Raw genomic sequence first — 72,089 nt, forward strand, 5'->3', positions numbered from 1 at the left:
CCCACTTATTGTCTGCACGGACATGTCTGTGTATATATTTACACATTTAGTAATATCAACTGTATATTCAAGTGAGACTACTGTTAATATAGGACACCATCCTCCATGTATGCAGAACGCCCCGATATACTGGATCCCACCCTCCATGTATGCAGAACGCCCCGATATACTGGATCCCACCCTCCATATATACAGGACACCCTGATATACTGGATCCCACCCTCCATATATACAGAACGCCCCGATATACTGAATCCCACCCTCCATATATACAGGACACCCCGATATACTGGATCCCACCCTCCATATATACAGGACACCCCGATATACTGGATCCCACCCTCCATATATACAGAACGCCCCGATATACTGAATCCCACCCTCCATATATACAGGACACCCCGATATACTGGATCCCATCCTCCATATATACAGAACGCCCCGATATACTGAATCCCACCCTCCATATATACAGGACACCCCGATATACTGGATCCCACCCTCCATATATACAGGACACCCCGATATACTGGATCCCACCCTCCATGTATACAGAACACCCCGATATACTGGATTCCTCTTGCTCCCCACAATCACCTGCTCTTCCAGTCTCTGAATTTCTGCTTCATTTTCTCTCTCGTCTTCCTCCTCTGAGGAGGACTGTCCGGTTCCCTCAGGTGAGCCACCTTCCTGCTCTTCTTCGTCTGATTCCATTTCCTCTTCTCCTTCCTCCTCTCCCCCGAGCTCCGGGGTTTCTAGTTTCTCCTTTCCGCGTCCAGCAGCCGCCATCGTGCTCTTTACTGCGAATTCACAACGTTGCTGGGCGGGCAGGTGTCCGCGGTAACTCCTGTCTAGAGGATCGCTATTAATAACCAGCAATGGACGTGCATTCACTGACAAGACACCCCTTATATACAAGAGACCCTTGCACCAGAGTCTATACGTGTATTGTAATTATATATTGTCTACAGAAAATGTTATTTTTAGTGCAGGCATTAAGGACAGTCTTGTCTCCAGGGAGACGCAGGACCAGGCGTTCTTTGGGTCCTAATTAGAACTGCCCTCTGCAGCGCACGTTACGTCGTTCTCAGAGGCGGACATGTTGGTTGTGGCAGTGTGCGCAGAGCTGTGGTTTGGGAGGTCTCCTGCCCCCATGTGGTGATAGTGCAGAATCTTTATATCAGAGGACTCTCAAGTTGGAATATTTTTATTTTACAAATGTCTCTCCTACTTCCTCCACCGTCCTCTTCTAGGGGAAACTCATGTACATCAGATGATAACAGAGGGTGATGGGGGAGGACACCATAGGGCAGCACGGCCGCAGGAGCAGGAGACTTATCAGTCTCCCCTCCCCCACAGGAGCTTCTGCAGCCCCTTGTAACCTGCTATTATATCTATTTGGCCCGATCTCCTCCAGGGCTCTCCTGGGAAGAGGGAGTTACTTACATATAGGAAGTGTGGAGTTAGGCTGTGTGCCCACGTAGCATTTTTCAAGCGTTTTTGATGCGGAATTTCCGCAGCGGAAACGCTTGTAAAACGCTTGGTAACACGCACCCCATGGTCCCCAATGGGATTCCGCAAGTTCTATGCACATGCTGCGGATTTTTCCGCAGCGTTTATGCTGCGTTCAAAAATCCGCAGCATGTCATTTAATTTTGCGTTTCCGCAAGCAGAATTGCCTTTGTTCAATGCATAAAAAACGCAAGGCAATTCCGCATGTGGAAAACGCGTGATAAACGCGTGCGGAATTCCGCATGCGTTTTTCCGGGAGAGGACTTGCATTTATGCAGCAGAAATTTTCTGCTTCATAAATGCAACGTGGGCACATAGCCTATCAAGCACTTTTCCAAGCGATTTTAGCATCACTTGGAAATTGCTTGACAACTTGTTCACACTATATAAATCCATGCAACCGGCATGGATTTATAGTAGTGTGACCAACTTAGTTAAAAAAAAAATAAATAAATAATGAATAAGAATGGTGAAAAATAAAAAGTTTATACTCACCTTCCAGTGTCCTCCCGGTGTCTTGCACTGCTTGCGGGGGTGTAAAGGACCTGAGGTGACGTCATTGAGCCATGTGATGGGTCATCAACCCGAACATTGCAAGACACCGTCCCAGAGCAGACAAAACACCGGGAAGACATCGGAAGGAGAGTATAAACTTTATTTTTTATTTTGAATTTTTTTTTTTTTTTTTTTTACAGTTTTCTATGGTACCCAGGTCTGGATGAGAGTCTTCTCTCCTCCAGACTTGGGTACCATCCGCACATTGAACCGTGTGATATCCGCATGTGCAGATGCAGTGATGCGGATGTCACGCGGTCCAATGCAAGTCAATGGCGGCGATTATGCTGCGTGTCCGCAAAATTAATGGACATGCTGCGGATTTTTGATTGCAGCATAAACGCTGGAGAAAAATCCGCAACATGGGCATTGAAAGTGCGGCTTGTCATTGGGGACCATGGGGGGTGGATTACCAAGCATTTCCCAAGCGTTTATGCTGCGGAAATTCCGCAGCATAAACGCTTGTAAAACGCTACGTGGGCACACAGACTTAGGCTATGTGCGAACATTTAAGATTTGATTGCAGAAATTTCTGCATCTCTTGGCAGGAAAAAAATGTGTGTTTTGCCACGATTTTGTTGTGTTTTTTTTATGCGTTTGTTTTTCTACAGCAATGAATGCTTTTTGGAGCTAAGTAAAGATATTTGTAAAAAGAAATGTGGGACATCTCTTTAACCCTTGGATTACCATCGTCCCTGGGGTGAGTATATTGGTTAATTTAAATGATTAAAGAATGTGTGTTTTATTTCAAATAAAGTGTTTTACTATATGTGTGTGGGTTTATTTAACGCTTTAATTACAGGTTTAGTAATGAGGGTCTCGTTGACACCTCTTCACTAAACAAATGGCTTGATGTCAGTAACGCCTTATCCCATTAGTCCATGTGAATTCTGGGGCAACTGAGAGCTGCTATTTTTAGCTTAAGAAAGGGCCATTAGCCCAACATGTTCCCTGGCTATTAACAGCTCTTTGGTTAGCCGCTACATCCCCACGATCAGCAACCATCAGCGCATTTTTGCTGCTTCCAAAACTTTGTTCTAATGACATACTTGTTTTGTCAGTACATGTGGATCCACTGCATGTAATGACATTTCAATCGGTCAAAAAGACTAGCGTCTCCGCTACAGAAGTTGACATGCTGCAGGTGAGTTTGGGTATGTGCCCATGATCAGGAGCTACTGCGTCAAACCTGTAGTGGCCAGATGTTACAGCATAGTGGATGGGATTTCTAGAAATCCCATGTCCACTATGCGTGCATCTGAGGCTGCGGTTACCCGTGGATACTGACATGCGGTGCGTCTTTCAGGACCACAAGATGTCAAATTCACTTGTGGAGTCGCTAGTCTCCGTAACAGAAATTTGACCACTAGAATGTATTGAGTGTGGTAAATCCACATGGTTCAGTGAATAAATGCGGATTTACCTCCGTTCAACAGAACGCGGCTTTTTGGACACATCAAAAATATGCTGCGTCCAAAGTGCTGCCATGTCCTGATTGTGGGTTCCTGCGTTATTTTCATAACCAGCAGCGGGAAAGCCAACCACTGAGGGCTGATATTACTATCTGGGGAAGGGGCCATTAATAACAGCCCACAGCTGTTTGCTTAGCCTTTACTGGCTAGATTACAGGGGGACCCCAGAAAAAAAAAAAAATAAATAAATCTAAGCAGCAAAGGCTGAACAGACAGCTGTGGGCTTATATTAATAGCCAGGGAAAGGGCCATGGATCCTGGCCCCCTCCAAGGCTAATAATATCTGCTCACAGTGGCCCCAGAACTTGCGCATCCATAAGATGCGCCAAGTCTGGCGCTTAGCCTACGCTCTTCCCACTTGCCCTTGTGCGGTGGCAAGTGGGGTAATAGGGTTGGGGTTCATGTCAGCCTTGTATTGACAGCTGACATGAAGCCCAGGTTAGTAATGGAGGGCATCTATAAGACGCCCCCATTACTAATCCCGTAGTAAAGTTTTTGAAATAAAGACACTGCTGGAATAAAGTATTTTATTTTAAATTAATTATTAAAACTGTGTGGAATTTTATTTATAAATAAAAAACGTTATATACTCACCTAAAACCTTATCCTCCATGCCCTTGTCTCTTGTAAGAAAGCAAAAATACAAAAACAACCATATTCTTCACCTGTCCGCTATGATGACATAGTCCAGTGTCCCACGACGATCTGGTCACTTCTACAGTAGACACACCAGTAATCATTGGTATGACTGTTGTATAGGAGAGCACTGTATACACTGATAAGAGTGTAATCACTCCTGTCAGTATATAATGCAGAGCTGCTGGGACTGAGGTCACTGGAGTTCATCAGCTGAGAGCTCTGGTGACCTCATTTACTGCATCAGTGTTGTGTGAGAAAGTTCTCACGCAGCACCAATGCCATAATGGAGCTTTCAGCTGATGAACTCCAGTGACCTCTGTCCCAGAAGCTCAACGCTATACACTGCCAGAGTCCTCCTGTCAGTGTATAGAGTGCTGCCGGGTGATCGGATCGCTGTGGGACATCAGGATGACGGACAGGTGAATATAAAGTGTTTTTATTGTAATTGATTTTTTTTTTTTTTTCACACTGTGCACTGGTGCAGGCTGAAGAAACTACTTCTCCCCTCAGCTGCACCTGCTCTCACTATTGTCAGCAGGAGCGGCCGTAGGATGATGGGAGGAGTAGTCTCCCGCGGGCACTTCTTCGTGTGCTTTTGCCGTGTTTTTGATTCATTGACTTGAATTGAGTCAGTCAAATATGCAGCAAACATCCGCAGCAAATCTGCAAATATTTTTATATCTGCGTCTTTGCTGTGGATTTGACTGACTCAATTGAAGTCAATGGGTGAAAAACGCACAAAGAATTGACATGCTGCAGATTTAACCGCAATGACAATCCTGACAGGAAAATTCCTGATCATTTGCACTGCACGTCAGGATTGTCATTGCATTAGCTGGCACACTGATTACCTAGCGTTTTTCATCCATTTCCGCGTGGAAAAAGCGGCGCAAAAACGAATTGTGTACACATAGCCTTAGATGGAAATTCTGATATAAGTGCTCAGTGTAGAGCACAGGATAAATGTGATCCCAAATGTTATGTAAAATGTTCCCAATAAAAGCTTCAAATCAATCCACAAAAAGAGTCCACACTCAGGTCCGTCATCTGATAACAGAAATATATGGGGCTTTCACGTTACTGTTAGCACAAAGGGTCTGGAAAAGCGCTATGGCGAATTCTGCGCTCCCAAATCCAAATTCCCCACTCCCTTCTGAGCCCCACAGTGTGCTTAAACCACATTTAGTGTCTACATATTTGGCAGGGGTATAATTTCCAAAATAGGGTCACTTGAGATGGGGGGGAATTCTGCTCTTCTAGCACTTAGGGGCTCTATATGTTGAGTCCGCAAACTATTCTAGGAAAATCTGCGCTCCAGGAGGCAAATAGCGCTCCATCCCTCCCGAGTCTCACTGTATGGCTAAGCAGTACTGTGCAGCTACATATGGGGGATTGCAATAGAATACAATAGTAAAACAGAACTTAATATTTGCTACAGAAACCCTTATTTGCAATTACAGAGGTCAGACTTTTCCTGTAGGTTCTTGACCAAGTTTGCACACACTGCAGCAGGGTTTTTGGCCCACTCCTCTATACAGATATTCTCCAGATCATTCAGGTTTTGAGGCTGTCGATGAGCAACATTGAGTTTCAGCTCCCTCCAAAGATTTTCTATTGGGTTCAGGTCTGGAGGCTGGCTAGGTCACTTCAAGACCTTGAAATGCTTCTTCCGGAGCCACTCCTTAGTTGCCCTGGCTGTGTCTTTCGGGTCATTGTCATGCTGGAAGACCCAGCCACCACCCATCTTCAATGCTCTTACTGAGGGAAGGAGGTTGTTGGCCAAAATCTCGCTATTCATGACCCCATCCAGTCTCTCTTCAATACGGTGCAATTGTCCTGTCCTGTTTGCAGAAAAGCACCCCCAAAGTATGATGTTTCCCCCACCATGCTTCATGGTTCAGATGGTGTTCTTAGGGTTGTACTCATCCTTCTTCCTCCAAACACAGTGAGTGGAGTTGATACCAAAAAGTTATATTTTGGTTTCATCTGACCACATGACCTTGTCCCATTCCTCCTCTGGATCATCCAGATGGTCATTGGCAAACTTCAAACAGGTCTGGACATGTGCTGGGGTGAGCAATGGGACCTTGAGTGCCCTGCAGGATTTTAATCCATGACAGCATAGTATGTTACTAACGGTAATGTTTGAGACTCTGGCCCCAGATCTCTTCAGATCATTGACCAGGTCCTCCCATGTAGTTCTGGGCTGATTTCTGACCTTTTTCAGAATCATCCTTATCCCATGAGGCGTCATCTTGCATGGAGTTCCAGACCGAGGAAGATAGCCCTGTATGTCCCTAGCAAAACCAATATAGTAATAAATCCGACAAGAGGTCAAAAGTTAAAAACAAAGACCTTTATTACAAAAAATTTTTTGGGCACATAGTGGCAAGAAAAAAAGAGCGCACACACGTATATCTTAATTATATCAAATGATAATGGGAGGGTATATGGATAATAGTAATACCAGGGCTGGATTAGACACCAAATCACCTCATGCATATACATTTTTGTAATAAAGGTCTTTGTTTAACTTTTGACCTCTTGTCGGATTTATTACTATATTGGTTTTGTTATCGTCTTCCGATTGGTCTACCAATTTAAGTAGCAGATATACATTTATGCTATTATGTTGATCTATTGGATCAGTAAGAATATACATAAAATATAAATGTATATTATCTGCTTGTCCTTTGCAACGGTTTTCTGTAGGTCCCTAGAGCTAGGCCCTAGGAAGGGAGGGGGAGGGGTGAGCACTAGTCAGCCCCACTGCAACTAAAGACAAACAGAGAGATCACGACTACAATCCACAAAGGAACTCCAAGAAGAATCTAGCCAACTCCAGACCTAAACAGAGGAATTTAATATATCACCAGCGATCCTCTGGAGAAACTGAGGGTATTTAAAGATCCAGAAAGGGTGTGTTAATTAGGATCAGAAGGTGGAGATCACCGCTGGGTCCTAGAGAGAGGGATGATGAAAGGATCAAGAAGGAGTCTGCAAGGCCAAACGCAGCGACCTTCTACAGCCGGATCCAGAATGACTGTCATATCTGATACACCCGTGACAAAGATTGACAGGCATCTTGTGTTTCTTCCATTTTCTAATAATTGTGCCAACAGTTGTTGCCTTCTCAACAAGCTGCTTGCCTATTGTCCTGTAGTGTAGCCCATCCCAGCCTTGTACAGGTCTACAATTTTGTCCCTGGTGTCCTTGGACAACACTTTTGGTCTTGGCCATGGTGGAGAGGTTGGAGTGTGATTGATTGCGTGTGTGGACAAGTGTCTTTTATACAGGTAACGAGTTCAGACAGGTGCAATTAATACAGGTAGAGTGTAGAGTAGGGGGGCATCTTAAAGAAAAACTAACAGGTCTGTGAGAGCCACAATTCTTGCTGGTTGGTAGGTGATCAAATACTTATTTCATGCAATAAAATGCTATTTAATTATTTAAAAATCATACAATATGATTTTCTGTTTTTTAATTTTAGATTCTGTCTCTCACAGTTGAAGTGTACCTATGATAAAAATTCCAGACCTCTCCATTCTTTGTAGACAGGAAAACTTACAAAATCAGCAGTGTATCAAATACTTGTTTTCGCCACTGTAAAGGCCCCGTCACACTTAGCGACCCTACAGCGATCCCGACAACGATACGACCTGTCAGGGATCGTTGCTGCGTCGCTATGTGGTCGCTGGTGAGCTGTCAAACAGGCAGGCTCACCAGCGATCAGGGGAGCAGCGACATCGTGGAAAGAATCTTTCCACGTTGTCCTGCTCCTGGTTACCAGCCTGCTGAAGCAGGAGCAGGCTGGTAACCATGATAAACAGCGGGTTACTAGGGGCACACGCGCACCTAGTAACCTGCTGTTTATCATGGTTACCACTCTGCTATGGTGAGCGGGAGGTTACCGCTCACCGTAGCAGAGTGGTAACCATGATAAACAGCGGGTTACTAAGTGCGCGTGCGCCTCTAGTAACCCGATGTTTATCGTGGTTACCAGCCTGATCGCTGGTCACACACAGCGATGTGTGCTGACCAGCGGGAGGGCAAAGACCAAAAAAAGGTCCAGGACATTCTGCAGCGATCAGCGACCTCACAGCAGGGGCCTGATCGCTGCAAAGTGTCACAAATAGCGACATCGCTGGTGAGGTCGCTGTTGCGTCACCAAAACCGTGACTCAGCAGCGATCTCGCTATGTGAGACGGGGGCTTTCGTGAGTAAAATAAATAAATTCTGGATTGCATCAACCTTATTCATTTGGGGTTTTAGGGTATGTGCACACGATCCGTACTGTCAGCGCTTTGAACGCAGCATACTTTATGCTGCTTCCAAAGTGCTGCACACAGGTGAATCCGCATGTGTTCATTGAACCATGTGAATGCACCGCAATCAATACCTTGTATTGAACTAATTTCTCTTGCGGAGACTAGCGAATCCACAAGAGAAATTGACCTGGTGCGGTCTGGAAATTAAATCTTTCCATCCGTCTGCAGGTGATAAACCGAGGTCCTGAGTTGTCTGGTCTCCAGGGCTTTGCACAACTTTCAACATGAACGGATCCTCTTTCTGCAGCCCTGTTCGGGAAAAGATATGGACAAGCTCTTGGGCTATACACTTACTGGAGGAGTTTCTTAACGGTACTGCCTCCGGGTACAATGTAGCATAATCGAGGACTACCAGGATATACTGATGTGCTCTGGCGGATTTGATCAAGGGTCCCACTAAACCCATCGCCATGTGATCAAACCGCACCTCAATGACTGGTAACGGCACTACTAAGGAACTATGGAAATGAGCGACTGGGGAAGTTAACTGGCAGGTGGGATAGGAGCTACAATCGTTAATCGCATAATCTCGGTGACAGCCGGGCCAGTAGAACCTCTAAAAGATTTGTTCCTGGGTTTTGTCTACTCCCAGATGACCCTGGGTGATGATGTTGAGGCGTTCTTGACGGTGTTCGAAAGGGTCATATTTTGCAAGGCTCTCCTTGCCGTCTTCCTCATGTGTGAATCACGTGCTGGATCTTGCTTCCGGGCTTACATCACTGAGGATAACCAACTCTGTGATACTCCTCTCCCTTCAATGATGCGGCCATCTTATAATATATACCGCACAGTACCACTTCTCCTGTCCTGTATACTGGAGTTGTTCTCAGTATCTGTATTATTCTCTATATATACACACTGCACAGTATCGCTTATGCTTTCCTGTATATATACTGCACAGTACCACTTCTCAAGCCCTGTATGCTGGGTGTAAGGCTCGCTCACCCTGATGTATAACACAGCCCGGTGCTATGCAGTTTTATTGGATAGCATTAGGCCCAATGTTAGACTATGGGGGAAGTGCAGATCTGCGATTATATTCTAGTGCCAAATCAGGATGAGAAAACAACTGCAGCATGATGCAAGTGGCTCAGATATTTGGATCACACACACACACACCCATACAAATCTATGGGTGCGTGTGAAACATAGAACTGCACACTGATGTCATCCGAGTGCAGTCCGATGTATGATCACAGACACAATAGAGAAATTAAGTTCTCCTTCTCCACACCTGTGCTGCGATTCTCCCATGCAAGAGAATTGGATCACACTAAGATAACACTTGGATCAAACTCTGACAGAGTTTGAGTGGAGTGTCATTAGCATAATTGGCCCAATGGTCTCGCATGAGAGAACGTACGCCAGTGAGAGCGTACCCTAATTCTCAGTATCTGTATTATTCTGTCTATATACACACTACACAATACCACTTCTCCTGTCCTGTTGTAGGAGAAGTGGCGTTGGACTTTGGGAGCGTCATTATTGGTTTATTATTTTCTACATTCCTATGGGCCAATAAAAATACATTTTGATAAACCTGTTTAAATGGGTTATCGCAAGTTTGGAAGTTATCCCCTTTCCTCTGGATAGGGGATAACGTTCCATTCACTGCGAATCTGACCTCTGGGACCCTCACGATCCTGAGAAACAGAGCTTTGAAGAACACCATGTAAATGGAGCTGTGGTCGATTGTACGCACTGCCGCGCAATTAACGTGTCTTTTCAAATAACTCCTTTAAAGCCCATGATGTACTAATACGCATCTGTGCCCTGGGACTTAAGAGCGCACACAGGCTGTGCAGGCACGATCGCCGCCGGGTGTCAGCTGTGGCAATGTGCAGGGAGCCTTCCCGCACCGCTCCCGGCACATTAACCCCCGCAATGCTGCAATCAAAGTCGATCGCAGCATTGCGGTGGCTAAGGGGAGGTGATCGCAATACTCACCTCCTCTTCCGGCCTCCAGCACTGTCTGCCGCGGCTTCCCGGGTGTTGCCATGATGACCCTATGTCGTCATGACAACATCCGGGTCACCAGACATCAGGAAGATTTTTTGGTCATCGCACTGCATGACCAAACTATCTTCTCCCTGTGCAGCGCTGACAGCCTGCATAGCACAGGGATAGTGCTCCATCCCTATGCTATGCAGGTGATCAGAATAAAAAAGAGTGAAAGTCCCAGAATGGGACAACTTAAAAAGGTTAAAAAAAAACTCTTGGAAAGTGAAAAATTTAAAAAAAAAAAATTGTAAATATATATAAAAAAAATAATCCACCAAAAATAAAAATATAATGTACCCATCAATAAATATTATGAAAAAAATACAAACAATAAAAGTACACATATTTGGTAGCGCCGCGTCCGTAACGACCTGACCTATAAAACTGTCCCACTAGTTAACCCCTTCAGTGAACACAGTAAAAAAAACGAAGCAAAAAACAATGCTTTATCATTATACCGCCAAACAAAAAATGGAATAACACGCGATCAAAAAGACTAATATAAATAAAAATGGTACCGCTGAAAACGTCATCTTGTCCTGCAAAAAACAAGCCACCATACAGCCCCATCATCCGAAAAATCAAAAAGTTATAGCTCTCAGAATAAAGCGATGCAAAATTTTTTTTCTATAAAATAGCTTTTATTGTGTAAAAGCGCCAAAACATAGAACAACAATATAAATGTGGTACCGCTGGAAACGTACTGACCCGAAGAATAAAGCTGCCTTATCAATTTTACCACACGCGGAGTAGAATAAAAAAAAAAAAAAAAAAAGCAATTCCTGAATTGTTGGTTTTTGTTTATTCTGCCTCCCAAAAGCCGGAATAGAAAGCGATCAACAAATGTCACGTGCCTGAAAGTGGCACCAATAAAAAAGTCAACTCATCCCGCAAAAAACAAGCCATAACATGACTCTGTTGGCCAAAATATGGAAAAATTATAGCTCTCAAAATATGGCGATGCAAAAACTAGATTTTACAAAATAGGTGTCTTTTAGTGTGTGACAGCTGTCAATCATAAAAACCCCGATATGATTCTGGTATCTCTGTAGTCACACCGACCCGAAGAATAAAGTAGTCCAATTACTTATACTGCACTAGGAACGGCGTAAAAAATAAACGCTGGGGTTGGGGTTGTTTTTTTTTTTTTTCAAAAGTAAAAAAAAAAAAAAAAACACGACGATATGGCAACTAGTGTTGAACGCAAGTGCTCGCTACTTGAGTTTGCATCGGGTGCTCGGGTATGCATTGAGTATCACGGGTGCTCGAATCTCCGCCCCATATGCGTCGCGGCCAAAAAAAAAAAAAAAAACTCGCGGGGATTGCCTGCCATGCACGAGCAATCCCCGCATGTTTTTTTTTTGGGTGTCTAATAACCGTGAAACATGCGGGAGGGGACTTGAGCATTTCACTTGAGCACCCGTGATACATGGTGCATACCTGAGTACCCGATGCAAACCCAAGTAGCGAGCACTTGCGCTCAAGACTAATGACAACTTATTCAATATGATGACCTAATGTTATCAAATTCTGTGTCGTACCTCTGGGTTCAAAATGTTCACTATACCCCTTAATAAAATCCTTGAGGGGTATAGTTTCCAAAATGGGGTAATTTGTGGGGGGGTTTCAACTATTTAGGCACATCAGAGGCTCTCCAAACGCGACATGGCGTCCTCGATTCCAGCCGATTTTACGTTCAAAAAGTCACACAGTGCTCCTTCCCTTCTGAACTCTGCCGTGCGCCCAAACACTGTATTTTCCCCACATATGGGGTATTGGTGTACTCAGGAGAAATTGCAAAAAGTTTTTGGGGTCCATTTTCTCCTCTTACCCTTGTGAAAATAAAAAAATTGGGGCTAGAACATCATTTTTGTGGAAAAAGTTTGATTTTTTTATTTTCACAGCTCTATGTTATAAACTTCTGTAAAGGACCTGGGGGTTCAAGGTGCTCACCACACATCTAGATAAGTTTCCTGAGGGGTCTAGTTTCCAAAATGGTGTCACTTGTGGGGGGTTTCCACTGTTTAGGCACATCAGGGGCACATCCGCTAATTATTCAAGCAAATTTTACAATCAAAAAGTCAAATGGCGCTCCTTCCCTTCCGAACCCTGCCACGTGCCCAAACAGTGGTTTTTCCCCACATATGGGGTATCTGCTTACTCAGGAGAAATTGCACAACAAATTTTGGGTTCCATTTTTTCCTCTTACCCCTGCGAAAATAAAAAAAATTGAGTCTAAAGTAACATTATGAAAAAAGTTAAATGTTCATTTTTTTCTTCCACATTCCAAAAATTCCTGTGAAGCACCTGAAGGGTTAATAAACTTCTTGAATGTGGTTTTGAGCACCTTGAGGGGTGCAGTTTTTAGAATGGTGTCACTTTTGGGCATTTTCTGGCATAAATTGCAAAATTGTCACCAAATTTCAGTTTTTTTCACAAATAAACGTAAGTGATATCGAAGAAATTTTACCACAATCACTAAGTACAATATGTCACGAAAAAACAATCTCAGAATCAGGGTGATCCGTTGAAGCGTTCCAGAGTAATTACCTCAAAGTGACAGTGGTCAGAATTGTAAAAATTGGCCTGGTCATTAACGTGCAAACCACTTTGGGTTGTAAAGGGGGTTAAGAAAGTGGTGAGGGGCATGACCAAGTAAAGGAAAAATTCACTGATTGGGAGTGATATGTGTTATAGGATGGGGGCTGGTTGGGTTGTGTGCCAGGGCTGCTTTTTTGTCTCACTCCAGCAATGCTTTCATCTCATCAGTCCATAAAACCATTGAAAATCAGTCTTCAGATGTATCTTGGCCCAGTCTTGATATTTCTATTTACCGCTATGTCTTGTTCAGTGATGGTCGGGTTTCTTCCTGCCTTACCTTGGTCATGTCTCCGAGCACTGAACACCTTGTACTCTGGGCACTCCAGGAACGTTGCAGTTTTGCAATATGACAGCACTAAAGGATAATATGCTCCTGGTCGCTTCATTTATGATTCTTCTCAAATCTTTTGAATATAAACGGAATCAGAGAGCAGCAATATGTAGGGGCTGAGAGCCTGATTCCAGGGATGTGTCACATACTAAGCTGTGTTTTGTTGTTTTAAAACAATCAGTGTTTTATCAGCAGGAGAGTATCACTACAGGACAAGCTTTTCTTGTGCCTACAAGTCCAACTATGCTAAAACCTCTAATTAGCAGCTTTCTGTCAATATCCAGTGTACACAGAAATCTGCCAATCACTGATGTGGGTGGGATTCCACAGGGTTCAACATTCCGAGCTCTGCTAGATCTGTAGCAGAGAATACTGTGATTCTATCACAACTGTTGTATCACAGTAAACTAGGTGATACATCGCTAGAATCCGGCTCTTTGTCCCTACCTCATGCTGCTGTCAGATTTCATATAAAAACCTGCTGACATATTCCCTTTAATGTGCGCCTTTTTTTCTCAACACATTTGAGACCCTGTTGACTATTTGCAACAAAACTTGATGGTTCTGTGATTACCCCCCAATATCTTAGCAATTTCAAGAGTGTGGCATCCCTCTGTAAGATTTGTAACAATTTTTGACTTTTCAGTCAGTTAAATCTCTTTTTTGGCCAATTTTTCTTGAGGAAAACAAGCTGCCTAGTAATTCTGCACACCTTGATAAATGGTGTTGTATCCTCAGTCCTCACCCTCTCTCATCACACAAATACACATCACCTATGTAACATAGTTTTAGTTTTTAAGGATGAAGGAAGACCAAGTCCTTTTAGTTCAACCCATAGCCTAACATGTTGATCCAGAGTAAGGCAAAAAAAAATCATGTGGCAAACACTAAGCTCCACATTGGGGAAAAAAAATCCTTCCTGACCCCATACGACAATCAGACTAGTTCCCTGGATCAACGCCCTATCAAGGAATCTAGTATATATAACCTGTAATATTATACTTTTCAAGAAAGGCATCATGCCCTTCTTAAATTTTAATAGTGAATCACTCATAACATCATGCGGCAAAGAGTTCCATAGTCTCACTGCTCTTACAGTAAAGAATCTGCGTCTGTGATTATGATTAAACCTTCTTTCCTCCAGACGTAGAAGATGCCCCCTTGTCCCCGTCTCAGGCCTCAGAGTAAAAAGATCAGTAGACAGATCTTTGTACTGTCCCCCATATACTTGTACATAGTAATAAGATCACCCCTAAGCCTTCTTTTTTCCACAGTAAATAACCCCAAGTGTAATAACCTGTCTTGGTATTGCAGACCCCCCAGTCCTCTAATAACCTTGGTCGCTCTTCTCTGCACCCGCTCTAGTTCAGCTATGTCTTTCTTATACACCGGAGACCAGAACTGTACACAGTATTCTATGTGTGGTCGCACTAATGACTTGTATAGAGGTAAAATTATGTTCTCCTCATGAGCATCTATGCCTCTTTTAATGCATCCCATTATTTTATTTGCCTTTGCAGCAGCTGCCTGACATTGGCCACTAAACGTGAGCTTGTCGTCCACCAATACACCCAGTTACATTTTGCCCAGTGTTTTACAATTAAGCATATAATTATACATTTTATTTCCTCTGCCCAAGTGCTTTACCTTACATTTATCCCCAATAAAGCTCATTTGCCATTTATCAGCCCAAGCTTCTAGTTTACATAGATCCTCCTGTAATATAAAATTGTCCTCCTCTGTATTGATTACCCTGCAGAGTTTAGTGTCATCTGCAAATATTGAAATATTACTCTGTATGCCCCCTACAAGGTCATTAATAAATATGTTAAAAAGAACATTCACTTCATCCAATAAGCATTCAGGTTTATACAGCTTGGAGTTGAAAAATCTGTATACAAATATTGATATGGTCAAAATACTCACTTGCCTAATAATTCTGCACACTGGGCTTACTGACCTATCAGTCTCTCTTAGTTTCCAACACTGCTCTAGTCTTCTCACTCATGTAACAACTATTCTGACTTGCCGGCACACATAGGACTCTACAGGTGCTTCTCACAAAATTAGAATATCATCAAAAAGTTAATTTATTTCAGTTATTCAATACAAAAAGTGAAACTCCTATATAATATAGAGCCGTTACAAACAGAGTGATCTATTTCAAGTGTTTATTTCTGTTAATGTTGACGATTATGGCTTACAGCCAATGAAAACATAAAAGTCATTATCTCAGCAAATTAGAATAATTACGAAAAAACACCTGCAAAGGATTCCTAAGCGTTTAAAAAGGTCCCTTAGTCTGTTTCAGTAGGCTCCACAATCATTGGGAAGACTGCTGACTTGACAGATGTCCAGAAGGCAGTCATTGACACACTAAGTAAATGGAAAGTAAATTTTGCATTTCATTTGGAAATCAAGGTCCCAGAGTCTGGAGGAAGAGTGGAGAGGCACACAATCCAAGCTGCTTGAGGTCTAGTGTGAAGTTTCCACAATCAGTGATGGTTTGGGGAGCCATGTCATCTGCTGGTGTAGGTCCACTGTGTTTTATCAAGACCAAAGTCAGGGCAGCAGTCTACTTGGAAATTTTAGAGCACTTCATGCTTCCCTCTGCCGACATGCTCTTTGGAGATGAAAATTTCAATCTCCTGCAGGACTTGGCACCTGTCCACACTGCCAAAAGTACCAATACCTGGTTTAAAAACAGTATCACTGTGCTTGATTGGCAGCAAACTCACCTGAACTTAACCCCATAGAGAATCAATGGGGTATTGTCAAGAGGAAGATGAGACACCAGACCCAACAATGCAGACGAGCTGAAGGCTGCTATCAAAGCAACCTGGGCTTCCATAACACCTCAGCAGTGCCACAGGCTGATCGCCTCCATGCCACGCCACATTGATGCAGTAATTGATGCAAAAGAATCCCCCACCAAGTATTCCACCGCAGAAACGCTTAAAAAACGCTTGGTAGAAGGTCTGCAATGTTCCCCAATGATAATCCGCATGTGCTGTGCACATGCTTCGGAAATTTCCGCTGCGGATTATCATTGCGGAAAAATCTGCAGCACTACCAATTATTTTGCGTAATCGCTGCCTTTTAGCCGCCATTGACTTGCATTGAATCGCTTAATATCCGCATGACTACATGTGCACATGCGGATATTAAGCGATTCAATGTGCGCATAGCGATGTGTCCTGGCTCTTCGGCAGCTCGCAATGGTTTAAAAGGACCTTCCATGACGTCATTTAGTCATGTGACAGGTCACTCGACCACCGACATCAGCGGTCGCGTGACCTGTCACATGAATAAATGACGTCATGGAAGGTCCTTTTAGACCACCTCGAGCAGCCCAACACACCGGACGCACTAGAGAAAAGACCGGGGGCCATCGGAAGGAGAGTATAATGTTTATTTTTTACCATTCTTTTACTATAACTTTGTCGCACTATATAAATCTATGCCATTTGCATGGATTTATATAGTGTTGCCCAGTTGTCAAGCACTTTTCCAAGTGATGCTAAAATCGCTTTGAAAGCGCTTGACAACCCGCATGCGGAAATGCATGTGAAGAACGCTTCACATCCGCATGTCCCTGGCAGGAAAAACGCATGTACAATCCGCATGTACAATCCGCATGCGTTTTTTCTGCCAGGGGAGATGCAGAAACACTCAGGAAAAATCCGGAGCATTTCTGCATCGTGGGCACATAGCCTTACTGAGATAATGCCTTGTGTTTTCATTGGCTGTAAGCCTTAATCATCAACATTAAAGAAGTTGTCCGATACTTTTTTTTTTTTTTAACTTGCCCAATGTGTTCAGCATGTGGGCATAAGTATATTTGTAAATACCTTGTGTTTCTGTTAGCGCCGCTCACAGGCATCACGTGACCCACCCCCCCGGTGACGTCACAACAAGTGAGGCGTGACTCAGCACTGGGGTCCCCGCGGTGGCTGCTGGGTTGTGGGCGGGGTTATTCCCCTGTGTCACACCCAGCATCCACTGCGCGCTTTCCCAATGAATGGGGAGAGTGAGAGCGCGTGGTGGATGCTGGGTGTGACGCAGGAGAATAACCCCGCCCACAACCCAGCAGCCACCTGTGGAACGTGAAAGAGGGACCGCCAGCTGCAGCTTGGACTTGGTGTGACGTCAGCGCCGGCTGCAGCCGGGGGTCACGTGATGCCTGTGAGCGGCCAGTGATAGCACTGCTCACAGGCATTATCTGCAACACAAGGTATTTACAGAGATACTTATGCCCACATGCTGAATACTTTGGGCTACTTAAAAAAAAAAAAAACGGACAACCCCTTTAACAGAAATAAACACTTGAAATAGATCACTGTTTGTAATGACTATATAATATACAAGTTTCACTTTTTGTATTGAAGAACTGAAATAAATTAACTTTTTGATGATATTCTAATTTTGGGAGAAGCACCTGTATGTGAGAGTCAGAAGTTTTTTTTATGACTATGAAGCCTACTTCTTCTAATGCCCCATAAACTTACATAGGAAAAGCGAAGTGAGAATAGCCATCATGTAACCCAGAAGAAGCCTGGATCGGTGCTAGTAATCAGAAGAGACAGCAATCGTTGGTTGGAGTGCTTCTTTAAAGTATAGTATTCTTAAAGGGGTATTCCCATCTCCAAGATCCTATCCCAATATGTATTAGGTGTAATAATAATAATATTAGCAAATACCTCCAATAGAAATGTGGTATAGTTCTTCTGATAAGTTATTTTGCTTACCCCATGTGCAGGACATTGCAGTAGCTTAGCTATCCATGTTTAAGGCCACTAACAGCTAACGGTCACTATTTGTGAGGTCATAACCTTGGATACCTAAGCTACTGCAATGCCTGCACATGGGGTAACCAGCACAACTTATCAGAAAAACTATTACATTTCTAATTGGAAATCTTTGCTAATATTATTAATACACCTACTACATATCGGGATAGGACCTTGGAGGTGGGAATACCCCTTTAATGAAGGAAAGTGTCAGGCCTCATATATGTTCAATCCATGTTTTTCCCAGAACATGTACCCATTATAATCTATAGGGCTGTTCACATGTTCATTTTTGATCTGAGTCATAGATCAAACTTCACTACTTTCATCAATGAGTCCATGAGAAATAACAGACACACAAAGGTTACCTATCTCATCAGACTGCGCTTTATTTTTACTCAGTGGGTAGGAGAAGATTGGATTTTTTTTCATACGCAAAAACTGGATGTGAAATTGATGGCAAAAAAAAATAAATAATGGGCGAAAAAACAAATCCAGCACACTGATGAAAAGCGCACCATTTTGTCACGTACGAGAAAAAAAATGTCTGTATGAAGACTAATTTTTTTTTATTTATTTATTTTTTTTTTATACATTTTAACCCCTTCAGGACCCAGCCTATTTTGACCCTAAAGACCTTGGCATTTTTGTCAATTCTGACCAGTGTCCCTTTACGAAGTAAAAACTCTGGAACACTTCAACGGATCCTAGCGATTCTGAGATTGTTTTTTCGTGACATATTGGGCTTCATGTTAGTATTAAATTTAGGTCGATAATATTTGCGTTTATTTGTGAAAAAATCAAAAATATGGGAAAAATTTTGAAAATTTTGCAATTTTCAAATTTTGAATTTTTATTCTGCTAAACTAGAGAGTGATGTGACACAAAATAGTTAATAAATAACATTTCCCACATGTCTACTTTACATCAGCACAATTTTGGAAAAAAAAAAAAATTTTGGTAGGAAGTTAGAAGGGTTCAAAGTTCATCAGCAAATTTTCTTTTTTCCAGCAAAATTTGCAAAGCCATTTTTTTAGTGACCACATCACATTTGAAGTCCCTTTGAGGGGTGTACATGACAGAAAACACCCAAAAGTGACACCATTCCAAAAACTGCACCCCTCAAGCTACTCAAAACTACATTCATGAAGATTATTAAACCTTCAGGTGCATCACAGGAACTAAAGCAACATGGAAGAAAAAAATGAACATTTTAATTTTTCTAACAAAATTTTTTTTCTAGCCTAAATTTTTCAATTTTCACATGGGTAACTGGGTAAAATGCATCCTAAAATTTGTTGGGCATTTTCTCCTGAGTAAACCAATACCTCATATGTGGTCATAAACCACTGTTTGGGCACACCACAGGGCTCAGAAGGGAAGGAGCGCCATTTCACTTTTTGATTGGAAAATTAGCTCCAAAAGTCAAATTGCGCTCCTTCCCTTCTGAGCCCTGCCATGCGCCCAAACAGTGGTTTATGACCACATATGAGGTATCGGTGTACTCAGGAGAAATTGCCCAACAAATTTTAGGATGCATTTTATCCTGTTACCTATGTGAAAATTAAAAAAAAATAGGCTAAAAGAAATTTTTTGTAAAAAAAAAAAAAAAAGTATTTTTAATTTTTACGGATTAATTTGTGAAGCACCTGGGGGTTCCAAGTGCTCACTATGCATCTAGATAGGTGCCTTTGGGGTCTAGTTTCCAAAATGGGGTCACTTGTGGGGGAGCTCCAATGTTTAGGCACACAGGGCCTCTCCAAACGCAACATGGTGTCCGCTAACAATTTCGGCTCAAATTGTTAGCGGACACCATGTTGCGTTTAAAGAGCTCCTGTGTGCCTAAACATTGGAGCTCCCCCATAAGTGACCCCATTTTGGAAACTAGATCCCCCAAGGCACCTATCTAGATGCATAGTGAGCACTTGGAACCCCCAGGTGCTTCACAAATTGATTCGTAAAAATGAAAAAGTGGAAAAAAAATACTTTTTCATTTTTATGAATCAATTTGTGAAGCACTTGGGGGTTCCAAGTGCTCACTATGCATCTAGATAGGTGCCTTGGGGGGTCTAGTTTCCAAAATGGGGTCACTTGTGGGGGAGCTCCAATGTTTCGGCACACAGGGGCTGTCCAAACACGACATGGTGTCCGCTAACAAATTGGAACCATGTTGCGTTTGGAGAGCCCCTGTGTGTAAACATTGAAGCTCCCCCACAAGTGACCCTATTTTGGAAACTAGACCCCCCAGGGAACTTATCTAGATGTAGTGTATGTGAGTTTGGTGTGTGGTGTGGTGTATACACCACACACACACACAAACAACCTCACATACACTACAACACACACACCAACCTGACATAGGTTGGTGTGTGTTGTAGTGTACGTGATGTTTTGTATGTCATGCTAGTGTGGGTGAGTTCTGTAGGGAAGGTCAGGATGTGTTTAGTACGGGGACATGTGATGAATTTTGAAGCATTCATTCAAACACAGTCCCGGTTTATCAGGACACGTTTCACATTGGAAACGGGTGACCTTTCTTATCCCCCTTTTATGGCAGACCCGGCACCTTTTTCTTACCGTGACCTCACCAGGAAAATGTTGCCCTGGTACCACACGGGAGACTCGAGTTCCAGGGGTGCTGGGGCCCGCTTCTTCTTCGCTTCTAAAAATCAGGGCCTTTATCACCGCCTCCTGGAAGTTGAGGAAGGTGTTGGTGGTCTGGCCTGCACATCGTGACAGCACGTATGCGTTATACAGTGCCATTTGAACGATGTGCACGGCCAGTTTTTTATACCAGACTTTCGCCTTCCTCATCGCACTGTAGGGCTGGAGGACTTGATCAGAAAGATCAACTCCCCCCATGTGCTTGTTGTACCCCAGGGCACAGTCCAGTTTGCGGACCGGTGCTGGGGTACCTCTAACGTTGGTGGCCGTGGTGCCGGGACCATGGATTGTGGTCAAGAAAAAGACGTCCCTTTTGTCTTTGTACTTCACCACAACCATGTTGCCGCTACATTGAGCTCGGCTCTCACCCTTTGGGAAAACCTGCTCAATTAGCGTCAAAGGGAGACCCCTCTGGGTTCTGCGCACAGTACCGCAAGCGGCGGTAGCTCTGGCAGAGAGGGACTGAACTAGGGGAATGCTTGTATAAAAGTTATCAACGTATAGATGGTAACCTTTATCAAGCAGTGGGCGGATCAAATCCCACACTATTTTCCCACTTACCTTCAGAGCAGGTTGACATTCTGGGGGCTGAATCCTCGAATCCTTTCCTTCGTAAACTCTAAAGCTGTGAGTGTACCCTGAGGCACTCTCGCACAGCTTGTAGAGCTTTATTCCGTACCTGGCCCTCTTACTGGGCAGGTATTGTCGGAATTGAAGCCTCCCTTTGAAGTGGATGAGGGATTCATCCACAGAAATTTCCCTTTGGGGAACGTACACTTCAGCAAACTTGTTGCTGAAGTGTTCTATGACCGGACGAATTTTGAACAGTCTGTCAAAATTCGGGTCATCGCAGGGAAGGCTGTCCGTGTTATCCCTGAAATGTAAAAATTTGTGAATGACCTCAAATCTTTTGCGGGTCATCACCATTCCGAACACTGGAGTTTGATATAAAATATCGGTACTCCAGTATTGACGGATTTCTGGTTTCTTCACAATCCCCATGTGAAGTACCAGTCCCCAATATTTTAACATTTCTACTGAGTCAACGGGACTCCAAGTAGAAAACATTGAATTTGGGTTTGCAGACAAAAATTGTTGGGCGTAAATGTTAGTCTGCTCCACCATGAGACTGACAATGGCCTTAGAGAAATAGACTTTGAAAAAGTCTATTTCCCTGAGGTTTGCGGTCTCAAACTGGATTCCTGATTGGGGAAGGAAATCAGGAATCCGCGGAGCGTAATTTTCAGGGACGGGGGTCCACACCGGGGCACTGGTGCTAGGTTGGGCGTGACTAGCACCAGGTTGAGGGTTACTTACAGATGGCTGTGTGTCTTCTTCCACGGCCTCCGGACGATGCCTTGACCTCTGACGTCGTCTTGGTGCCGGCTCGGTGTCACTGGAGGAGGAAGAATGAGAGGAATAGAGGAACGTGGGGTCCTCTCCCTCACTATCAGCTTCGGAGGCAATAAATGAATATGCCTCCTCAGCTGAGTACGCCCTAGGGCGGGACGGGTGGGACATTGTGTGCTGTGGGGAAAAAAAAAATCTAAACTTTATTATTAGTATGAGTGTACGTGTGTATGTGTGAGTGCTTGGTGTAAATCACGTGTGGGGGCGGTCAGGCGCACGGGGCGCAGGAGGGGGCACGGTCAGGCGCAAAGGAGGGGGCACAGTCAGGCGCAGGAGGGGGCGCAGTCAGGCGCAGGAGGGGGCGCAGTCAGGCGCAGGAGGGGGCGCAGTCAGGCGCAGGAGGGGGCGCAGTCAGGCGCAGGAGGGGGCGCAGTCAGGCGCAGGAGGGGGCGCAGTCAGGCGCAGGAGGGGGCGCAGTCAGGCGCAGGAGGGGGTTGAGGAGATGGAAGAGCCAGCAGTGATCACTGGGCAGAAAGGGGGGTAGGAGCCGGCAGGCAGCAGGGGGGTGATCACTCGGATGGCGGGGGGGGGGGCTGGTGATCACTGGGGGGGGTGAGATCCCTGGGACTGGGGGATGGTGTTGTGATCCCTGGGACTGGGGGATGGTGTTGTGATCACAGGCGCAGGAGATTTACACGGAGCCTGCTGCTGCTGCCACCGGCTGTCAGAAGGAGAGCAGCAGCCGGTGGATGAAGACGTGGGAGAGAGCGGAGGGAGCGGTAGGGGATGGAGGGGGGGGGGGGGGTCGGGGGCTAAGTGGGGGCTGGAGTGAGACAAGGGGAGAAACAATTACCGACAGCAGCAATGTGGGGCAGCAGCGGATCGCGGGCGGCAGCGGATCGCAGGAAGCGGGGGTCGCTGGCGGGTCTGGGGTCGACGGCGGCTAACCAATCTCCTCAGCATCCACGGACAGGATAAAAGCTGAGGGATTTGGTTAGCCATTTAAATTTCCTCCTCCACATCTGATTGGAGGGCTAGCGTCACATGGACACTAGCCCCAATCAGATCTGGGGGGGGGGGGGGGGACAGAGGTGACACTCCCCCCAGCCAATGGCTGATGCTGTAAGCATCAGGCTATGCCCAGATTGAAATATTTCACCAATTTTCATTGGTGAAATGTTTCATTCATTCCGATTGGCAGTTTCACTAAAAGTGAAAATGAAACTACCAATCGGAGGGGTCCCAGGCACGGGGGGGTTAATCCACCCCCCCTGGGGTCAACTTCAGGTTGTCTAGTTGCATCAGCAACTGTGACACCTGAGTGACCCCGCTCGCAGGCGCTGCAGGGGCTCTTTCCCTCCATGTCACAGACGGTGTGACACGGGTCGGGAAGGAACTGTTTTCCATGTCACAAACGGTGTGACACGGGTCGGGAAGGGGTTAAAAAATAAAAACATTGGCCCCCATTCATTTCTGGTATTTTAAGTCACTTTTCTTTTTATGTCTTGTGATATTTGCAGACCATTTGTGCATCAAATTAATCAAAATAGCGCACGTAGTTCATGAATTTTGCACAAAAAAAAAAAAAAACGCTCTTTATTTTTGTCCAATTTTTTGGAGCAAAAAGTTACATGCGCCTCTAAAATGTTGCTAAATTTTTACACAAATGTACTCCAATCCCTTCTGCCCTTTGTAAGGCAGCGCTAGTCATCATACTGGGGGGGGGATACTCACTGCACCGGGTAAATTAAGCACACGTGCAATGTCCTTCCGGTATTTTCTCAATACAGCAGTTTATTATGTTATCATAAACCAATGTTCACACACATAATGTCCGCGAGCCTTTCCAGTGGCAGCTATGCCCACTTGGCTTCAGCAAACTATAACAATGTCCATATATCACAATGTCCATATAACGTACCACTTTTACCTTTTGCAGGGTCTTAACGGTTCCAGGTTTAGTTTGCCACCACTTTCACTTTTAGGCTTCCCAGGTGGGGGTCTCCAGCCCTCGTACCTTCGAAGGCTACTGGTATGTTTTCACTCATTTCCAGCCTGCGCCTTTCAGGACTCTTCAGCAAGCCTCTGCCTTCCAAGGCCACTAGCATCCACTCATAGGATCCAGGCTCAACCTTTCAGGCTGCCAGGCCTCACACAAACAGTGCCACACACACACACACACACACACACACACACACACACACACACACACACACACACACACACACACACACACACACACACACGGAACAGGCCTCATGCCTCTCACAGAACACACCTGTCTCCCATCAAGCAAGGTTTATATATGCATCCCGTGCACACACACACATACTGACAGGACCTTAACTGTGTGCATAAGGACCTGTGTGATGTCACGGTCATATGACCAGTCAGTTAAAGGGGAAGGTACATGGTCAGGTAAAACACATCCTGGACCATTTACAGTAATGCTAGCAAGCTGCTGCATTACACCTTCTTTGAGTGTTTTCACATACATCTAAAATTATGGTGGAAATTTTGTGACATTTTAGCAGATTGTGACTTTTTGTGCAAAAAAAGTTGCACAACAGGTCAAATAGAAGAATAAATATGATGGGCCCAATTCATTATCGCATTAGAGCCTTTTCTCTAGCTGTTGGTGTTTTTTATTTGCAATTTTTAATTTAATTTGCACCTTTTATTTAAAGCACCCCTGTGACGACACAGCTTTTCTTCTTAATTATGCCACATACGTTCCATAGGCCAGGAGAAATACACCTTTATTGTTATGTTGACTTTTGAACTTGTGTTCTTTGGTTGCTCAACACAGACTATTGTTCGTATAAACCTGAATGCTGATCACTTGAGCTGATAATTGGTAATTGATGAATGGCTGCTATTCACATCTTATATCAGCTCTTACAACGTATTGTCTGCCAGTTTTGCAATACAGGGACTCTGAACAATGGATGTTTGCTAGATATGTTAAGTACCATTGTAGGGTGTTTGCCAGCCAATATTGGGGGGATGAGCTGTGGATATTCGAGCATTGTGAATTAATGTGAACTATAAAAATGGGATCTCTGCGTCTGGTTTGATAAATTGCCACAGTGTACCATCCCCCTGTGTTGTCTGAGTAGTGTCCTGCCCACCGTAAAAGAGAGCGGGCATTCAATGGTATGAGCCCTGGTCCATATGCAGTCTTTCTAAAGACAGTCGGGTAAGCAGACAAGAGCACCCACAGACCCCAGTGTCGTCACAATCACTCCAGCGCTGGAGTGGTGTCTTCCCCAGTTTTCAGCACCGCTCCGGTCCCATGGTGCCATTTTGTGAGCCGGAAGTCAGAATCTCTGATCACATGCTCTCAGTACAAGTATATGAGGCCAGAACGAGGCTCTCATAGACTTGTATTGAAAAGTGACCTCCGCACCGCTCCATTAAACACTGAAACTGTGAACAGGTCACTTTTCACAGGAGACAGACGGCAGCTGTGCCATAAACCGTGGAGGGTGAGTATATGACAGTGGACTTACATTTAAAGCACAACTCCAGCGTTGCGATAAAAAAGACGCTAGAGTGATGCTTTAAGTTTATTTTATGTGTTCGCTGTTGTGGGTAGGGTCTGGAGTTTACAGATGTTTTCAGCTAATTCATCATTTGTGCCATTTTTAAAAGCTGCAAAACTTGGCATCGCTTGCACAACAATTAGATCCCCCCTCCATTGTATACCCTGCTGTACTGTCAGATCCTCCTCCCCCTCCATTGTATAACCTGCTGTTCTGTCAGATCCTCCTCCCCCTCCATTGTATAGTCTGCTGTACTGTCAGCGCCTCCTCCCCCTCCATTGTATGATCTGCTGTGCTGACAGATCCTCCTCCTCCTCCTCCATTATATAACCTGCTGTGCTGTCAGATCCTCCTCCCCCTCCATTGTATAGTCTGCTGTACTGTCAGCGCCTCCTCCCCCTCCATTGTATGATCTGCTGTGCTGTCAGATCCTCCTCCATTGTATGATCTGTTGTGCTGAGAGATCCCCCTCCCCCTCCATTGTATGGTCTGCTGTGCTGTCAGATCATCCTTCCCCCTCCATTGCATAGCCTACTGTGCTGTCAGATCCTCCTCTCCCTCCAGTGTATGATCTGCTGTGCTGTCAGATCCTCCTTCCCCTCCATTGCATAGTCTGCTGTGCTGTCAGATCCTCCTTCCCCCTCCATTGCATAGTCTGCTGTGCTATCAGAACCTCCTTCCCCCTCCATTGCATAGTCTGCTGTGCTATCAGATCGTCCTCTCCCTCCAGTGTATGATCTGCTGTGCTATCAGATCCTCCTTCCCCCTCCATTGCATAGTCTGCTGTGCTATCAGAACCTCCTTCCCCCTCCATTGCATAGTCTGCTGTGCTGTCAGATCCTCCTTCCCCCTCCAGTGTATGATCTGCTGTGCTGTCAGACCCTCCTTCCCCTCCATTGCATAGTCTGCTGTGCTATCAGATCCTCCTCTACCTCCAGTGTATGATCTGCTGTGCTGTCAGATCCTCCTCTCCCTCCATTGCATAGTCTGCTGTGCTGTCAGATCCTCCTTCCCCTCCATTGCATAGTCTGCTGTGCAGTCAGATCCACCTCTCCCTCCATTGCATAGTCTGCTGTGCCGTCAGATCCTCCTCTCCCTCCATTGCATAGTCTGCTGTGCTGTCAGATTCTCCTCTCCCTCCATTGCATAGTCTGCTGTGCTGTCAGATCCTCCTCTCCCTCCATTGCATAGTCTGCTGTGCTGTCAGATCCTCCTCTCCCTCCATTGCACAGTCTGCTGTGCTGACAGATCCTCCTTCCCCCTTGATCGCATAGCCCACTGTGCAGCAGACCAGAGATCTGACTAGAGATGTCAGTCAGCCCTTTCCCTCACAGTCGCTCTCTAGTCTGGCACATAACCAGCACCATGTGTCCTTGCATAACACAGATCACGCCCCCATCACGTGACAGCACAGCACAGCAGGCTCCGCGCTTCAGGCTGCTGTGAGCGAGCGGGCCACGTGACTTCCGTACACAGCAACGTCAGCGCGCCGCCATCTCTGCCGTCTTGACTGCTGGACAGACGCAATGGCTGGAGTGGGACGGCTGTTTTGCTCCGTGTGGAGTAGGTGTGTGGCGCCAGAGTTCCGAGTCCCGTGTGCTGCCTATCACAAGAAGGTAGCGTACATTGCACGGCTGTGTTACACGGTGTGAGGGGAGGTCACCGCTGAGCGGCTGGGGGAGGACAGGAGCTGTGTCCTGTCAGGTAACCGGCCATTGTACCGTGCTGAGGCTGCTGGCGGTGCCTATGGCAGGGGACTGTCAGGCGGCTGCTGCTGGTCCCCTATATCCGGGATTCTCAGTGCAGCGCAGCTGTGTTTTCTGTCGGGCCTGTGCCTGAAAGGCATAGTGTATATTGGGCTCCTGAGTGTGCAGTGTCCTCCACCTGCCCTGACCGCACTGCCTGCTCCTGGGGTAGAGGACTTCTATACCGAGGCTGCACTTGGTGGGACCAGAGATCCGCAGGCAGGCAGGGTCCCACTGTTGCCCCTCCATTATGCTACTTAGACTCTGATTAGAGTTGGATCCGTTTTTCTCTGAGGTGGAGAGAATGTTTCTCCATTGGTCAGTCTTCACTGCGTGGGGAATAGAGCGTCACAGCGCATGCGCAGTAAAGCTGCAAACTACACAGACTCACTGCGCGGGCCCCGCGGCCACACATGTACAAATGCGCACACACCCCACAATAATAGCGCTTGCCTGGACCAGTATTTAAATACATGGGTGGCGCCAGCAGTGACTGAATGAGAGAATCACACCCCTATGACTGAATACAGCAGGCAGGACAAAGTGTATATAAGGTTATAAAATCACGAGATGGTGGCCCGATTCTAACGCATCGGGTATTCTAGAATATGTATGCGGCCGACCGGGCGCGACTAATCAGCGAAGCAGTGTTTAAATGGGTTGTGCACTACTTTAAATTCAGGACAGCAGTGTTTTAAATTTCGCGCCAATATCGCTGATTGGTCGCGGCCGCACCGGGGAGCGGCGCTGCCTGTGCGGGTACTTACGCTGCGAGCAGCCGGGAGATGACCGGCTAGCGCCGGTCATCTCCCGGCTGCATCGCCGCTGACCTCCGTGCGGCAGATGAGCCGCTAACGGCCGCCATCTTGTTCTGAAATTCCGTGTCGCTGATTGGTCCGGAACAAACCAATGGGGGCAGTATACATAGCAACTAGGACGTGACATGTTCCCTTTAAGAGTGAATAATAACGGCAGTGCTCATAATCACTACCTTCATAAGTGGACATCAGAGTCCTGGTCGTTGGGATCATCATGGTCCCAGTGGTCAGACCTCCAGCGATCAAGAAGTAGTCCCCCATTCTATGGATAGGGGATAACTTCCAATCTTGAGAATACCCCTTTAAGAAATGGGAGGGACCGGAATGTAGTCCCATCTCCAAGATGGTCACCACATGTGAGTGCATTCTTTTTGTAATCTTAAACTATCCCTGTATCTCTTTTGTTGCCTGGAAAATCTTTGTTTAAATTGCGTTTTTTAAAAGTGTTTAGAAAAAAACCACACACCCAACTCAATTGTAACAGTGCACAAATACTGGTTATTCATGATTAACTTCTTCACCCCCCCAGCCTGTTTTCACCTTCTTGACCAGGCCAGTTTTTTCAATTCTGACAAGATGTCACTTTGAGGTAATAACTCTGGAACTCTTCAACGGATCCCACTGATTCTGAGATTGGTATTTCATCACAAATTGTACTTCATGATAGTGGTGCATTTTGATAACAGGCAAAACATTTTTGGCATATATGATTTGCGTTTATCTATGAAAATATAAAAAATGTGACAAAAAGATTGAAAATTTAGCAACTTTCAAACTTTGAATTTTTATGCCCTTAAACGGGTTGCCCGGTCCAAATCTATAAGTCTGCAATCACTTTGTGTGACTGCAGACTTATGAATCCCCCCAGCGCAGGCACTGGGTGCTTCAGTGATTCTCCGGTTTCTGACCTAGACCCAAGGGTGGGTATGATTTATACATACTCCCAGCCAGTGGGTGCGGCCTCTCTCCATACACTTGAATGGAGAGAGCCCACAGCCTGTAGTCGATTGTCAAGAATTCACATGATCCTGATTCCTCAGTCCACCCACTGTGATCTCTTGAGCAAACAACTCTCTGCTGCCCCCCTGTCAGCCGGGCAATTGCACGATTGGCCGGCGATCAATATAGAAGGCTGCAGGCAGTTCTCACTAAGTAGCTATCAGCAAGCTAGCAGTGAGCGTATGGCATACACACTGCCTTCCAACACATGGAATATGTTTATGCCCTATACTATCACTGATGGCCCACTTTAATATTATTTGCTGCCACCACCGACCAGATTTGAAATATAATACAGGCCTGATCAAATGCCTGCTTTCTATTAACGTATATGGCTTCGGGGGAGGAACGATTACAGGACAGAAGGAACAAACTATTAAATTTTATATTTAATCCAAAAGGGTGGCAGTGTTTATGAAAAACATACAAAGGTTTTTACAAAAGGAGACATTACAATACAGAATATATAGTTACACAAATAAAATGGGATTAAAGAGATCGCAGAGACGATTCAGTTAAGCTGGAGGGGAGGCGTTCCAATTGATTTGACTGTTATCGACCGTGACCCATGCTATATAAAATATATCCTCCCAGCATGAGTATGGAACCATCTTCAGCTGGGTCTTTTATGCTGAAGCTGGAACCTGTCCACAGCATCCCCTGGGATGACCTCGCGTGGGTAGTGACGCCATATTTTTTGTTTCAAATTTACCTTTCTTTAGAGGCTAGACATGAAGTGACTGCGGTTGTTTAATCTGTGTACTTTTGCATTACAGCTCACTGTAGGGTCATACAGCTACAGAAAATTATGCATATTGTTCCTTAGCTCACCCTGCCACTAAAAATGTGTCCCATTATAATCGGAAGCATAGAACTTCCGATATTCCATATTTAGTGTCGTGCTGGCCAGACTGTAGATTTGTTACGCAAAAGGGGGATGCCCTGGGGATGAGAGAGAATGCTTTTGAAGCCAGGAACTGCATCTTTCTCACCTACGTGTATATTTATCACAGACATGTGCCACTTGAGTTTGTCACCTCTCCTGTGTGCTGCGATTTGCATAGAGCTTCTTTTACACTGATGGTCAATAAGGGAGAGGTGGGGGGAGAGCGGTTTGGGAGAAATTCTTAATATTTCTATGACATCGACCATGCCCACGTTTTTTTTTTATGCCGTTCCGTGTGGTAAAAGTGATAAGAGCTTTATTCTTCAAGTCAGTACGATTACTGAGATACCACTTTTATATCATTTTTTTTTTTGCTTTGCTGCTTTTACACAATAAAAACTATTCTATATAAAAAATTATTATTTTTGCATCGCCTTATTCTGAGAGCTGTAACTTTTTTATTTCTCCGCTGATGAAGCTGTATGGCAGCTCGTTTTTTGTGGGACAAGATGATGTTTTCAGCAGTACCATTTTTATTTACATTCAACTTTTTGATCGGGTTTTATTCGTCATTATGATGAAAAAGCATAGTTATTTTGCCACTTTTTTTTTTTTTTTAATGGTGTTCACTGAAGAAGTTAACTAGTGCGACAATTTTATAGGTCGGGTTGTTCTGGACATGACGATACCAAATGTGTACTTTTTATTTGCATGAATTTACCTATTGGTATAATATTTTTCATTTTTTTTATTGTTATATTTAAGTTTTCCTACAATTTTTTATTTTTACTTAGTCCCTCTATTGGACTTTTATTAGTCTGATCACTGATATAATGTATTGCATTGCATTATACCTGTCAGTGTTACGCTGACAGAAGCCATTTAAACCATGCTCCTGGCATGGTCTAACAGGCTTGCTGTAGCTGGCTGACCCGGAGGTGGTCATGACGACCTCTGCTTGCCATGATAATGATCGGGCCTTCACGATGCCACCGATCGGATGTGAGAGGGAGCTCCCTTCATCTCCTAGCATCCCAAATGTGGTGATCGATATTGATTGCAGCATTTAGAGGGCTAAACAGCTGGGTGCGGGCACCGCTCCTGGCCGAGGCAGCCATATCGCAGCCAAGCTCTCGGCGATTGCTCAGGCACACCCATACATCTACGGTCTAGAACCCCTATCCGACCATGACGTATGGGTACATCAAGGGTTGCGAAGGGGTTAAGATGGTCATAACGATGCAATGTTCCTGTATTCCCCTGGAGTCACTGTAGATCCTTTAATCTGACGTAATTTGCAGCGTTCACCTCAATCCATATGGCATAAGTAAGAAGCAAAACTTGATTCCCTGCTGCCCTGACTCGTGGTATGTGCCCATGGTCTGTACTAGCAGCGTTTTGGATGCAGCTCACATGCCCTGCATCTAAAACACTGCGTTGTACAGTAGTAACACAGTGGATGGGATTTATAGAAATCCCATGCCCATTGTGCTTCTATTTGACGCCACGTAAACTCACGTTGTGGATTTACGAGCCGCATCCTGTCAACTAGCATCTCCGCAACAGAAATTTCCACAATAGAATGTATAGGATGCGATAACTCTGCATGTATTCAGTGAAAACATGCGGATTTACATGTGGGATCGGATGCAGCGAAAATATGCTGCGTCCAAAGCGCTGCTATAGCCTGATCATGGTCACATAGCTGACGAGTGCTTGTACCTAGGATATTGAGTCAGGCATCATGTGAAAGCTGAGATTGAATATGATGGCAATAGATAAGCTGCAGTCTTTATATATGGTTTGGCCTGACTTTTATCCTATATCTCTGGTAGTTAGTTTAAATAAAGCTGCAGGGTTGCTCTGTTTAATATTTGCACATCATGCCAGAAAGTCTGTGTAAGACCGCCGACGTCAGTGGTCGCGTGACCCGTCACATGATTAAATGACGTCACCGCAGGTCCTTTTTAGTCTACCGCGAGCTGCCGGCAAGCCAGGACAAGGACACCGGGGGCCAACAAGAAGGTAAGTATAATGTATATTTTTTATTTTATTCTTTTTTTTTTTACAGGTATTATGGTACCCGGGTCCGGAGGAGAGTCTCCTCTTCTCCAGACCCGGGTACCATCCGCACATTGAACCGCATGATATCGGCATGTTATCCGCATGTACAGATGCAGTGATGCGGATGTCATATGGTCCAATGAAAGTCAGTGGCGGCGAAAACACCGCGATTCCGCAAAATAATTGGTAGTGCTGCGGATTTTTCCGCAATGATAATCCGCAGCGGAAATTACCACGGCATGTGCACAGCACATGCGGATTATCATTAGGGCACATGGCAGACCTTCTACCAAGTGTTTTTTAAGCTTTTCTGCAGTGGAATTGCCGCTGCGAAAACGCTTAAAAAGCGCATAGTGGGCACACAGCCTCAATCTAAGTTGCCCCTGAAACCTTTCCTAGAGCAGCAAAGGGGACCTCTGGGAGTCTTTAGTGTTTATGTCCTTATTCTCCCCCTCCACCCCCCATTCTTCCTATATCTGTGAATTATTTTTTTTTTGTATTTGAATTCTAATTGTTATTTATATATTTTTTTGCTTGTGTAGTTCAGGCCTTGAGTTCTAATATTTACTGCGTAACAAGTTGGCAAAGCTACAATGTTTCCAGTCAAGGGCAGGGAAAACTCCTTTGACCTTCATTCAATAACGCGTTCTCTACTTGTATGTTAACAGGTTGTTGACCACTATGAGAACCCACGGAATGTTGGCTCTCTTGACAAGAACGCCAAGAATGTTGGAACGGGCTTAGTGGGTGCGCCAGCGTGTGGAGATGTTATGAAACTGCAGGTTTGTATCTCGTGTGTACGTCCTGTTACACAATGCAGGGCAGTGAGCACTGCTAGGTGTAATTCAGCAGTAAATGTTTCTTGCTGGCACCAGATTGCACTTCTTGTCCCTAAAATGGGATTATATAATATGCCCAGGGTCACTTAAGATTGTATTTGTGTGTCTGCAATATTTGGGTTACCTTTTATTCTGTGGGGTCAGTACAATTTTTGACGATGCCAAATGTATAACGTTGTTTTCCTTTTGACACCTTTTTAATTTTGTCGATGGATCTGTGAGGGTTTTTGTTTTTAGCGCAATTAGTTGATGTTTTAATTGGTGCATATTACTTTTCACCTTCTTTGTTACTTTTTATAAGAGATATACGGTAACTGATATTCTTCATCTTGCAGATTGAAGTGGATGCAAATGGAAAAATTGTCGATGCCAGGTTCAAAACATTTGGCTGTGGTTCTGCAATTGCTTCCAGCTCTTTGGCTACTGAATGGGTGAAGGGCAAAACGGTAATTATTATTGGCTCTTTTTATATTTCACTTTTGTGTATCATTTAGAGGTGTCCACCCCCCGCCCCTTTCCCTCGCCTCCTTGGATATTCACATCTTGTTAGTGACCTTGATGAAGAAAAACAAATTTGCTAATGCAAAATATTCTCATCAGTAATCTTGTATCATTTGATAGGTTGATGAGGCAATGACCATCAAGAATACCGATATTGCCAAAGAGCTCTGCCTTCCTCCAGTGAAGCTACATTGTTCTAGTGAGTATTTTATCACCATGTCTGTGAGGGATACTGGGAGGCAGGTGACGTACTAGCTTTCTACCCAATATGCATTCTTGTACTTATAATGGGCAACTGGGCTAAAATATCAAGGCTTATTTCAGTTTTATTAAATGCAGTTTCTTTCTGTTCTCCTTCCCTATTGATTTGAGAGCCCTTATTCATGCATTGGGAACTTAGGCTACGTTCACATGTGACACAGGTAATTTAGATGCAGTGACACAGAAACACAGAGCAGCCAGTACAGGGTTAATAAACAGGAGGGATTTATTGTAACAGGGTCAATCTCCACGCAGGGAGTAACGGGAAATATGGGGACAACAAGGGAAGTAGCAGGTAACAGGCTATAACTGACAATCCAGTGTTTGGCTAGATGTAGCAGAGTCGAAACGGTTTGTAATCGGCAGTTTTACACTTAGCTGACTCTTGTTCCCCACAAGGCAGTTGCCGGCTGATGCCAGTGTTGTTTTCTTCTGGCTTCCCCGCCTAAACAGTGCTCCGTCTTCTGGCGGCAGCGGGCGGTCTCCGGTTTTACCCGCTGAGCCCCTAGTCCATAACACACTGCACCTCACTTGCTCGGCTCCACGGACCCTGCGTCTCTTCTCCCTCTAGTCGGGCTTGACTCCCAATGTCAACTGCCTGCTTTCCCGCGCAAACCTCCTTTTTCTCCTTCTTCCTGGACACGCCCCCAGCTCCTCGGTCACCTGACTCCTGCGCTCTCGCTCTGGACACGCCCCCAGCTTCCCGGTCACCTGACTCCTGTGCTCACAGTCTCTTTCCCCTGCAACCAGATGCACGGCCCCGGCAGTTCCGGATCCTTCGTTCTGAAAGTACTTACACCCCGGTGTTCCCCCTTACACTCCCGCTGTCCTTTAACTTGCCATTCCACGGGCGAGAGTTCCTTCACCAAACGTTCACATTTTTGGACTTCCTGGACGATACGTTGCCATATAAATTGATCTTGTTCGTAACGGTGAGGAGGCACTCTTGCTGTTGTCCGTTCTGACCGGCGTAACTCAGTTTGACCGATGGGGGGGTGCAGGGTCACTTGGATTCCCAATCTCCGCCTGCCCGGTGGCTTCAACTGATGTTGTTCCCTCGCCGCCTGCACTGGGGACTGCAGGTAATCGAGTGCTGGGGCTCGGAGGTAGAATCAACAATTCTTCATCCACATCGTGGCTTGGGGCAACTGTGACAGGATCCTCTCTAGAAGCAGGTGATCCTTCTTCATCCTTGTCATCTTTAGACAGACAAGGCCGCAGCATACTACGATGAACCACTCTGGTAGGGGCTCCTTCAGCCCCCTCGGGTTGAATTTCATGCTCAGGTCCTTCAGCGCCAACCTGCGCTTCACTCGGTGCAGGGTCCGTTCCCACCGCCTACTCAGTTTGCCCCGGGGCTCGAACCAACACCCACTTCCCGGGCCTCAGAGCTGTCCCTCGAAGAAGCAATGTCTCATGATGTTTGAGCTCCCGAAACTTTCGTTGTATCAACTGTTGGAGGGTCTGCAGTCAATGCCGGTGTTCCCGGACCCAGGAAGACCTCCCCATCCGTGGGTAGTCCTCCTCGGGGTCCAGCTCTAACTCCGTAATCTCTCGCCCCTTTCGCCCGAACAATAAGGTATAAGGAGTGAACTCCGTCGTACTATTCACTCGGTTGTTGTAGACCCACACCAGCTCGGCCACAAACTCAGGCCATCGTACCTTCCGATCTTCCTCCAACGTGCGGAGCATTTGGATCAGTGTCCGATTAAAGCGTTCACAGGTCCCATTTCCTTGAGGGTGGTAAGGAGTGGTCCGTGTCTTCTCAATCTTGTACAACCGGCGCAGCTCTTCCATCACCCGGCCCTGGAAGCAGGCGCCTTGATCGGAATGGATCCTCTTTGGGCAGCCGTACACCCGAATGAAGTCTCGGCAGAAGGCCTGCGCAGTTGATTCGACGGTCTGGTCTCTGGTCAGGGTCACCACCGCAAACTTTGTGGCGGTCTGTCATTACTAGGCAATGTTCATACCCGAGATGCGCAACAGTCAAATAGTCGATCATCAGCACCTCCAAGGGGGCAGAAGTCACAGTGGATTGTATGGGGACCTGCTGCTCCGGGGGCTTAACCAGCTCACAGCTCCGACATCTTCGACAAGTGTCTTCTATTTTTGCTCGCAGTCGTGGGTGATACACCAGCCTCTGCAACCACTGAAATGTCTTCTCTGGTCCGAAGTGAGCCCCTCGTTCATGAGCCTCCTTAGCCACTATTCCGACCAACTTCTCTGGGATCACGACTTGCCAGGTGATCCCGAACTCTCGCAGTAGCTGTACCCGTCGGTACAGCAGCCCGTCTCGCAAACAAAGTCTCTCCCATTGTCCCAGCATTTTCAGCACCCCCGGGGACAGGGTACTCCTCTCCTCTCGACTGGGTACCTGTCTCAAAGCCCCCCATTGACGTAATTGGGCAACTTCTCTGTCAATCTGTTGAAGTCGGACCCAGTCATCTCTTGGCTGCCCTAGCCCTTGTTCTTCCGACATCTCTCTGATCTGTCCCAGCGCCGCGACCAGCAGTCCCACGAAGCTTCGGAAGCTAGGGACCTCATCCGTCTCCAAATATTCATCGTGGTCATGATCAGGATCATGTTCATATGTCACTCTGGAGAGGGCGTCGGCGTGAGTATTCTCTGTCTTAGACCGGTAGGCGATCTTATACCGGTACCTGGCCATGCGGGCCACCCACCGCTGCTCCAGGGCCCCCAATTTCGCATTCTCCAGGTGAGCCAGCGGGTTGTTATCTGTTCTCACCAGTACTTCGGACCCGAACAAATGCTCTGCGAACTTTTCGGTCATTGCCCAAACCAGAGCCAGCAACTCTAATTTGAAAGAGCTATAATTATCTGGGTTCCTCTGAGTCGTGAAGGGAGCGGCTGGCGTACGCAATCACGCGCTCTTTCTTCTCCTGTACTTGGGATAACACGGTTCCCTTCAGTGTGGAGTATGAATGAATGGTTGGGAGAAATCCCCATAGGCAAGTTTTGGGGCCTCGGTCAGGGCCACTTTTAGGGCACGGAAGGCCTCTTCCTAGCTTCTTCCCCACCAAATCGCTCGATTCTTGGAGCCCGCCGGCACTCCCTTAAGTAGCTCCAGCAATGGGTTGGCTATGCGAGTGAAGTTCTTCACGAATCTTCCGTAGTACCCGGCAAGTCCCAGGAAGGCCCGAAACGTCCTTCACTGTCTTCTTCGGGGTAGGCCACTCCTGTACGGCGGCAACCTTTTCCTGGGTGGGCCTGACTACTTCACCGGACACAGTATGACCGAGATATTCGATCTGTTTGCGGAACAGATGGCACTTCTGTGGCTTCACCTTTAGGCCATTACTCTGTAGGCGACTCAGTACTTGCTCCAGTCGCTGGAGGTGCTCCTTGAAGGTGGCGGCATAGACAATTATATTGTCAAGATAAATCGGTGTCGCCCCCCCCCCAAGAGGTGTGCAGGCCTGTGCGGGTAACGTGAGTACGGTTTGTCCTGGTGGTAAGGTGAGTGCCGTAGCTGCTGGTACTACTTATTTTCCCCAGGACCTTCCCTTCACTCGACATCTCCTGAGCCTGGGCGGCTCTGATTAATTGTTGGAAAACCCTCCTTTGGGGAGCTCGTGGGTCCCACTGGTCTAGAGGAATCTCCTTCGGCTCACTAATCAGGATTTGCCCGATCTCTTTCAGCACATTCATTCCGGGGGTCCACTTCCGGTTCCCCCCTCGACCAAGACGACCCCAGTTTTTTTCCCACACACTCGGATCTTCATCCATACCACCCTTGCGACCAGGATAGGTAATTGATTAGCTGCCGTGAGTCTAATTACTGGTCCCCATTCAGGCCGTGCTATCTCTGGAAATCGCTATTGAAAGTAGGCTTCTGTCATCGTATCTGTCATCTGGGATCCCGTGTCAATCAGGCAGTGAACAGCCCGACCGCTTATTTCGGCCCAGACAGTCAGGCTGGTGAAACTAGGTCCTTGAGACTTCCTCTTTTTCTTTCCCCTTCCTTAGGCTCCGGGCTGTGTCCCCCAAACACGGATCCCGTTTAACGGCTGCCGCGACAGGGGCCGCCCTCGGCTAGCACAGCCCCTGGCGTAATGTCCTGCGTCTTCGCACTTCCAGCAAGTCGTGTCTGTGTAGGGCGGCCTCACTCCTCTACGGAACTCTCCTGCAGGGCGAGGCCTGAATTCAATTCTTTCCCTGACTGGGGCAATTGATCCGGGTATCTCTGGTGTCGGTGCAGGGGTCTTCTTGAGACTGGACCATTCACCCCGCATCTCCTTTCGCATCTCTTGAGCCCATTCCAGTTCAGCTGCAGGCGGGGTGGGTACCTCGTTACTCCGGACCATCCCTGCCAGGGCCGCCACCCCCACCTCCTGCTCTCACACGTGCCTCCGCCCCCACTTCTAGAAAAGTCCTATTTGGGTTAGCGCGCAGGCGCTCCCGCAAGGACTGCTTCAGCTGCACATCTCTGAGGCCTGCCACAAATTGGTCCCTTAAGATCACGTCAGGGGGGCCCATTCCAAAATTCCCCATGTCGTCTTTTCTAGTGATATAGGCATGCACTCTCTGTAATGCATTAACATACTGCGTCACAGTCTCCCCCTCCTGCTGCACTTGGTGAAACAGCCGTATCCTCAGCTCTCCTACATTGGTGGGATCCCCATGCATCTCCTCCAATATCCGCACCACTTTTTCTACAGTATCCCGGTCATGGGGAGGGCGGTAAATCACGGAGTGCCGGGCCTCGCCGTCCAGGGACAGTAGGGCTATTTCGGCTTGCATAGCTGGGGTCATCGGATGCATACGTAACATACTCCTAACTCTCTCAGCCTAGTCCCACAGCATCATATTGTCCCCGGTGAACTTTGGGAGATTGCTGAGCATGGCCCCCAGCGGCAAGCTAGATCTAGGGCCTCCCAGGATGGACTGATCTGCAGTGTCTGTGTCTAAAGACTGCATCCTGCCGACTACGCCAAATGTGACACAGGTACTTTAGATGCAGTGACACGGGAACAGAGCAGCTAGTACAGGGTTAATAAGCAGGAGGGATTTATTGTAACAGGGTCAATCTCCACGCAGGGAGTAACAGGGGACATATGGGGACAACAAGGGAGGTAGGTAACAGGCTATAACCGACAATCCAGTGTTTGGCTAGATGTAGCAGAGTCGAAACGGTTTGTAATCGGCAGTTTTACACTTAGCTGACTCTTGTTCCCCACAAGGCAGTTGCCGGCTGATGCCAGTGTTTTCTTCTGGCTTCCCCGCCTAAACAATGCTCCGTCTTCTGGCGGCAGCAGGCGGTCTCCGGTTTGACCCGCTGAGCCCCTAGTCCATAACACTGCACCTCACTTGCTCGGCTCCACGGACCCTGTGTCTCTTCTCCCTCTAGTCGGGCTTCACTCCAACTGTCAACTGCCTGCTTTCCCGCGCAAACCTCATTTTTCTCCCTCTTCCTAGACACGCCCCCAGCTCCCCGGTCACCTGACTCCTGTGCTCGCAGTCTGTCTTCCCCCTACAACCAGAGGCACGGCCCCGGCAGTTTCAGATCCCTCGTTCTGAAAGTACTTACACCCCGGTCTTCCCCCTTACACACACACAGCATTTTTGCTCTCTTGGCAGTAGAAATGCTGTTTTCAAAATGCCCGTTTTCGTTGTTTTGGGGGTTTTTTTGTCACATTTTTTGCTGTGTTTTTGGGTGTGGATTACGTGTGTGCTTTGTCTACAGTACATGTTTAACCCCTTCACTCCATGGTCATTCTCCATTTTTTTCCCACTGTTTCCTCCCCTTCTTCCAAGAACCACAAATTTTCTATATTTACATCAATATAGCTGTATGAGCGCTTGTGTTTTTGTTGGACTGTTGAATGGCACCATTGATTTTATTATATAGTGTCCTGGAAAACGGGGAAAAAAAATCCAAGTGTGGTGAAATTGCAAAAATAGTGCAATTCCACAATTGTTTTTTGCTTTTTTTTTATTTACCATGTTCACTATATGGTAAAACTGAATTGGCAAAATGATTTCCCAGGTCAGTAGGAGTACACAGATACCGAACATGTATAGTTTATTTTTTAAGTGGTGGAAAAAAAAAAATTCTTGAAATTTGTATGAAAAACATTTTTTGCATTTGTCGCCATTTTTCGGGATCTGGAGCTAGGTGATGGCTTATTTTTTGTGCCCTGAGCTGACGTTTTTATTGATTCCATTATGGGGTAGATGTGATGTTTTGATCACCTTTAATTGCATTGTTTTGGCGGCTCAAAAAAAAAATGTAATTCTGGCGGTTCAATATTTTTTTTCTTGTTACACAGTTTACCAATCGGATTAATCTATTTAATATTTTTATTGATTAGCATCGCTGCGTTCAGAAATGTCCAATAATTTTTTTTTCTTTTCATATTTTTACATTTATCTTTTTTGAATTTATTTAATATTCCCCTTAGGAGACTTGATCGCGGGCTAGCGTTCACAAGACTTCTGCGGTCATGGCAATCCATCGGCGCCCTGCAATCACGTGACAGGGGCCCCGATGGATGGGATTTATGACTTTCTTCCAACCTACACTTGTTAAATCCCACTGTCACATTGACAGCTGGATTTAACTGGTTAACAGCTGCAGGTGGCACTCTGATCCACTCGCGGCTGTTAAAGGCATGTGATAGCTGATTAAATCAGCTGTCTTGTGTGGAGAAAAATGTGAGCTCGCATCAAAGGTAGGGCACGACATATGATGTAAATATACGTCATATGTCGCGAAGGGGTTAATAAAGTTAGTTTTACTGACCAAAACATTGGAAATACACTGTTGCATTTTTTAAGCCTTTTTTTCACTTTCTCATTGCTTTATGTGGGTGAAAAAAAATGCTGCGAAATATAGTGTACAAAACAAGCGCGTGCATGAGATTTCTGAAATCTCATTGAAATCTCATAGCTTTGCTGGTGCTGTAAAACGCAGCTTTTAATGTGCATGAAAAAAACGCTGCATGTGAACATGGCCTTAGTTTTACTTTCAGTGGATAAAAAATAGGGAAAATATATTATGTGCCAGAGATTTAATAGGTTTACCCTGATGGACCCAGAATGTCCATTATAAGACCCTCTGTTAGCAATCTCTGCTCCGGTTCGTAGAAGGGGCATGAGAAGTAATAGTTTTGTACGATGTCCATACGTTCTAATCCTAAAGAGATGCTTTCTCCTTATGAAGGATGTTGGAGCGGTGTTCCTCCTAAACAGCTGTTCCATGTCCAGTAAAGATTGATAAATCATGGCTCCATATGTGAAAAACTGAACTCCAGCCTTTAATGTAGAATAGGACACTGATCCTCCTTTAACCACTTCGCACCAGAGCCTGTTTTTGCCTTCGTGACCAGGCCAATTTTTTCAATTCTGACCACTGTCACTTTATGAAGCAATTACTCTGGAACGCTTCAACGGATCCCCCTGATTCTGAGATTGTTTTTTCGTGACATATTGTACTTCATGATAGTGGTAAAATTTCTTTGATATCACATGCGTTTATTTGTGAAAAAATCGGAAATTTGGCGAAAATTTTGAAAATTTTGCAATTTTCAAACTTTGAATTTTTAAGCCCTTAAATCAGAGAAATATGTCACACAAAATACTTAATAAATAACATTTCCCACATGTCTACTTTACATCAGCACAATTTTGGAACCAAAATTTTTTTTTGTTAGGGAGCTATAAGGGTTAAAAGTTGACCAGCGATTTCTCATTTTTCCAACAAAATTTACAAAAACATTTTTTTAGGGACCACATCATATTTGAAGTCACTTTGAGGGGTCTTTATGACAGAAAATACCCAAAAGTGACACCGTTCTAAAAACTGCACCCCTCAAGGTGCTCAAAACCACATTTAAGAACTTTATTAACCCTTCAGGTGCTTCACAGAAATTTTTGGAATGTGGAAGAAAAAAATTAACATTTAACTTTTTTCACAACAATGTTACTTTAGACCCAATTTTTTTTATTTTCACAGGGGTAACAGGAAAAAAATGGACCCCAAAATTTTTTGTGCAATTTCTCTTGAGCGTGCTGATACCCCATATGTGAGGGAAAACCACTGTTTGGGCGCACGGCAGGGCTCGGAAAGGAAGGAGCGCCATTAGACTTTTTGAATGTAAAATTTGTCTGAATAATTAGCAGACGCCATGTTGCGTTTGGAGAGCTCCTGATGTGCCTAAACAGTGGAAACCCCCCACAAGTGACACCATTTTGGAAACTAGACCCCTTAGGGAACTTATCTAGATGTGTGGTGAGCACCTTGAACCCCAAGGTGCTTCACAGAAGTTTATAATATTGAGCTGTAAAAATAAAATTTTCACATTTTTCCCACAAAACCGTTTTTCATCCCTTAATTTTGCATTATCATAAGGGTAATAGGATAAATTGCACCATGAAATTTGTTGTGCAATTTCTCCTGAACACGCTGATACCCCATATGCGGAGGCAAATTACTGTTTGGGCGCATGGCAGGGTTTGAAAGGAAAGGAGCGCCATTTGACTTTTTGAATGTAAAATTTGTTTGAATAATTAGCAGACGCCATGTCGCATTTGGGGAGCCCCTAATGTGACTAAACAGTGGAAACCCCCCACAAGTGCCACCATTTTGGAAACTAGACCCCTTAGGGAACTTATCTAGATGTGTGGTGAGCACCTCGCACCCCCAGCTGCTTCACAGAAGTTTATAATATTGAGCCGTAAAAATAAAATTTTCACATTTTTCCCACAAAAAATCTTTTTCATTCTCTAATTTTGTATTATCATAAGGGTAACAGGATAAATTGCACCATGAAGTTTGTTGTGCAATTTCTCCTGAACACGCCGATACCCCATATGTGAGGGAAAACCACTGTTTGGGCGCACGGCAGGGTTTGAAAGGGAAGGAGCGCCATTTGACTTTTTGAATGTAAAATTTATTTGAATAATTAGCGGACGCCATGTCACATTTGTGGAGCCCCTAATGTGTCTAAACAGCGGAAACCCCCCACAAGTGCCACCATTTTGGAAACTAGACCCCTTAGGGAACTTATCTAGATGTGTGGTGAGCACCTTGCACCCCCAGCTGCTTCACAGAAGTTTATAATATTGAGCCGTGAAAATAAAATTTTCACATTTTTCCCATAAAAAATGTTTTTCATCCCCTAATTTTGCATTATCATAAGGGTAACAGGAGAAATTGCACCATGAAATTTGTTGTACAATTTCTCCTGAGTACGCCGATACCCCATATGTGGGGGAAAACCACTGCTTTGGTGTACGGCAGGGTTCGGAAGAGAAAGGAGCGCTATGTTGGCTGGGATAGGCAGCAGACACCATGTCACATTTGAAGAGTCGCTGACATGCCAAAACAGCAGAAACCTCCACAAATGACCCCATTTTGTAAACTACACCTCTCAAGGAATTCATCTAGGGAAGTAGTGAGTATTTTTTAATTTTTAAATTTATACCATTGGGCAGTGAAAAAATCATAATTATATTTTTACCACAAAAAAATGTTTTACCCTCAGATTTTACATTTTCACACAGGGCAATGGGTAAAAATGGTGCCGAAATGTGTCACACAATTTCTTCTAAAAGTGTCAATACCCCATATGTGGCTGTATCGTACCGCTTAGCCATACGGTGAGATCTGGGGGGGACGGAGTGCTATTTGACAATTGGAGAACAAATTATTGTAGAATAGGCATTTGGATTTGGGAGCACAAAATTTTCTGAATTTCTTTTGGGGGGCAAGGGTCATTTTGGTTTTCCAGAGCCTTTCTGCTACCAGTAACTTGGAAGTCCCTTATATTTTTAACAGATGACGGACCTGAGTGGGGACTAGCTTTTTTGAGGACTGAGTTGAAGCTTTTATTGGGAACATTTTACGTAACATTTATCCGGCGCTCTAGGCTGAGCACTTACATCGGGGTTTCCATCTAAATTTCCAAGTGATGTAATTCAGATGAAACCCCTGCAGGATCCATTCACTGTAATGAGGCAGCAGAGTTACTCTGGACACCGTCTGGCCTCTGTGTAGCGGTGTCCTTTTTTTCAGAAGTGCACAAAACTGTGGCCAACCGCACTTTTATGCACGCCTAAAACAAATGACACCGTGGGATCCCAGGCTAGACGGCGTCCACAGTGGCCTATATCTGTCTCATTACAGGGAATCTTCCGTCATGGGTTCCGGCTGAATCATGTATTTCAGAGATTTACACGGAAACTCTGGTGTAAGTGCTCAGCGCAGAGCACAGGATAAATGTGGGCAGAGCCTTACTGGGATCTTTGGGGACATAATAAACAAATCAGTAGCAGGTGAAGAATTGGTTTTATTTATTTTTTACGCCGTTCCTAGTGTGATATAACTGATTAGATTACTTTATTCTTCGGGTCGGTGTGATTACAGAGATACCAGATTGATATCGGGTTTTTATGACTGACAGCTGTCACACACTAAAAGACGCTTTTTTTGCAAAATCTAGTTTTTGCATCACCATATTTTGAGAGCTATAATTTTTCCATATTTCGGCCGACAGAGTCATGTGATGGCTTGTTTTTTGCGGGACGAGTTGACATTTTTATTGGTACCATTTTTGGGGACGTGACATTTTTTGATCGCTTTCTATTCCGTTTTTTGGGAGGTAAAATTAACAAAAACAAACAATTCAGGAATTGTTTTTTGAGTTTTTTTTTTATGCCGTTCTGCGTGTGGTAAAAGTGATAAGGCAGCGTTATTATTCGGGTCAGTACGTTTACAGCGATACTACACTTACTGTATTTTTTTATGTTTTGGCGTTTTTACACAATAAAACTATTTTATAGAAAAAAATATTTTTTTTGCATTGCTTTATTCTGAGCGCTATAACTTTTTTATTTTTCGGCTGATGGAGCTGTATGGCGGCTTTTTTTTTGTGTAACAAGATGACGTTTTCAGTGGTACCATTTTTATTTCTATTTTGTTTTTTGATCGCATTTTTTTCCACTTTTTGTTTGGCAATATGATGAAAAAGCATATTTTTTTGCTCCGTTTTTTATTTATTTTTATTACGGTGTGCACAGAAGGAGTTAATTAGTGCGACAGTTTTATAGCTCGGGTTGTTTCGGACGCGGCGATACCAAATATGTGTACTTTTTTTGGTTTTGTAAAAATATACGGATTTATTGGTTTAATATTTTATTTATTTATTTTTATTTATTTTGTGATTTTTTTATTAATAGTTTAAAAACTTTTTTTTTACTTTTTTTCACATTTTTACTTAGTCCATGTATGGGACATTAATTTTTATTTTTCTGATCACTGATCTCATGTAATGTAATAGACATATATTACATTACATGAGATCTTCACACAGTCAGTGTGTCCTGCCAGGCTTCAGCTGTAGCTGAGCCAGACAGGACACCATATATGGCAGAGCTGGAGGCGGTCATGTGACCTCCAGCTGCCATAGCAACCCCAGGTCCTGGAAGGACACGGAGGTCTTCGGAGAGGTAAGTTGACGACCCCCTCTCCTCCTGCTGTCTCCTATATGCCGTGATCACTATAGATCACAGCATATAGATGACAGCTAAGGGTTAACATCACTGGGACCTGATCTAATCAGGTCCCGATGATGTTCCCTGTCAGAGCTAACGCTCTGCACCGGAATCGCAGCGCTTGCAGGACCCTAGGGGTCCTGAGCGCTGCGAGACCACCCACCGTTTTTAAACGTCGGCGCTGCACAGAGCCCAGGCAGCGCGGACGTTTATCTACAGTGGGCGGTCGGGAACCGGTTAACAAAAAATTCTAAAAAGGATGTAATTCCGAAGAATGACCTGCAGGTGGTAATATCCTCCTTAACAAACTCTACCCATTGCTGATGAGCACTGACCATGCTCATTTTAATTGCCAACTTTTCCCATGCCCCTTCTGAAGGCTAGTATTCTCGTAACTTACAAGTATTTTCTATATGTGAGAGATTCCATTTCAGCCTATCTTTCTCCCTCTTCTGAGGTAATGTCCTTCTGATATTCTAAATAAGTTGTAGCATCTTTGTATCGTCCACTTACGTCCGCTCCATTATATAATAAATGAGCTGACAAAAGTGTATTGGAAGCAGGAAAAAAACAATGTCGAGAGAGATATATCCCTGTCACACCCACACTCATCAGGCATAACATTAAAACCATTGACAAAGTGCGTAAACTTGATTATCTTATGGCAGTGGCACTTGTCATTGTAAAAGGGTGTGATATATTGGGTCGCAAGTGAACAGTTGGTTATTTCAATGTATTGTGTTGAAAGCAGGGAAAATGGGCAAAGTAGGAGTAAAGGAATCTCTGAGATGGAGCAAGTTGTGATGGCCAAAAGTCTTGTGACATTTTCCTAGTATACAATAGTTGGTCCATTAAGGATGTCTGGGAAACCAGCGATGGGGTTATCTGTATCCAATTCTCCGTTATGCTTGAGTGTGGTTGGGGGGGGGGGGGGTTAACCCATTTTAAAAGATCCAACAGAAGAGCTATTATAGTAGAAACTGGCTATGAAAAGATGTCTAGTGGAGTTATTCAAATATGTATATATTAGGAAGGTGTCGTTTTCAATGTTATGTAATAGTAAAAGATGTCTAGTGATAAAAAGAATAAAAAAGTAAAAAAAACGGTGTGTGTGTGTATATATATATATATTACAGACCAAAAGTTTGGACACACCTTCTCATTTAAAGATTTTTCTGTATTTTCATGACTATGAAAATTGTACATTCACACTGAAGGCATCAAAACTATGAATTGACACATGTGGAATTATATACTTAACAAAAAAGTGTGAAGCAACTGAAAATGTCTTATATTCTAGGTTCTTCAAAGTAGCCACCTTTTGCTTTGATGACTGCTTTGCACACTCTTGGCATTCTCTTGACGAGCTTCAAGAGGTAGTCACCGAAAATGGTTTTCACTTCACAGGTGTGCCCGGTCAGGTTTAATAAGTGGGATTTCTTGCCTTTATAAATGGGGTTGGGACCGTCAGTTGTGTTGTGCAGAAGTCTGGTGGATACACAGCTGATAGTCCTACTGAATAGACTGTTAGAATTTGTATTATGGCAAGAAAAAAGCAGCTAAGGAAAGAAAAGCGAGTGACCATCATTACTTTAAGAAATGAAGGTCAGTCAGCCCGAAAAATTGGGCAAACTTTGAAAGTGTCCCCAAGTGCAGTTGCAAAAACCATCAAGTGCTACAAAGAAACTGGCTCACATGAGGACCGCCCCAGGAAAGGAAGACCAAGAGTCACCTCTGCTTCTGAGGATAAGTTTATCCGAGTCACCAGCCTCAGAAATCGCAGGTTAACAGCAGCTCAGATTAGAGACCAGGTCAATGCCACACAGAGTTCTAGCAGCAGACACATCTCTACAACAACTGTTAAGAGGAGACTTTGTGCAGCAGGCCTTCATGGTAAAATAGCTGCTAGGAAACCACTGCTAAGGACAGGCAACAAGCAGAAGAGACTTGTTTGGGATAAAGAACACAAGGAATGGACATTAGACCAGTGGAAATCTGTGCTTTGGTCTGAGGAGTCCAAATTTGAGATATTTGGTTCCAACCACCGTGTCTTTGTGCGACGCAGAAAAGGTGAACGGATGGACTCTACATGCCTGGTTCCCACCGTGAAGCATGGAGGAGGAGGTGTGATGGTGTGGGGGTGCTTTGCTGGTGACACTGTTGGGGATTTATTCAAAATTGAAGGCATACTGAACCAGCATGGCTACCACAGCATCTTGCAGCGGCATGCTATTCCATCTGGTTTGCGTTTAGTTGGACCATCATTTATTTTTCAACAGGACAATGACCCCCAAACACACCTCCAGGCTGAATAAGGGCTATTTGACCAAGAGGGAGAGTGATGGGGTGCTACTCCAGATGACCTGGCCTCCACAGTCACCAGTCCTGAACCCAATCGAGATGGTTTGGGGTGAGCTGGACCGCAGAGTGAAGGCAAAAGGGCCAACAAGTGCTGAGCATCTCTGGGAACTCCTTCAAGATTGTTGGAAGACCCTTTCCGGTGACTACCTGTTGAAGCTCATCAAGAGAATGCCAAGAGTGTGCAAAGCAGTCATCAAAGCAAAAGGTGGCTACTTTGAAGAACCTAGAATATAAGACATATTTTCAGTTGTTTCACACTTATTTTTTTAAGTATATAATTCCACATGTGTTAATTCATAGTTTTGATGCCTTCAATGTGAATGTACAATTTTCATAGTCATGAAAATACAGAAAAATCTTTAAATGAGAAGGTGCGTCCAAACTTTTGGTCAGTACTGTACATACATACATATTACATACATACATATACACACAGTACAGACCAAAAGTTTGGATATACACATTTATATAGATATACACATTTATATATTTATATAGATATGTATGAGTTAATACTTTGTAGCGCCACCTTTTGCTGCGATTACAGCTGCCAGTCGCTTGGGGTATGTCTCTATCAGTTTTGCACATCGAGAGGCTGAAATTCTTGCCCATTCTTCCCTGCAAAACAGCTCGAGCTCATTGAGGTTGGATGGAGGGCGTTAGTGAACAGCAGTTTTCAGCTCTTTCCACCAGGGCTGTGGAGTCGGTAAGCCACAGTTGCGACTCCGACTCCTGGATTTTATCAGGTTCCGACTCTGGCTCTGACTCCGACTCCTTCATAAATGGCCAATTCGTAACAATAAATTTACTGTTGTAAAATATTAACATCGTGCTTATTCAGTTTCTCACCATCATATAAGTAATCAGACCACTTAGAGCAAAAACTATGTTTATTAGAATACAATTAGAATATAGCAAATAACTTTTATAAACTTTTCTAAACTCTTGTAAGTAAATATGCAATAAACACTGTTATGCAGTTAATAAGAAGAAATCTATAAATTTGTCCTCAGAAAAAGTATTGCCTCTGTCAGATCCTCCTTCATGGATGCCCTCAAATCTGATCTAATTATTTTGAGAGCAGAGAACAACCTCTCTACACTAACTTGGGTTGGTGGCAAAGCAGTAACCACTCGGGCAACATCTCTGACAATGTCAGGATACAGAGGAATCGCTTGTTGCACTGTTATTTTTGATCTGTCAAATTTCTCAATTTCTTTTAGTGCACATGAAAAATTCTGCTGAAATGTACTGGCTGTGTTCTTTAATGGGGATGACTCTTCTTCTATGCGGGAACGCTTTGCACGGTCCTTGTGATCCAAATATTTTTCGAAATTAAATTCATCAGTTGATGATGAGGGTGAAGATGTGGCAGGACGACCAAATTCTTCTTGTTCCTCCTGACTGTTCTGCAACCCTTTCATCCATACTGCTATTTCAAACAGAGCTTCTTTTCCTTTAGTTAGCTGTTGATCATCTAGAAGAATCCGATGCATTGGGTCTACATAAACAGCTGCCAAAAGAATGTTATTTTGTAATAGTAGCTCCTCTCTCCGTTTCATTGATGTAGCAATGCCACTTGCAATTAACCCTCCTCTTTGGGACAGGCGAAACATCAGGTTCTTCCACTCCTTTAAGAAAATACCTGGAGTTAAGTCCTCTGCTTGTCATTTTTTAGTCACTGTAAATGGGTGCTCTAGCAATTTTTCCAGCTCAGTCACCTGATTCCACTGACTTTCATTTAGCGTCAGTTGAGGGTTAGCCATGTCTACAAGAAAGGTTTTCAGTTCAACCAAGCGCTGAATCATTAAGTAAGTACTGCCCCATCGTGTAGCTTGATCAATAATTGCCCCTTTTCCAGCACGTCTCTTCAAAATTGAGTCAACTTTAGGTGTTCTGGCAACAGTAGCCAATTTTCTCACCTTGCCAATCAGTGCAGCAGCATGTCCTTCTTGCAGACTGTCTTATAGCCAGCTGTAGCGTATGCACAACACAGCGCATGTGATGAATGAAAGAATGGATTGACACAGTTTCAACAAGATTATCTAAACTATCATGTTGCTGTTCATCTGAAGCAACTTCAGTTTGCTCCTCAGTTACAATACGGTGTTCCTCTATTTCAAACATTTCTGTGTCTGTGGACCCAGAATGTTCTTCTAGCTGCTGGTCACCATCATTACTCTCATTCATTAGCTTAATAGTACTTATCATATTTGAAGCATTGTCAGTTACGACAGAAAGAACTTGCTCTTTTTTAAGTTCATAGTCTTGCAGAACCTTTTCCACCAAGACCTGGAGAAACTCACTGGTGTGATGATCTTTGGTGTCTTTTACTGCCAATGTCTTGGTAACTATTTCATTTTTGTCACAAACAAATCGGACATTGATGGCAAAATAGTTCACTCTGTGACGTGTGCAGGCATCCATTTTAAGAAACAGAAAGCGTCCCTTGAGAGTTTTTTTTAAGTTCTTCCTTTTGTTTAAAAGCTTCTTCGATTACTAATTTTCTAATACTCTCTCTCTCCAGAGAAACACCAAGCTTGCGGGCCATTTCCCCATTCAGACACATAAAAGCTGGTCGTGAAAATAATGAAATAGGCACACTATCCTTTACAACAAGCTCTATGATCTGTTTTTTAAATGTATCTACTGTCATTGTCACAGTAACTTTGTCACTGGCAAAATATCTTGCAACTGATGGGTGCAAAGTTCTCTGCTCCTTTGTTTGGCTGGAAGAGCTGGGCACTGGTTCATTGGTTTGGATGCAGTCTTTCTCATCCACTGCTTTCAGTACTTCTGGATGAAAGCGCTGTAAATGTCTCTTTAGATTAGAAGCTCTGGTAGGAGCATTTTTATCTTTGCCTGAATATGCACTAATCTTGGCTTCACAGCATTTGTTTTCGTCTGGATCATTTGTCATACACTAACAGACATAATGTTTTCTATCTTGAGTGATGGTGAAATGTTCAAATACAGCTGATTTAATGTGACGCTTCTTTGACATTCTCAGGTTTTTAATTCTGCATTCACAATCCAAATGACAATTGTTTTTCCTAAAAACAATTGTACAAAATTATTGCCAGGTTGTACAACTGATATAGTGGTCACTAATACTGTTATTTCTCATGTACTCACAGTTAACTGATGCAAAGTTTGTTGAAAGGATAATACTTCTTACAGTCTTCCTCTTCTGAGTAGCAGCTGTGAGATGCTTGGAAGATGCACACCTAGTAAACATCTAGTCTAGAGGAGGAGCTTTACTACTAAGAATTTGCAACACATTTTCACTTTCAGTTTCATACATTGTAAGTAGGGGGGTTGGGGCAGCATGAGGTTAACCAAGTATAAGATTAGATAAGGGCAGTGGAGAACAGTGACACACAAGAAGTAAGAAATGTCTCTATCTCCAGCAGAACTGCATATCACTGTTGTTCATAGTTTGATAGAACATATATATTTGAGTAACATTTATAAAATTCATATGAAAGTTCAATTATGAAATATTAATAAAAAAAATTTAAAGCTGGAGTCGGTACATTTCTACCGACTCCGACTCCAACCAAAACTAACTCCGACCACGACTCCGACTACACAGCCCTGCTTTCCACAGATTCTCGCTTGGATTCAGGTCTGGACTTTGACTTGGCCATTCTAACACCTGGATACGTTTATTTTTGAACCATTCCATTGTAGATTTTGCTTTATGTTTGGGATCATTGTCTTGTTGGAAGATAAATCTCCGTCCCAGTCTCAGGTCTTCTGCAGACTCCAACAGGTTTTCTTCCAGAATGGTCCTGTATTTGGCTCAGTCTATCTTCCCATCAATTTTAACCATCTTCCCTGTCCTTGCTGAAGAAAAGCAGGCCCAAACCATGTTGCTGCCACCACCATGTTTGACAGTGGGGATGGTGTTTGCCAGCTGTGTTGCTTTTACGCCAAACATTTCGTTTTGCAATGTGGCCAAAAAGTTTGATTTTGGTTTCATCTGACCAGAGCACCTTATTCTACAGTCATGGCCAAAAGTTTTGAGAATGACACCAAAATTATATTTTCACATGATCTGCTGGCCTCTGGTTTTTATTAGTGTTTGTCTGATGTTTATATCACATACAGAAATATAATTGCAATCATATTATGAGTACCAATAGGTTATATTGACAGTTAGAATGAGTTAATGCAGCAAGTCAATATTTGCAGTGTTTCCCCTTCTTCTTCAAGACCTCTGTAATTCTCCCTCTCATGCTCTCAATCAACTTTTGGACCAAATCCTGACTGATAGCAGTCCATTCTTGCATAATCAATGCTTGCATTTTGCCAGAATTTGTTGGTTTTTGTTTGTCCACCCGTCTCTTGATGATTGACCACAAGTTCTCAATGGGATTAAGATCTGGGGAGTTTCCAGACCATGGACCCAAAATCTCTATGCTTTGTTCCATGAGCCATTTAGTAATCACCTTTGCTTTATGGCAAGGTGCTCCATCATGCTGGAAAAGGCATTGTTGGGCGCCAAACTGCTCTTAGACGGTTGGGAGAAGTTGCTCTTGGAGGACATTCTGGTACCATTCTTTATTCATGGCTGTGGTTTTAGGCAAGACTGTGAGTGAGCCGATTCCCTTGGCTGAGAAGCAACCCCACACATGAATGGTTTCAGGATGCTTTACAGTTGGCATGAGACAAGACTGGTGGTAGCGCTCACCTCTTCTTCTCCAAATAAGCTGTTTTCCAGATGTCCCAAACAATCGAAAAGGGGATTCATCAGAGAAAATGACTTTGCCCCAGTCCTCAGCAGTCCACTCCCTGTACCTTTTGCAGAATATCAGTCAGTCCATGATGTTTTTTTCTGGAGAGAAGTGGCTTCTTTGCTGCCCTCCTTGAAACCAGCACTTGCTCAAAGAGTCTCCGCCTCACAGTGCGTGCAGAAGCACTCACACCAGCCTGCTGCCATTCCTTAGCAAGCTCGGCACTGCTGGTAGTCCGATCCCGCAGCTGAAACAGTTTCAAGATACGGTGCTGGCGCTTGCTGGTCTTTCTTGGGCGCCCTGGAGCCTTTTTGACAACAATGGAAGCTCTCTCCTTGAAGTTCTTGATGATGCGATAGATTGTTGACTGAGGTGCAATGTTTGTAGCTGCGATACTCTTCCCTGTTAGGCCATTTTTGTGCAGTGCAATGATGGCTGCACGTGTTTCTTTAGAGATAACCATGGTTAACTGAAGCGAAACAATGATACCAAGAACCAGCCTCCTTTTAAAGTGTCCAGTGATGTCATTCTTACTAAATCATGACTGATTGATCGCCAGCCCTGTCCTCATCAACACCCACACCTGTGTTAATGGATCAATCACTAAAACGATGTTAGCTGCTCCTTTTAAGGCAGGACTGCAATGATGTTGAAATGTGTTTTGGGGGTTAAAGTTCATTTTCTGGGAAAATATTGACTTTGCAAGTACAGTAATTGCTGTTAAGCTGACCACTCTTTGACATTCAGGAGTATATGCAAATTACCATTACAAAAAATGAAGCAGTAAACTTTGGAAAAATTACTATTTGTCTCATTCTCAATACTTTTGGCCATGACTGTACATGTTTGGTTTGTCTCCCAGGTGGCTTGTGGCAAACTTCAAACAAGACTTTTTATGGATATCTTTGAGAAATGGCTTTCTTCTTGCCACTCTTCCATAAAGGCCAGATTTGTGCAGTGTATGACTGATTGTTGTCCTATGGACAGACTCTCCCACCTCAGCTGTAGATCTCTGCAGTTCATCCAGAGTGATCATGGGCCTTTTAGCTGCATCTCTGATCAGTCTTCTTGCTCGAGATTAAAATTTAGAGGGACGGCCAGGTCTTGGTAGATTTGCAGTGGTCTGATACTCCTTCCATTTCAATATGATCGCTTGCACAGTGCACCTTGAGATGTTTAAAACTTGGCAAATCTTTTTGTATCCAAATCCGGCTTTAAACTTCGCCACAACAGTATCTTGGAACTGCCTGGTGTGTTCCTTGGTCTTCATGATGCTCTCTGCACTTGAAACAGAACCCTGAGACTATCACAGAGCAGGTGCATTTATACGGAGACTTGATTACACACAATTGGATTCTATTTATCATTACCAGTCATTTAGGACAACATTGGATCATTCAGAGATCCTCACTGAACTTCTGGAGTGAGTTTGTTGCACTGAAAGTAAAGGGGCTGAATAATATTGCACGCCCCACTTTTCATTTTTTTTTTTTTTTTTTAAAGTTTAAAATATCCGATAAAATTCGCTCCACTTCACAATTGTGTCCCACTTGTTGTTGATTCTTCCCCCAAAAAATATATAAAGAATTTTATATCTTTGTTTGAAGCCAGAATGTGGCAAAAGGTAGAAAAGTTCAAGGGGGCCAAATACTTTCACAATGCACTGTATACAAAAGTTTTGCATTTTATTTAAAGTTGTGATTACTTCGGTCTGGTTGTTGTGATGCCATTTTCCTGGTGATGAATTCAAAGTGCATGAAGTTGTCATCATGCAAAACCTTAATTTTAACCAAACTGCTTTTGAATATAGGTATAGGGGCATTTAATTAAAGAAAACTGACTGCCAAAAGTTTTGCATCTACTATTTATTGATCACAACATAGAGAGTAATTCATAGTTTACAGTGGCATTACATAGTTTTTTTTAGCATAACCTCTTGCTTTAATTACTGCACCACACCAACTAATCCACTAAATGATTCAAGACATCTTGAGGGATCTTGCTCCATTGCATTTGCAAATCTGCAAACAATTCATCTTTATTGCTATGGGTACGGGCCCCAACTCGTCACTCTGACTCTTCCCAAAGGTGCTCTATAGGGTGTAAATCATGTGATTGGCTTGGCCATTGCAACAGGCAAACATTTTTCTTTGCTAACCAATTTTTGACTAAATTGGATGTGTGCTTGGGATCATTGTCTTGCTGGAATTTCCATCCCCTGCCTACTTTGGTTTTACCGTGTAGGCAGGCGATACCAGTATATCCCTGTACATGGTATCATACATATTTCCATCAATTCTATGCAGAGTGCCAATGGCAGATGCAGAAAAGCAGCTCCAAACCATGACATTGCCACCACCATGTTTCACTGTAGGTGTTTTGGTTAAGTTTTCCAATTGGGCGGTATATATAGTGCTTGCCATCACTGCCAAACAGATTGAACTTGGATTCATCCGACCACAACACCTTAGACCAATCTGTCTTTTTCCATTGGCTGTGTTCTTTGGCAAATTCAAGTCGGACCTTCCGGTTATTTGCAGAGATGAAAGGTTTTCATGACCTGAACTTGCGCATTCAGCCCTACTGCTCTTAGCCGTCGCACCACAGTTTGGCGACTCACTTTGACCCCATATTCTTCGTTCATTTCATGCGAAATCTGTACATCACTTTTATGGACATCAGATACTGACTTTTTCTTATAATATGATCAACTCTGGAGGAAGTTTTCCTTGGTCGTCCACTTCTAGGTATGTCAGCTGTTCCATTATCTTCTTTTTCTTTCTTTAATATACGTGATACTTGACTCTGAGAACAGGTGAATTCCATCACCACATCTTTGGCTTTTGCCTGACTTCACTCAGTAATAACTTACTGACATCTGGTGATCAATTTGTCTTTGCCATGTTTTAACCTTAAAACACACAAATGTTGAAAATTAAAACACAAAGGGATAAAACAATGTCAAACACCATTTCTGCAGCGTTTCTGCACCTCTTGGCAGCAAAAACGCTGCGGAAATTCCGTTCTTTTTTGGTGGCTTTTTTTCTTGTATGTAAATGAGATGTTAAGACCTATGGGCCAGACACTGATCTGCATGAGAATCTGCCCCCAGAGACATGTAACTAACACAGAACAGTTGAACTGAACTTTGACTTGCAAATACATTTTTTTACTGTGAGCTCTGCTTTATTGCAACAATCTTGCAACCCTGTCTGCCTGTGAGATGGAAACTAAAGCTGAGAGGAACCTGCAGATGTGTCAGTTAGGCCACGGCCGAACTATCAGTATTTGGTCAGTATTTTTCTCAGGAGTAGGAGCCAAAACCAGATGAGGAACAATCAGAGAAAAGGTTTAATAGAAACAAGTCACCAATTCTGCATTTATCACTCACTCCTGGGTTTATCTACCACTCCTGAGAAAAAATACTGACCAAATATTGATAGCGGGGCCGTGGCCATATAATCACACATCTCTGCAGTGAGATCAGGAGAGCAGAGAGCGGCCATTACACATCACACTGGTATCTCTGGAGGCAGATTCTCATGCAGATCAGTATTCGCCCCATAGCTCTGAACAGCTCATTTACATATAAGAAAAACATGGATTTCTCTGGAATAAGACATCAGATCGCAGATATCAATGTGTCATTTTATTCAACTTCCTATGATCTACATACCCAAATAGAGTTTTTAGGAGGGATGATCCTACTGACAGATTATCTTTAAAATAAATAAATGAATGAAAACAAATTTAGACATTTTGTTTTCTACAACTTTGGGAACTTTGTCTTTTTTTCAACTTAAATATTAGCCTAAATAATTTTTGCAAGTGCGTTTCATTAAAAAAATGTTTACAATTTGGCCTTCATGGGTTTTTTACCCCTGCATATTTCTGTCAGCAGAACACATTAATTGAGAATCCGTCAGTGAGCTCTGTCTGATTTTTTGTTTTTCTTTCTGGGCTCTTTTGTTCACATTTATGACCTTAGACAACATCATCAAAGTTGAGCTGATCTTTGTGGTCACAAATCAGATGAGAAGAGCACTAAAAGGGGCAGATAAGATTTACAGACTCCCTGATAGAACAAGCTTACTGATGGATTCTCAGTTAACTCATTCAGCCGCCAAAACTGTGCAAGGAAACAAAGCGCCTGTAGCGATGCAAAAATTTTCATGAAACAATGGTTACAAAAATTTATATTATCACAATATAAACACATTTGGTTAAAAAAAAAAAAACACAAGTATTGGGTCAGTGGTCCTCTGTATTAAGATGTATCTTAATATTTTTTTTTCTTTATTTTCCAGTGCTAGCGGAAGATGCAATCAGAGCTGCCTTGGCAGACTACAGACTGAAGCAAGACAAGGAGGAGGCAGCAGCCAGCGGCTAGTGTCTATCCAGTCATCCAGCTTGACACTTTGCAATGCCGTTCTCATAGGATTTAGGGCATGCCTTTTACCATTAGAACAGCAGACTTGATAATACGCACAATAATACAGCAGCTTGTCCAACTGTGTGAATGTTCTCTCTGTAACTGTGATTCCTGTCTGTTTGGAAAATGTACTCTTTAGAATAAGTCAAGAGTATTGGTCTTTGTTGTGACCTGAGTGTACTGATTCTGTTCAAAAACAGTAGTATACAATGTGTGTGTAAAACACTGCATCTACTTGTGAATTTGCATCTTAAGACAGGTCCTCCTCCCTCACTTTTTAGTATGTAGTTTTATTTAATGTTACAAATAGTCACATTAAACCAGTATTAATATTGTTATGTTCTCATGTTCTGCACACACTTCTCTAGGTATATGGAGTACATGAGAACGTAACATCTGTGTGCAAAAAGCTATACAGTTCTATGTACAATAACATGTACATTAGGATAACATGGGAGCGGGAACTACGGAAAGTGATGAAACTCTAGATGATTTGTTGTAGACCTATACCTACCCAAAAGAGCCTACCATGGACTAGGATTACAAATGACAGTTTACCATGGACCTGAAAAGAAGGCACAATGTAAAGCTGATTTGGATTACTTTTTTTTTTCTTAGATGCATAACATTGCACCCAGCATCCTTGTGTGAACCTGACCTTTAAAATAGTTGAAAGAAAGTTAACATTGCCATGTGATTTACTACAGAAGATTTGCTTTCATCTGAAATACATCTTTTATTGCTTTAGATTTAAAATGTGTCACAAGTGTTCTGGTCTAAGATTGTGTGATGTTTGTGTTTTTTTTTTTTTTCTTGTTTTTCTTCATTATTATTTTCGGAGACTGATATGGACTCTTAAGGAAGCTGTTGATCCAAAATAAAACCTGAAATATATATGTAGAATTTTTTTTCTTGCAGATGAAAAGGGGCTTGAGCCAAGCTTCGTAGTTTTATATGTAGTGTATAGTATAAGCAAGGAAACTTGACCACCTGCCTTTCCTTACTGTATATATTTCATATTAAGAATAAAATATAAAATCTATTTTTCGTTTTGAAATTCTCATGTTTTTCTGTAAGCTGCTACGAAGGCTCCAATACAGATATGAATATAGCCTACTTTCCTACATGTGTTTATAACAATTCTTTAGTGTTTTTAAGCACAAATTATACATATGGGGGAGCACAATTACTTACATCTCTGCACCCAAACTCTTCAAGTTTTCAAGATCATATATTTGTAAGTTAGATACTGCTTTTTAGTAGTGGAATTAATTCTGTTCATTTTGTGTTCTCTAATCATCCTCCATATCGGCAGCACAAGAAGAAATTGAAGATGAGGATAACTGCTCTCTGCCCATCTCCATTGTCATGTTACACTATGGTCAGGAGGTTCCCCTTCCTATAATGTCAGACAGCCTGTGCTGTGGAGCCGTTCTCTTACCCTGATACTAATTTGTTCTTGGTCTGTTCGTGGACAGGATATACACTGCTCAAAAAAATAAAGGGAACACTTAAACAACAGAATATAACTCCAAGTAAATCACACTTCTGTGAAATCAAACTGTCCACTTAGGAAGCAACACTGATTGACAATCAATTTCACATGCTGTTGTGCAAATAGAATAGACAATAGATGGAAATTATTGGCAATTATCAAGACACTCAATAAAGGAGTGGTTGTGCAGGTGGGGACCACAGACCCTTCTCAGTACCAATGCTTTCTGGCTGATGTTTTGGTCACTTTTGAATGTTGGTTGTGCTTTGACACTCTTGGTATCATGAGACGGACTCTACAACCCACAGAAGTTGCTCAGGCAGTGCAGCTCATCCACGATGGCACATCAATGCGAGCTGTGGCAAGAAGGTTTGCTGTGTCTGTCAGCGTAGTGTCCAGAGGCTGGAGGCGCTCCCAGGAGACGTGGAGGGGGCCGTAGGAGGACAGCTACCTCCACCTTTGTGCAAGGAGGAGCAGAGCCCTGCAAAATGACCTCCAGCAGGCCACAAATATGCATGTGTCTGCACAAACCAAACAGTTAGAAACCGTCTCCTTTAGGGTGGTATGAGGGCCCGACGTCCACAGATGGGGGTTGTGCTCACAGCCCAACACCGTGCAGGACGCTTGGCATTTGCTACAGAACACCAGGATTTGCAAAGTCGCCACTGGCGCCCTGTGCTCTTCGCAGATGAAAGCAGGTTTACACTGAGCACATGTGACAGACATGACAGAGTCTGGAGACGCCGTGGAGAGCGATCTGCTGCCTGCAGCATCCTTCAGCATGACCGGCGTGGGGTGGCATTTCTTTGGAGGGCCGCACAGCCCTCCATGTGCTTGCCAGAGGTAGCCTGACTGCCATTAGGTACCGAGATTAGATCCTCAGACCCCTTGTGAGACCATATGCTGGTGCGTTTGTCTCGCTCCATCCACAAACGTCACGTTGCACCACAGACTGTCCAGGAGTTGGCGGATGCTTTAAGTCCAGGTCTGGGAGGAGATCCTACAGGAGACCATCCGCAACCTCATCAGGAGCATGCCCAGATGTTGTAGGGAGGTCATACAGGCACGTGGAGGCCACACACAATACTGAGCCTCATTTTGACTTGTTTTAAGGACATTACATCAAAGTTGGATCAGCCTGTAGTGTGTTTTTCCACTTTAATTTTGGGGGTGACTCCAAATCAAGGCCTCCATTGATTAATAAATTTGATTTCCATTGATGATTTTTGTGTGATTTTGTTGTCAGCACATTCAACTTTGTACAGAACAAAGTATTCAATGACTATATTTCATTCATTCAGATCTAGGATGTGTTGTTTGAGTGTTCCCTTTATATTTTTGAGCAGTGTATAAAGGTCTAATGTGCTACTGGGGAGTAGTGTACTAAGCCCTTCGCTGCCCATTACAGGATTTCTGGTCTACTGGAGCCCTCATTTCATGTGACATAAGTTGGGGTATTCTAATACATGATCACACAGCATGGAGCCGTGTAATCTCGTGTCATATGTGAAGCCATGGTGGCCATCCAAGGAGTCCTCCATGATGGTCAAGGAAGACTCCAAGACTAGAACTACTAGATGGAGTGGCTAGAACCTAATCTGTCGTAGGTTGCCTTGTGAGCTGAGTGCCGCAGACAGAATTTGTATCTACTCTACCCAGGAAGTTGATTTGCTAGCTTTACACGTGCATTCAATCTAGGGCCGGTTTCACATGTCCGGATATTTCTAGTACCAGGAAAAACAGTACCGGAGATTTTCGTGTGGCACACGTGTGCCGCATCAGGATCACTTGTACTGGTGTTTGGGAATCCGGTACAGTTAGTGCTGTTCCCAATGGTCGGGTGCTAAACGCTGCTCTCATCATAGTCCTCTGCCAGCGCTGCAATCAGAACCTGCAGGGGTTAATGATGATAGTAGTCTGCTTTGGCAGTGTCAACCTGTAAAAATAAGAATAAAATGTAAAAAAAATCCATATACTCACCTGTCTGAAGTGTCCCCCGCTGTAATCCATGTGACCGCTCGCCAGAGTCGTCGGGGAGTGACTCCTGCAGCTAGCGGGCCCCGGAGCTGCGCTCAGCGAGTGGTGTCCTGTTACTCACTGAGCACAGCGGAGGTCCAGGGCTCGCTCGCTGCAAGAGTCATTCTCCCCAGCTCCTTGATGTGAGCAGTCGCATGGATTACAGCGCGAGCAGGGGACAATGATGAGGGCAGCGTTCAGCACCCGGCTCTTGGGAACAATGATTATTGTTGATTCCCAGGCGCCGGTACGTGTCACACTGATGACACCCGGATGAGACTAGGGCAGGCTGCATCTTTTACACTAGGACTGAAACATTTGAATGTTAGCCCATCTGGGGGAAAAAGTGTATATTAGGCTGTGTGCCCACGATGTGTTTTTTAAGCGTTTCCGCAGCGGCAAAAGCGCTGCCGAAACGCTTAAAAAACACATGTTAGAAGGCCTGCCATGGTCCCCAGTGATCATCCGCATGTGCTGTGCACATGCTGCGGAAATTTCCGCTGCTGATTATCATTGCGGAAAAAAACGCAGCACTACCAATTATTTTGCGGAAGTGCTGCGTTTTCGCCGCCATTGACTTGCATTGGAACGCATGGATTACGCATCACTGTATATGTAGATGCGCATTCCATGCTTGCCAATGTGCGGATGGTACCCGGGTGTGGAGGACAGGAGACTCTCCTCCGGACCCGGGTACCATAGAACCTGTAAAAAAACGAATAAAATAAAAAATAAAGATTATACTTACCTTCTGATGGCCCCCGGTGCGCTCGTCCTCTCATGCCGGCAGATCGTGATGGACTGAAGGACCTGCGCTGACGTCATAGTCATGTGACGGGTCACGCGACGCTGACGTCAGCAGGTCCTTCAGTGTACCGCGATCTGCCGGCAAGAGAGAACGGAGCGAAGCAAGACACCGGGGGCCATCGGAAGGTAAGTATAGATTTATTTTTAACCATTCTTTTACGGTCACACTATATAAATCCATGCTGTTTGCATGGATTTATATAGTGTGACCAAGTTGACCAGCACTTTCCAAGTGATGCTAAAATCGCTTGGAAAGCGCCTGTCAATCCGCATGCGGAAATGCATGTGAAGAACGCTTCACATCCGCATGTCCCTGGCAGGAAAAACACATGTACAATCCACATGTACAATCCACATGCGTTTTTTCTGCCAGGGACATGCAGAAACGCTCAGGAAAAATCTGGAGCATTTCTGCATAGTGGGCGCACAGCCTAAATTTGGTTTCCTTTTTTGCATGCTTCTTGCATCCAATAATTAGCACTAGACATCTCAATACCAACCACTCTAGCAGTAGTGAAGTGCGTTGCACATAAAGGGGACAGCAAGGTGATACTTGAAGGTAGCATACTCTCCATACCCCATGTTATTTTAACTAAATTCAGTTCTTTTGGTTCTCAGTGAGCATCATTCCAAGGAAGATGAACCATAACCATTGAATCCACAGAATTAAGTAAATAGTTCCAATTGGAAATATTTCAAGATCCTCTTGAAGTTGTAGGGTAATGCCAACAGCTCGAAAGACAGATCAGCTCGGATTCACATCACACTGCATAAGGCTCCATACAATGAGAACTTGTCCTGTCATATTACCACGTGATGGGCAGTTTATACATATGTATTTATAGATTAGTTTACAGTTGTTACCAGTAGGACTTGTGGGTATAGCTCTATGTTCCAAGACTGGCCTGTAGAACATGTGGCCTGCCACAGAGATTTTTGCTGTCCGGGAGACACCGCTTTTCCTATATTCAAATGTATTTTCGTCAATCAGATTCAAATACATTTGAACACTGTAATGCCGGGACTGGGGCAGAGGAGCGCTGCTGACATCACACTGCTGCCGGCGCTGCACAGGCAACAGAGACATCAGACCCTGGTAAGCGCTCCATGGAGGAGCTGAGGTTAAAGAAGCACTCCTCCCATCAAAATTTTTAACCTCTTAATATATTGCAATCTTCATATAGCACAGTACTTAAAATTGTTCATTTTGCGCTTTTACCCATTTCATCCTGTGTTCCATCAGGTCTATGACATCACGTGATTAAAAAATGACTATCTCAATCCTTCTAAGCCAGACCTGGGCAAACCGTCCCGTGGGCCACATCTGGCCCTCAGGCTATTGAAGTACAACCTGCGGACCGAGAGAGCTGAAGGGGTGAAAAAGTGGCCCATGGGGCTGCACCATGTCCTCCCCCGTCTATCTGCTGTCACTGCTATCTGCATCCTCAGGATTCAGACAGCAGTGAATACATTGGTGGAGTATGGGGCTGCCGGCTCCATCTTCCACCAATCAGCATGTGAGACTGCAGACGTCATTTCATTGCGCTGCGGCTGAGACTCACAGGAGACAAGCTTTTTGGAGATGGAAATTTCATTCTCCAGCCGGACTTGGCACCTGTCCACACTGCCAAAAGTACCGATACCTGGTTTAAAGACAACAGTGCTTGATTGACCAGCAAACTCGCCTGACCTTAACCCCATAGAGAATCTACGGGTTATTGTCAAGTGGAAGATGAGAGACACCAGACCCAACAATGCAGATGAGCTGAAGGCTGCTATCAAAGCAACCTGGGCTTCCATAACACCTCAGCAGTGCCACAGGCTGATCGCCTCCATGCCACGCCGCATTGATGCAGTAATTAATGCAAAAGGAGCCCCGACCAAGTATTGAGTGCATTTACTGAACATACATTTCAGTAGGCCAACATTTCGGATTTTAAAATCATTTTTCAAGTTGGTGTTATAAAGTATTCTAATTTACTGAGATAATGACTTTTGTGTTTTCATTGGCTGTAAGCCATAATCATTAACATTAACAGAAATAAACACTTGAAATAGATCACTCTGTTTGTAATGACTCTATATAATATATGAGTTTCACTTTTTGTATTGAAGAACTGAAATAAATTTACTTTTTGATGATATTCTAATTTTGTGAGAAGCACCTGTATATGGACGGGAGATTTGTACGTATATTAGGAGGCTATGTGGGGGGCTCACATTGCATATAGGGAGGCTCATGCATATAGGGGTGCTGTGTGGGGGGCTCACTCTGCATATAGGGTTGGCTGTGTGGGAGCTCACACTGCATATAATGGGGGCTGTTTGGGGGCTCACGCTACATATAGGGGGGCAGTGAGCAGGCTCTAATGGTAAATAGGGGGGCTATGTGTCGGCTCTTATGGTACATAGGGGGATGTCAGCATATTTAATTTTGTTCAATATTAAGTGATACAATTAATATTAAGCAGGGCAGAGCATAGTGCGCAGGTGCAAGATTTCGCCCAGCTATGTGGATGACGCAGGAGGCTTCTTCCACGTCAATCAAAGCAGGAAGACGGGGAGCAACAGCCAGGAGGAGGGATAGAGAGCCCAGAAGGGACGCTTATCAGACCAGACCAACAGAGTTAACATACAGCATGGGAGAACTTTAAACATTTTTTGGGTGGTATACAGGGGGAGTCAGGGGGTTATATAGCCATGTATGGAATGCAGCACAAGCGCTGAATAAGGTGATAGTTTTAGTTGACACATGACAAAACTGGTGACAGGTTCCCTTACTGATGATGATTCTGGTGATGTATTCATGTAACTACCCCTTTAAAAAAAATGTGCAGCCCTTTGGATTGGTTCAGTAGGGCAATGTGGCTCTTGGACCAAAAAATATGCACCCCAGTTCTTAGATATAGTTGATGAAATCCAAAATAGTAGATGGTTCCCATATGCCAGAAGTTCACCTTGTGCAGGCCAGACCCTTTGGAACTTAATTTCCAGCATGAGATTGATGACCAAGTGAAGGGGGTAAAATAAGTAACTTGGAGTGAAGTTCTGAAAGAAAAAGGTCTGAATGATTAAAAAGGAATTTTAAGTTTACATACAGAATTTAAAGGATAATTCCCCAAATCAGTTTTCTGTAAATACAGAATTAATTACGGTATATATGCCAATACAACCTATCTTTGAATCTGTACTAATATGCAGCTATTACCCCTTCATTCTTCAACCACCCCCAACCCCAGGGCCTTATTTTCCATTGCCACTGATTCTGTCCTCCAGTTGTTTTACTGCTTGCTGGTTGAGCATGATCAGATGCACCTAGTGACCCTGTGTAATAAAACATCCCACAGACCCTCATAACAGCATCTTCATTGCTTTGAGAGCCGTGTTGTAACACACTTCAGCTCTTCTATGCATGCATTAATTGTGCTCTGAAGATCTCCATGAGCTGCCAATGAATTGTGGAGTTTACCAATATTCACTACTATTTTACAAAGTAGTGGATCCTAGTCATTACATTCAAAACTATCAATGGTCACCTCATCCATTTAAATAAAACTTCCTGTACATGTTGTAATCTCAGGAAACTGGATGCATTGACTTGCAGAAGATGAAAAGGGACACAAAGGTACAAGAAAGAAAATAAGAAAGAACATAGAGACAAGAATAAAACAATAGTCATGCAGATACTGAGTTGTGTTAAAAAAAATGTTGCTATTTTGCTATTTTGAAAATCACTCAAGTTTGTTGGCATGAATGGAAATTGTTAAGTTTAGGCTGGCTGGACTGCAGGAATGAAGAAACTTTTGGGATTCCAAGACGGTTTTTATTAATAACTATGTTTCTGCGCCAGAACGGCGCCTTTCTCAAAGTATAAAAACCAAGCAGAAACACATTGCTATTAATAAAAATCGATTTGGAATCCCAAGGCTCTTCATTCCTGCGGCCCGCCTAAACGTGACAGTCTCCATTTTTGTCAGTATATACAGTCATGGCCAAAAGTATTGAGAATGAGACAAATAGTAATTTTTCCAAAGTTTACTGCTTTATTTTTTGTAATGGCAATTTGCATATACTCCTGAATGTCAAAGAGTGATCAGCTTAACAGCAATTACTGTACTTGCAAAGTCAATATTTGCCCAGAAAATGAACTTTAACCCCCAAAACACATTTCAACATCATTGCAGTCCTGCCTTAAAAGGAGCAGCTAACATCGTTTTAGTGATTGATCCATTAACACAGGTGTGGGTGTTGATGAGGACAGGGCTGGCGATCAATCAGTCATGATTAAGTAAGAATGACATCACTGGACACTTTAAAAGGAGGCTGGTTCTTGGTATCATTGTTTCTCTTCAGTTAACCATGGTTATCTCAAAAGAAACACGTGCAGCCATCATTGCACTGCACAAAAATGGCCTAACAGGGAAGAGTATCGCAGCTACAAAGATTGCACCTCAGTCAACAATCTATCGCATCATCAAGAACTTCAAGGAGAGAGCTTCCATTGTTGTCAAAAAGGCTCCAGGGCGCCCAAGAAAGACCAGCAAGCACCAGGACTGTATCTTAAAACTGTTTCAGCTGCGGGATCGGACTACCAGCAGTGCCGAGCTTGCTCAGGAATGGCAGCAGGCTGGTGTGGGACATCTGGAAAACAGCTTATTCGGAGAAGAAGAGGTAAGCGCTACCACCAGTCTTGTCTCATGCCAACTGTAAAGCATCCTGAAACCATTCATGTGTGGGGTTGCTTCTCAGCCAAGGGAATCGGCTCACTCACAGTCTTGCCTAAAAACACAGCCATGAATAAAGAATGGTACCAGAATGTCCTCCAAGAGCAACTTCTCCCAACCGTCCAAGAGCAGTTTGGCGCCCAACAATGCCTTTTCCAGCATGATGGAGCACCTTGCCATAAAGCAAAGGTGATAACTAAATGGCTCATGGAACAAAACATAGAGATTTTGGGTCCATGGCCTGGAAACTCCCCAGATCTTAATCCCATTGAGAACTTGTGGTCAATCATCAAGAGACGGGTGGACAAACAAAAACCAACAAATTCTGGCAAAATGCAAGCATTGATTATGCAAGAATGGACTGCTATCAGTCAGGATTTGGTCTAAAAGTTGATTGAGAGCATGCCAGGGAGAATTACAAAGGTCTTGAAGAAGAAGGGGCAACACTGCAAATATTGACTTGCTGCATTAACTCAATATAACCTATTGGTACTCATAATATGATTGCAATTATATTTCTGTATGTGATATAAACATCAGACAAACACTAATAAAAACCAGAGGCCAGCAGATCATGTGAAAATATAATTTTGGTGTCATTCTCAAAACTTTTGGCCATGACTGTATGTACATCTGGAAGAACCGTTTCCTCCAGCCACAGGGCAGCAGTTGCTTTCTATTCTTTTTATCGCTATTGTGCTTTCACACACCTTCAGGTGGGCACTACCATCGCTTATACTTTTCTTGCCCTATTTTGTGTGCCCTTCTGTCCCTCTCCTGAGCCTCTCAGCTTTAAGTTTGTTAGTGTTACAACTGAAAAGGAAAACCTTGGGGTGGAAATTTTAATGTGAATTGAATGTGAAAAACAGGACTGTAGGGACTGCAATATTGATGGAAGTCTACTGGCATTGTGGTAGTGTGGCATATACCAGGCTCCCTGAAAGCTGGTCAGGTGTGTGCACAAAGATAAGACTGGCGATCTCTCTGCATGTGTGTTGCAGGGGAAAAAGCCCTACACAGATATGTCGACGGAAAAACAAAAAAAGTTACAGCTCTTTAAAAAAGGGGAGGAAAAAATGGTCATATACGAAAAATCACCAGGACTTGTAACGGTTAAAAACGGTTTATAAAGCATCGTAGCTAGTGTTGAGCATTCCGATACTGAAATATCGGGTATCGGCCGATATTCACTGTATCGGAATTCCGATACTTAATTCCGATACTTTTATAATATCGAATACCGGAATCGGAAGTTCCCATAATGCCTGCGCTCTGCAGTGTCTCTGAAGGATGACAAGCTGGATGGCAGCGCTCAGCTGCGATCCAGCTTGTCATCAGAATGCCATCCCAGCGTGGGAGAATTCTCCTGATTGTTTAAAAGCCGGCGCGCGGTAAAAAGCCGCCGGCTTTTAAACAATCACGCAGCCCCATACTGCTTCCCCGCAGCCTCCCACCCCGATCCTCCGCTCCCCTCGCCACCTCCCATCCCGATCGTAAATTAGGACCGGGCGGGGAGCGCAGCACCAAGGAGCGAAGGACCCGGGCGGGGAAGCCGGCAGTGAAAAGACTTCACCGCCGGCTTTCCCGTTCTGTGCTGCGCTTTCCCGCCGGTTATTTCAAATGAACAGCTGAGGTATCAGGTGATGCCGATCAGCTGTTCATTTGAAGTAGCCGCGGTGCCCTCAGAGGGTTCATGTGAGTTCATGCTTGACTGCATGAACTCACATCAACTTTCCCACGGCCGCACAGGTCAGCCTCACCTCCCGGACCCGTCATGATTAGTGTGTGCGGGGTGTGTGTGTGTGCGGTGTGTGTGTGCGGGTGTGTGTGCGGGTGTGTGTGCGGGCAGACATAGGCCGATGTGACACTACTACTCCCATCGGCCTATGTCTGTCCCCCGTCCACTCCTGCCAGCAGGATCAGCTCGATGGGAGCAGTAGTTCCCATCAGCCTGATCCTGCTATTTAAATTGCCCTACTGTGTCCCCAATAAATGTTAAATACATGTCATTGGTGGCCAGTGGTTACCTAAAAGAAATTAGTTCATACATTACCTGTCCCCGCCGATCGCCACCTAAAATAAAGTAAAAAATAAAAAACTACACCTATACTCACCAAGACACCTAATTCCCCGAAGCCATCGATCTCCTGTAATAAAATATAAAATAATAAACCACAACCTTATCCTTACCCCTCCGTAGTAGTCCACGAGTGTCCCACGAAGATCTCCAGTTCAGAGCAGCCACATAGAATGTGACCGCTCTGAACCGCTGCCGCCGCTAGAATGACGGGGCCGTAAGGGTTCACCGGAGTTCAGGCAGCGCTGCTCCGGTTAGCTCCTTTACGGCACTGCTGTATCGTGAGAAATTCCCACGGTACAGCACTGCCGTAAAGGAGGTCTCCGGAGCTGCGCTGCCTGAATGCACTCCGGTGACCTCAGTCAGTGGCTCCCGCTGCCGGGAGCGGACGTGTTCCCGGCAGCGTGAGCTTACAGCAGCCATGCACAGCTGTCACCATCTCCAGATGTGACAGCTGTGCATGGGAGATCAGCGCAGGAACGTGGACAGGTAACTATTTTTTTTTTAGTAAACTAAGAATTAAATAAAATGGTGTTTTATTTCAAATAAATTATTTTTTTCTGGGTGTAGTGTGTTTTTTCTTTTTAACACTTTGTAGGTTAGTAATGGGGGTGTCATATAGACGGCCATCATTACTAACCTGGGCTTCATGGCAGCTGGCGCTGACATGAACCCCACCACTATTACCCCCTGCCACCGCACCAGGGCAGCGTGGAAGAGCGAGGCTAAGTGCCAGAATTGGCGCATCCTATGGATGCGCCATTTCTGGGGCGGCTGACGGCTGGTGTTTCTAGCCTGGGAGGGGGCCAATATTCATGGCACCCTTCCTGAGCTATTAATATCAGCCCCCAGCTGTCTGCCTAGCCTTTGCTAGCTATTAAAATAGAGGGGACCCCACGTCATTTTTTTTTGGGGGGTCCCCCATTTTAATAGCTAGTAAAGGCTAGGTATTCAGCTGGGGGCTGATATTAGTAGCCTGGGAAGCTCCGTGGGTTTTACCCCCTTCCCAGGCTTCAAACATCTGCCCCAGCCGTCTGCTTAACCTCCGCTAGAGACTAAAATTATGGGGGATCCCACGCCATTTTTTTTTTAAATAAATCCTTTATTTTAACACTAAATGACATTTGAGGACTTAATAAAGATGCAGTCCCTAAATTATTATTTATTTTTTAATAAATTTTTCCCAAAACTTTTGACGTGGGCTTCGCCATATTTTTGTATGCCAGCCAGGTACAGCATCCAGCTTCTATGAACGCGCCATTTTCCGGGGCGGCCGCGGACTGCAATTTTCAGCGGGGGGGGGGAGGGCAAAAAGCTTGGGCCTCCCTGCGCTGCAGATTCCATCCCCCAGCTGCCTAGTTGTACCTGGCTGGACACAAAAATAGGGAGAAGCTCCACGTTTTTTTTTTTTTAATTATTTCATGAAATTCATGGAATAATTAAGAAAAAAAGGGCTTCCCTATATTGTTGTGTCCGGCTAGGTACAAATAGGCAGCTGGTGGTTGGGGGCAGCCCGTTCCTGCCTGCTGTACCTGGCTGGACACAAATATAGTGTGAAGCCCCACGTCAATTTTTTTTTAATTATTTCAGGAAATTCATGAAATAATTAAAAAAAAATTATGTGGGGCTTCGCCCTATAATTGTGTCCAGCCAGGTACAGCAGGCAGGAACGGGCTGCCCCCAACCACCAGCTGCCTATTTGTACCTAGCCGGACACAACAATATAGGGAAGCCCTTTTTTTCTTAATTATTCCATGAATTTCATGAAATAATTAAAAAAAAAAATGTGTGGCGCTTCGCCCTATTTTTGTGTCCAGCCAGGTACAACTAGGCAGCTGGGGGCTGGAATCTGCAGCGCAGGGAGACCCAAGCTTTCTGGGTCCCACCCGCTGCAAATTGCAGTCCGCAGCCGCCCCGGAAAATGGCGCGTTCATAGAAGCGCCATCTTCTGGCGCTGTACCCAACTCATCCAGGGCCCTGGTGCGGTGGCTCACTGGGTAATAAAGGGGTTAAGGCCAGCTTGGCATTATCAGCTGGCCCTAAGCCCGAAATTCATGGGGTCACGCCAATATTAGACATGACCGCCATGAATTTCTAGTAAAGTATTTAAAAAAAACACAAACACCCAGAAAAAAGTCCTTTAATTGAAATAAAGACACAATTCTTTATTGTTCTAAATTAAACCATACTTACCGCCACACCCATTCCAGCTGAAGCCAACGATCTCCTGCAATAAAAGTAAAATAATAAAGCAACCTCATCCTTACCTTTCCATGGTTCCCAGGACAGCTTCAGCTCTGCTACATCGAGATGACAGGCTGGACCGCAGCAGAACGCTGCCATCCAGCCTGTCATCCCGCGGACACTGAGAAGCGCAGGCATGCTTGCGCTCCTCAGTGTCTTTCTGTGACGTCATCCAGATGAGCCGAGGTCATGTCCAATGAACTCAGCTCACCTCATGCACGTCACTGACAGCGTGGGAAAATTCTCCTGCACTCAGCGCTTCAGCGTGAGAATTCTCCCACGCTGTCAGTGACGTGCATGAGGTGCGCCGAGTTCATGGGACATGACCTCACCTCATGCACGTCACTGACAGCGTGGGAAAATTCTCACGCTGAAGCGCTGAGTGCAGGAGAATTCTCCCACGCTGTCAGTGACGTACATGAGGTGAGCCGAGTTCATTGTCGGCTCATCTGGATGCCGTCACAGCCAGACACTGAGGAGTGGAAGTATGCCTGCGCTTCTCAGTGTCTGCGGGATGACAGGCTGGATGGCAGCGTTCTGCTGCGGTCCAGCCTGTCATCTCGATGTAGCAGAGCTGGAGCCGTCGTGGGAGCCATGGAAAGGTAAGGATGAGGTTGCTTTATTATTTTTCTTTTATTGCAGGAGATCGTTGGCTTCAGCTGGAATGGGCGTGATGGTAAGTATGGTTTAATTTAGAACAATAAAGAATTGTGTGTTTATTTCAATTAAAGGACTTTTTTCTGGGTGTTTGTGTTTTTTTTAAATACTTTACTAGAAATTCATGGTGGTCATGTCTAATATTGGCGTGACCCCATGAATTTCGGGCTTAGGGCCAGCTGATAATGCCAAGCTGGCCTTAACCCCTTTATTACCCAGTGAGCCACCGCATCAGGGCCCTGGATGAGTTGGGTACAGCGCCAGAAGATGGCGCTTCTATGAACGCGCCATTTTCCGGGGCGGCTGCGGACTGCAATTTGCAGCGGGTGGGGCCCAGAAAGCTTGGGCCTCCCTGCGCTGCAGATTCCAGCCCCCAGCTGCCTAGTTGTACCTGGCTGGACACAAAAATAGGGCGAAGCTCCACGTTTTTTTTTTTTTAAATTCATGAAATTCATGGAATAATTCAGAAAAAAAGGGCTTCCCTATATTGTTGTGTCCGGCTAGGTACAAATAGGCAGCTGGTGGTTGGGGGCAGCCTGTTCCTGCCTGCTGTACCTGACTGGACACAAATATAGGGCGAAGCCCCACATCAATTTTTTTAAATTATTTCATGAATTTCCTGAAATGATTTAAAAAAAATTGACGTGGGGCTTCGCACTATATTTGTGTCCAGCCAGGTACAGCAGGCAGGAACGGGCTGCCCCCAACCACCAGCTGCCTATTTGTACCTGGTTGGACACAACAATATAGGGAAGCCCTTTTTTTCTTAATTATTTCATGAATTTCATGAAATAATTAAAAAAAAAAAATACGTGAAGCTTCTCCCTATTTTTGTGTCCAGCCAGGTACAACTAGGCAGCTGGGGGATGGAATCTGCAGCGCAGGGAGGCCCAAGCTTTCTGCCCCCCCCCCTCCCCCCGCTGAAAATTGCAGTGCGCAGCCACCCCGGAAAATGGCGCGTTCATAGAAGCTGGATGCTGTACCTGGCTGGCATACAAAAATATGGCGAAGCCCACGTCAAAAGTTTTGGGAAAAATTAATTAAAAAATAAATAATAATTTAGGGACTGCATCTTTATTAACTCCTCAAATGTCATTTAGTGTTAAAATAAAGGACTTATTT

The 72,089-nt window shown here is 44.4% G+C and overlaps 2 protein-coding genes across 3 annotated transcripts in view; one reads left to right on the plus strand and one right to left on the minus strand.

The window, feature by feature from the left end:
• The window catches only part of LOC141166838 (uncharacterized), a 22,291-nt gene extending 21,401 nt beyond the window's left edge, over positions 1 to 890 (minus strand). Inside the window, exon 1 of one of the 2 annotated variants that reach the window (XM_073653935.1) lies at positions 598 to 890. In XM_073653935.1, coding sequence (XP_073510036.1) covers positions 598 to 789 — 192 coding nt within the window. In that variant the 5' untranslated portion in view covers positions 790 to 890. The remainder of the gene's footprint in view (positions 1 to 597) is intronic. The other variant, XM_073653945.1, reaches the window with a different exon arrangement.
• A 26,314-nt stretch (positions 891 to 27,204) lies between these two features.
• On the plus strand, positions 27,205 to 57,989 carry ISCU (iron-sulfur cluster assembly enzyme). Its single transcript, XM_073672323.1, has 5 exons — positions 27,205 to 27,404; positions 32,969 to 33,082; positions 33,475 to 33,585; positions 33,761 to 33,839; positions 56,823 to 57,989. Exons 1-5 carry the CDS (start codon positions 27,315 to 27,317, stop codon positions 56,903 to 56,905), a joined length of 477 nt encoding a protein of 158 aa, XP_073528424.1. The 5' UTR covers positions 27,205 to 27,314; the 3' UTR covers positions 56,906 to 57,989.
• Positions 57,990 to 72,089: the final 14,100 nt, after the last annotated feature.

Source organism: Phyllobates terribilis, unplaced genomic scaffold (assembly GCF_046119375.1).
Source record: "Phyllobates terribilis strain yellow unplaced genomic scaffold, ASM4611937v1 Scaffold_1__5_contigs__length_1240528914, whole genome shotgun sequence".
NCBI lineage: Eukaryota > Metazoa > Chordata > Amphibia > Anura > Dendrobatidae > Phyllobates > Phyllobates terribilis.

Coding starts and splice junctions, on each gene's coding strand:
- ISCU (XM_073672323.1), top strand. CDS start 27,315: ATGGCTGGAGTGGGACGGCTGTTTTGCTCCGTGTGGAGTAGGTGTGTG. Junction 27,405..32,968: donor GTGCTGCCTATCACAAGAAG/GTAGCGTACATT, acceptor GTATGTTAACAG/GTTGTTGACCACTATGAGAA. Junction 33,083..33,474: donor GAGATGTTATGAAACTGCAG/GTTTGTATCTCG, acceptor TTCATCTTGCAG/ATTGAAGTGGATGCAAATGG.